Raw genomic sequence first — 72089 nt, 5'->3', positions numbered from 1 at the left:
GTTATCTCTAAATGATGCTGTCGCACTTCTTATCCTTTATTAATTGGATTAATTAATCATCAAACAAGCCTTGTTCCAACAAAAAGAGCATGCAGGTCATTTGGTAATACATGCTTTGGATGGGAGGTTTGGGGTGAATGTGGAATAATGTACTGGGGGCACTGTTTTCTCTGTTGCATTCATGCATAGCACAGAAGAAGAGAAAAAAAAAAACAGGAAAATATTCAGTGTTCAACAGACCTGCACTCACATTCATAACTACACACACACACACACACACACACACACACACAGACACACACACACACACACACATACACACACACACACACACACACACACACATACACACACACACACAAAGCACAGTACAGCACAGCACAGCACAATCAAAGTTCTATAGTTTCAGACAGCAAAAATCAAGTGAATAGAATGTTCTTGATTCTTCAGCGAAACAAAGACTGGACTCAACACTAAAGCAGACAGAGTAAGATTACACCTGAAGAGAAACTAATGGGGGGAAAATCATTGTTACTGTTTGTGTGTTACCAGGTGAGATTTGGCCTCAATTATCAACATGCATGTACAAAATGAAATGTTCCCACAGGGATGCAGTTGAAGTTCGCACGGGGACGTGTGTGTATTATAAAGCGTTCACTTTGCAAAATGCTAACATGCACCTTAGGCACAAAAACATATTAGAAAGCAGAAAGTAAAAGGAAAATGTATTCAGGCAAACACAAGTCTGTTTTGTATTACATACAATCTAGGCATTTATCAAAATGTCTATAAAGGCAAATGAAGGAAAACAGGGCTGTTTGGTCTCGCCAAGAGGTGAGGAAATGTGACTTGAAAATCATGAGTCTCCTGAGGGGGCATGACAGCTTATCCTAATATCCACAAACAGCTTCCTGTTCTCTCATTGTCGATGTTCCTCCATCCCTACCAGTGAGTGAAACAAGGACGCAAAGTGAGTATGTACTTGCATGCACACAGACAGATATGCACACACACACACATTCACACAGACACAGACACACACAGTCGAGCCAGAGGACCTCGTCTGGACGACTTCACCTTTTGCATATATATTGTCACTATTTGCATATATATTGAGAGCATACGTTTTGGGTTTATTATAACAGTAGCTGCTCACTCGGCTGCTGGGATTGGGGTGGGGCACAGCTTCAGGCATTTGGGTTGGGGGGTGAAGCTGATGAAAGGGGGAAGACCCTCCATCCCCTTGTGGCTGTGGGTGTTACCGTGTCTGTGTGTCGGCTAATTTCAGTGTGAGATAATTACAGAAGCAAGACTTCCATACTAATGAACCAGAGAGGCTTTTTTGTTCTTGTTTTGGGTGTTTTTCTTGGCCAGATAGATTCTGGGCTCATGGAGCAGGGGGGAAGGATTAATACTACATGTATATACATTTTCAGTTTAACCTAATCAGTAAACAGCATAAAAATCTCAGCAGACCAAAAAATTGGCTATATCACTAGCCCACACGATCTTCACTCACATAGTTTTCCACACAGTCCTACGCATAGTCTCACACACAGTCTCACACACAATCCAACACACAGTCTCACACACACAGTGCCACACAGTCTCACACACGATCCCACACACAGTCCCGCACACACAGTGCCACACAGTCTCACACACGATCCCACACACAGTCCCGCACACAATGCCACTCACAGCGTCAAACACAGTCTAACACAATGTACCACCACCTCTACCATACAGTCCCCTAACCAAGTCTTCCTGCTTTGCTGGGCTCTTTCTGTACAGCATGAAACAGAAACAGGTGCGTATGGATAAGGAATGAGGAAACAGGCCCCCAGACGGATGAATGCCTGTTCCGTCCGTCACGGATGAGCAAGTGGAAGGCAGGAGTTACGTGTTACTGTGTGTTTTGTGTGCGTGCGTGCGTGCACGCGCGTGTGTGTGTGTGTGTGTGTGTGTGTGTGTTTTGTGTGCGTGCGTGCGTGCGTGCGCGCGTGTGTGTGTGTGTGTGTGTGTGTGTGTGTGTGTGTGTGTGTGTTTTGTGTGCGTGCGTGCGTGCGCGTGTGTGTGTGTGTGTGTGTGTGTGTGTGTGTAAGATAAATAAAGGAGTGACCATGGCCGTGTCAAACAAAGGGAACAGTGGAGTGGAACATCACATGACTGCAAATGCCTGAGAGAGAAATAGAGTGAGAGAGGAGAGAGAACAGGAGTGCTAAACGAGAGTGCACTGGCCTGAATAAACGCAGGGCCGCTCTGCGGAGAAGAAAGCCTGCGGCTCCCTGCAGTCAGCCCCAGCAGTCTGTGCACTCTGCTGTTTATTTACTGGAATAGATTGGTTTCATTCTGGAACTTCTGCAGCATCAGCACTTCGCCTCACGTGCTTCAGAAATGGGAACATTTCTAATGCCGTTTGCATGTCTGGAATGTGCCGTTTCAAACACATTGCTTTCCTTAGCCAGAGTGCATCAGCTTCTCACAAACATATCTGCACATCAGTGGCAGCTGGGGGTCTTTTGGCAGCTGGCAGCTGGGGGTCTTCTAAATCATAAAATTAGTCAATTATTGCATTTGTTGTTATTTATTCTATTATTGATTCTGTCCTCTTTTCTTTCCCTAGGAAATGGTCTATTATCCTGTCATAACAACAGGGATTCTTTTCCAGAGGCTAGAGCAGTTTCGTCTCAGTGGCCAACAGAGTGAGGTTACTGAGACGGTTTTGGCCCGTTGTGTTGCGGCTGTATGACTTGACTCATTTTTAGCAGAAGAAGCTCCTCGCTACACCTGCTGATGTAGCTCCAATATTTGCAGCTGAAGACATCAGCTTGTGTAGCTGATGCATTGCTTTATCCAACTCCATGTCTTTAAATACAACTAAGAAATCATTCAGTTTGTCTCTGTTGCCCTGAAAGTCATCGTCTGAGTTTAGGTTTTTGAGCTCAGATGGCCATAACTTTTTGGAATGCCTCCTCAGGAAACACCTGACTCATTCCATCAAATTTGCTTGGATTGATTAGTCCAAGGAAGCCCATACTTTCCCAAATGGAAAAGCTCTGAGAAACTGCTTCCTAAGATTATCTAAGATGGCCATGTACAGGTTTCTGTAGCATGCCTGGAGGTCCTGCAACTGTGGCGGACCCTAACTTGTTTTGCTGAGGTTCACTTTCAGGATCTGATGTCAGGTTTGCTGCTTTGGCATACACGGTTTGAAAGCTTCCTCTGACCTCTTGTCCTTTGCAAAAGCAAGAAGTCTCATGATTCTGTGCTGGCAATAGCAAACATCCATAACCAAAAGTGACATTTTAAAAGCATGTTATCCAGTAAATATCTAGATTTACTGCACTGAAAACAGAATATTCTGAGATGCCATTGAACCCCAGAGTCACATGGTATCAACAGGCTTAAGTGGTTCATGCTTCCACAGGCTTATATGAGAAAAACAAATCTGTTACATTATGATGCTCTGCTGGACAACTAGTTATGAAGTGGAATACTTCCCAGCACAAGTAAATACAATGTTCCACATTTTAGTGGAGGCTTCATCCTGCAGCAGCCAACTCAGCTGCACGTGCACAAAATGGAAGTGTATGAATAGCCTACTGTATGCTCATATGTACGTGTTACATGCATAACTAAACATGTATAAAATAAATATGTAATTTGAAAATTATTTTAGATTTTTTTTTTCAGTTTTGTGTGTGTGGGGGGGGGGTCTGCACACGTGCAGACGATGCAATTGGCATGAATGCTTAACATGTGACAAATGTTGGCACAATGTTAGGGAGACTGTTGGCACACCATCAGACTCTAAATCTCCCATCATAACAGACATAAAAGCCTTATCTCACTCTCTACCTCTTTCTCACCCTCTCTCTCTCTCTCTCTCTCTCTCTCTCTCTCTCTCTCTTTCTCTCTCGCTTACATAAACACACACAAACACATCAGACCAGGATAACTGCCTTGCTTTGCTCTACTTATATATGAATCAAATCTGAAGTTCATGCACATCTGTTCTTGTGAAATTAACAGAGTCCAACCTCAATAATGTCCACAAACATACTACAATGGTTTGCTGGCAGTGGTGAGGAGGGGGAATAGTGATTTACTCATTATGAGCTTACATTGCCAGAATCAGTGATTCAGTCTTATTCAGTCATTAATGGAGCAGAAATGACACGTGTCAAAACACTTTTTGGTCTCCACTACTCACTACAAAGCCTTACCTCACTCTCTACCTCTTTCTCACCCTCTCTCTCTCTCTCTCTCTCTCTCTCTCACTATGACACCCTAGCTGACCTGTTTTTCAGGGTCTCAGCATGTTAGGGCAAAAATTTTACTGTTAACGTGCATGTAATGAATGATGGTAGCACACACACTCAAGCACACACACACACACACACACACACACACACACACACACACACACACAGAAACACCTGCCAGCGCTCAGCTGCCATATCCATGCTCCATAGCACACACCCTGCATATGACCTGTGCTCCATTTATGCATAAACATGAATTATGTGGTATAAACCAAACTAGCTTAGTGCATACATATATGTATGTGTGAATGGCTGGCTGGCTCTGTACATATGCATGTTAGTTTTGACGAGACAGCAATGGATACACGGAGCAGTGAGAGCAGAAGACAGAGAGAGACAAGAGAGAGAGACAATAACTGTATGTGAAAGAATGTGAGTTAGATAGAGAGAAGAAATGAGAGAAAGAATGAATGTCACTCCTCCTCTATCCTTCGTTCTCTAAAGTAGGCTCCTGAGATGCCATTTTGGGCCAGATGACTAATGGCTCCTGTCTACCTCACTGAAGGAGAAAGGCATGCTGGGAGATTGCTCATTTCCACATGATTACCCTCCTCCCATTCTCTCCACTCCTTTCCACTCCTGTTCTCGCTTCTCCTCTCCCATCTCTTCTATTCCATCCCCTCTTCTTAATTCATCCCTCTTATCTGTCCCTTTTTCATTCCATGAATTACCCCTCATTAGACACATGCCTGTTCTCATTACAGCGTGCCATACAGTGTGTGTGTCCACAACGTCTGCTGAGGGTTCAAGTGGAAATTGCACCACACTGGTCATCGGATGGTTGTGGGATCAAGGTCATCAGAGAACATGCAGGACTTGAAGAGCTCTTCTCTGGGCTTTAAACTGCAATGTGAAGGTAAAAAGGCTGAATTTGCGGAATTGTTTACATAGCTGATTCAGAGAGAATTAGCTAATGCCTGAGATCACGAAATGTAAACCTATTAACCCATCAAAACTTAACTCACTTAAAATTCTTTGTAAGAACTACTTAAATTAATGCACAAATATAAATTCTTTATTGAAGGATTCTTCAAACACATTTTGCACAGTGTTTTAAGTGCCTTTCCAATTAACGCATTTTTTCCCATTTTTCATTTATTTCGCAGATGCTCTTATGCAGAGCAACATACAATTTTCAGTCCCGTTACAGAGGTAGGTGAGCACAGTGTTAGGAGTCTTACACAAGAAGTCTTATTGGTATAGCATAGAGCACTTACCCAGACCAGGACTGAACCCCAGTCCCCCACAGGGGGGCATTGTTAGTAGCATCACTGTTACACCATTGTTACCTACTATACAGCATAGTACAGCATACTATAGCAAACATTTTTATTAGCTGAGAAATTATCTGAAAGAATTGTGTGTAGCCCTTTTAAACAACACTTTTCAGAGGTCATGTCAAAGCATCAGTTGTCTCCTCATTCAACAGCTTGGTGCATTTGTTCATCTGTGTGTGTGTGTGTGTGTGTGTGTGTGTGTGTGTGTGTGTGTGTGTGCGTGCATATACATATTTGAGCATGTGTTTGCCTGTGTATGCATGTCTGTCTGTGTTTGCATTTGCATGCGTGTGTGTGTGTGCACGTGCATGCATGTGTTTGCGTGCGTGTGCATGTTTGTGTGTGTGTGTGTGTGTGTGTGTGTGTGTGTGTTGTGGTGACACCTGGGGCTTCTGGTTGCTGCTGATAGTGCTTCTGCATCCTGCATTATCCACAGGGGCCATACAACTACATTTTAATCCACTCATTTTCCACCCTGATAAAGGGATTCACTCCATCTCATTCACCCACTCATCAATCAGAGGTGCCCTCTTGCTCTCTCCATTTTTGTGTGTGTGTGTGTGTGTGTGTGTGTGTGTGTATGTGTGCATGTGTGTGCGTGCGCACATGTGCCTGTGTGTGTTTTGCGTTGTATCTCTGGGGGACAGGAGGCCCCATGTCACAGATGTCGCGAGGCATTTCATCGTAAGGGGAACAGGGAAACAAGGAGTATCACAGTTCATCAGCTACAGTCAAAACCAAATGTAAAGCAGCATCCTGACTCTCTCACAACAAAGGCATACATTTCTGTCTTACACACACATTCACACACAAGCACTCCTCACAATACAAAGGGAAGCATGCTTTCTGTGGTTTACTGAGATTTTGGCACAGGGAGAAATTGGGCCAAATAAAATCAACTATATGTATATTACCATGGGCTGTGAAATGGCATGAGCACTGACATGTAAGCACCCAATAAAATAAAACGTGTTTACATGAGGAAAAAACTGCACCCAAAATGCAAATGAACCATAGTATGTTTGCAGAAACACAACTGCAAGACAGCATGATGCCAAGAATACAGCCAAGGATCATGGGTCAAAAAATAGCACTTAAGAGTACATGTGCATTCTTTCACTCTGTCACACACATACACACACATGTGCACGCACACACACACACACACACACCTGCTATAACGAGACCACCTCACTGTGAGAACATAATGGCCTGGTGCTTGTTGCTCTGAGAGCTGTCTGAGTTCTGCTGTTGTTTGGAGACATGATGGATACAAATGCCATAATGGCAGGGAACTCCGCACAGTCTCACCTTCGCACCAAATAAAGCTCTTGCTCCCATTCTGCATGTGTGCATATGTCATGCCATTCTTTTAACTCACTTTTGGTATACAGCAATTTGCACCCTTAGAAAATGTTATTTCAACATTACTTCAGCGCCCTTTTCTGTTCCACTCTTGTTCCCGTAGTAATGTGTGTCTGTCACGTTCTAAATAGTTAACATTAGTTAACTTCTTGTTGGAAGGTCCATCTGTTGCCATGCGCAGACCTCCAGCTCTTCATCACCAGCTCACTACTAACCCTTCGACCACTGAGGGACGGACATTTTGGGGTGGCGGATGGCACTACCACGTCGGTCAGCTGGTCAGCGGCAGCGATGAAGAGTAGAGAGGGTTGCTGATAGCATGGCTATGGATGGGCCACAGACACACTCTCTGTACTATCAAATGCACCTGGAAGATTGCACCTGATAAAGTGGCCAGTGAGGTAAGTGCAAGGTTAGAGCAGGGTTACATTTCCTAACTGGGACATATTGGCTGGCATACAACCCTTTTATTGACTGGCACAAGCACATGTAACTGGTATTTTTAAACAAAGCACACTTGACTTTTGCCATGGTTGTAGGACTCATACTATTATTAGTGCTAAAACAGCACAAACATTTAGCTGCCTCTTTCAGCCTTTCAAGTAAGCAACATTTCTTTTCTCTCTCTGTCTTCAGTTTATGTAGGTGTGATTGCTGATTTAGTATATTCATCTAAGAAAATGGCATAACTGTTTGATTATTGTGTGAATAATTGACATCACCAGTTTTCATCTCATCCAGTTCAGTGGCTTCCTGATTGAGTCTCTTCAAGTCATCTTTAGAGTATGGAGAACCCTTCAGGATGACCCACTCTTGGCCAAATAGTACTTAAGTACCTGCTCAATATTTGAACAGGGTAGTGAAGAGGGGGCTCAGAGCGCAGGTGTTTCCGTGTTTGACTAGATCAGAGGATTGATGCTCTCAACAGCTGACAAGACACTCTGTTAAGCACTTCTCTGAACATTAAATACCCATTTAAACAGCAATCCATGAGTCCATATATCATATCATGGGATTCTTCATGATCATCAAGGTGAAGGTAGTGTGAAGCTTGTATATTTCATGCAATTTATGTTTTCTATTAATGCTGTACATGTCACTGCAGAACACATGCAGGACATATGGTGTTTATTAACACTGATACTTTTTTTTGTGTGACAAACAATTGCATGTGTGTAAAGAGGCACCATAGTACACCATCCAAGAACAAGTGTATAGGTGTTTGGTTATTTTTACACATCATGTGTTGACAAACTTTGTTCCTCTTCGATGCTTAACCTTTCTTATACAACTTTAGAATCAATGGACAAAATTCTCATAGGGGCCCATTTTTAATCAATAACTCACCCCAGCACATGAAGGCTACATTCTTCTCTCCTCTATGCTGTTAGAGAATTAATGAATCATTCTAGAACACTTTAACCATTCTGGAACCTTCTTCGTTAAAGCCCCAGTGGCTGTTTCAATAGGTCTGTATCTCTGGTAAAGGTCATAGATCATCACTCAGAATATAGGCGTGTCCCTAAACTCATGGTTATCCACTGAACCTCTTGGAAGAAAGGGGTCATCGAGGAAGAGTGTGTGACAACTAAATTTGTGTCCCTGCAATAACTTTCACACTGTATAACTCTCCAGCATGCTGCAGCAGCACTTAGGGATGTGCAGTGTTCTGTTCAGCTCCCTGAGTAACCTTAAAAAAATCAGGAGCACAGGCAAATATGAAAAAAATGTTGAAAGAAAACAAGGATGCCAAAAGAGGTCTAATTGGAAAAGGGGGCCTCCTTTATCATAAAAAAACTGACAAAGAATAATTCATCAGTGTCATATTGCAAGCACACTACAGACTCAAAGACATATCACAAACGCATTGTAAACTTAAACTATGATAACATCGAAGCTATACTTATTCAAATTACAATGACATGATCTGCATATTATTTTACAACAGAAATGAAAGAAAAATGTTAAAAGAGGTATATAGTCTAGAAAGAGCTATGTTATGTTGTGCTATGTTATTGTTATGGCTAATGGAAATGGTTGTAATGGTTGTAATGGTTGTAATGGTTGTTGGGCAATCCCTCCTGTGGGCTGTATTTGGGCGGATGGGGTTCTAGGGAGTCCTGAGTTGGAGGGTGGTGATCTACAGCTTGTCGATGAGCAAATTAACTTCTGTCCTCTTCATTATATTACTGCTGACCTGCTAACCCAGAGAACTACACACCAGCTGCCCAACAGGCAGTGTGCACACACACGCAAAGAGATACACAAACATGACACACACACACACACACACACACACACACACACATGCAGACAAACCAGAACGCTCTGTACACAACAGCTGTCAAACAGACAACAGTCCTATTACTGCTTTCACACCTCAACAAGAGAACAAATACTTGTGTAAAAAAGAAACAATTATGGTGTGCAGAGAAAATGGGTGAGAGATGGAGAGAGAGAGAAAGAGAAAGTGTCAGGAAGAGAGTGAGTGAAAGAGAGAGAGAAAAAGAGACAGAAAGACAGAAAATGATCGTGTGGGAGTGGGAAAAGAGGGTGATGATTTTATCTGGGTGGACTGGCTAGCACTCACTGAGCCTGCAAAGAGTGTGATAAGGGAGAGGGGGAGTGAGATAGACAGACAAGGAGACAGACAGATAGACAGACACAGCAATAGAGAGAGAGTGAATGAAAGAGATAAGAGAATAGCTTTTACTGGCAGCAATACCGATGAGGTGAGCTGCCTGTGTGTGTGTGTGTGTGTGTGTGTGTGTACGGTGGGGGTTGGGCCGAAAAGGGGGGTCCCACTCACCCCCTTTTGTTCCCAAATCCATCTGCTGAGACATGACAAAGACGAGAGAGGAGGATGTGCGTGTCTGAGGGAGGCGACACCGGCCAAGCAGTGGGTGACAGAAATGAGAGGAAAAAAGAGAACAGGGGCTGCACGTTCTGACTGACAGTCATTCACTAGCTGTACGTGTGCTTGTGTGGACTTACATGTGTGTATGTGCAGCACACAAAAGGGCATAACTAGCGCAACAGCTGGGAAGAGGTCTGGTAGATGACACCGGGATTTCTGAGTTGGGTTTGCATGAAGTGTGTTTTTGGTTTTTTGGGGGGGTTTTTTTTGCTGGTAATTGTCTGAGTGTATGTGTGTGTTTGTGAGCAACCCCCCCCACACACACACACACAAACACACACACACACACACACACACAGAGAGAGCATAATCAGTGTGTGTGTCACCACACTCAATGACAAAGAAACCACTTCATGCACACACTTTCTCTCCTCTAACTCACACACAGTAATAAATACAGCACTCCAAACTAACCTGTCACTCAGTGGTTCTCGCTGCACTGACCACCATATTCATCTTCTTGAGAAATGTGTGTGTATGTGTGTTTGTGTGTGTGTGTGTGTGTGTGTGTGTGTGTGTGAGAGAGAGAGAGAGAGAGAGAGAGAGAGAGAGAGAGAGAGAGAGAGAGAGAGCAAGAGGGAGAGAGCAAGAGAGAGAGAGAGAGAGAGAGAGGGAAAGTGAGAAAGAGAGAGAGGACCACTTGTGGCATAGCAGCCTGTAGGTTTAACTGTTGAATGGTGATTTTATTGCCAGATGCATCATGAAGAACATTTGGCTATGACAAATCAGATGAAATTATCTATCCATGTATAACTTAGTGTCTGTTACATAGACACTTCAAGTTTTATTCATACAAATTTTCGAGCAAATGCATGTGTTCTGGAAACAACGGGATATTTAGGGATAAGGGGAAATGAGAAGTTCTATAAATAAACACAACATTTTTATAGCATCAGTGTTCACTTTTAATGTTCTATATAAGGTAGTCTTTGTTTAAATAAGTCTTTGTTTAAAAATGCTGGCAGGGTGAAATATGTGTACACTCATATATTCTACAACTTGCATTTCAATCAGCTCTTTCAGCACTTTGGTACAGTATTGTTTTGGGAGCAACTTACAGGATTTCAGGCTTCCTGCCAGCATAATACATTCAAGCAATGAAACATAATATCAAGACTGAAATGACTGCAAGGCTATAAGGTATCAGAGGACTTGGAAACCTGTGTTTTCACTTGAGGGAGTCACTTTGCAAGCCATCCGGAACAGATATAACTAAAAGGTCAGTGATTATGAGCAACTCCCTCAGTTCTGGTCAATCTCTCTCTCTCTCTCTCTCTCTCTCTCTCTCTCTCTCTCTCTCTCTCTCTCTCTCTCTCTCTCTCTCTCTCTCTCTCTCACGACATTAAGGTCAGTCTCTGCCTCTGTTGTCTTGTAACTAGCTCAATTGTGTGCCTGTGCGTGCATGTCTGTGTATAGCCTCAGGCCATTATATTGCTGCAATATGAATAGGAGACCAATTATTTAGGCCCAGATGGGCTGACTTGTCCCTTAGAGAATGGGGATATCCTGGTTTAACCCTGTTCCCATACACACACACAAACACAAACAGAAATACACACTGCATGCACAAAAATGCATCTTATGTTTTAAGGTGAAAATGCAAGAGAAATTAGATATATTGCAAATGGCTTTATAGAGTATCATGATGGCATGAACAAAGTACACTTAATTAAATGTTTATTAATATTAAGAATAATATAATAGTTATTATTAATTTATTCATATTATAATAACTCATGCAACTATTTCTCCAATGCTCAGAAGTTCATACACATTCAACACACAAACAGACCTTTACATGAACTTAACTCACCCAGTTGACTCTTTGTGATATCAGAGTTGTAGTTGCAATCTAATTTCCTCCAGAATAACTAATGGATATGAAGTAAAACATCAACCATACATACACACGTATCTCCATACCTTTCTCTTTATCTGTCTATATGGATATATTGAGCCCCAAATTGTTAGCAATTCTCTACAAACCACAATGCTACCACAAATCAAGTGATATTTTGTCATACTTGCCTGTCCAAAGGGGCTCTACACAATTTCAGTTTTTTTTGTAGGTATCTGTTTTCCAGTTTTGGCCAAGGTTGAACTATTTTAAAACTATGTTCTGGGAACCTGTCAATGTTAATAATAACTGATGAAGAGAGGTGAGGTGGGAGGTCTTCACCACCCAATGCCTCAAGCAATGGTTTTCATGCATGGACATATGCATTTAGTATCAAGGCATTAACAGAATCATTGGGTAATGAAGAAACAGTTATTACAAAGAACATAATGTAAGATGCGTTCTTCAAACATTGCAGCCAATACATCTGCAGCTGGAACTGATTCACAAAAAAGAGAGTGGGCATAAGCTAACTTTCTTTAGACAGCCTCAAATGGAACTTCTTATAGACTCCCAGAGTGCCTAGGACAGCAAGAACAAATAGTAACCGCATATGCACATACATACCTAGACACATACTTGCATGCACACACACACAAATACACATACACATACACATACACACACACACATGAATGCACTGGACATATGGAGTGGTTCTAATCATGTGTCCAGTCATTTGCGTGCATCCATTTGGTCTGTCCAAGGCTATCCCTCTCTCTCCGCCCATCCACATTCCTTAACTACAAGAACACCTGTTTGATTTCTCAGTGGCAGATTAGCACATTCCCTGTCTGACATGGAGGCTCTTACTGGCACTCAGGCCCAATTAAGACCATCTCTGCAATCGAGAAGCATTACTGTGCAGGCAGAGCTAGTGCAGGTCCAGGCTGATATCAGGCCAATTTAGCGTGTAACATGCATGCAATACAACAACAGAATGAACTGGAGTACAAGCAACAGCAAGCTGATCATCTTCAAGTGGGTTTTGGGCTGTTTCTCCAAAACATCAAAACACGTGAATGAAAAGCTGCGACCACTATGCGCACCCGTCTCAAACGTTAACTATTCATAACTCTTCGCAGGAGTTGGTACCTCAGGGTTTCCACTCCAATACATGCACCTGGTTCTCCTTTGATTTCTCTCAACACACTGCAGTGGGTAAACTGGCTGGAAAGAAGAGCATGTCCTTCAGGCCTAGGAGCAATGCCGAAGCACACCAGCCAGTTGTTTTCGACCATTTCTGCTTGGTGATGCAGATTAACTGGGAAGGACATCATGACACACTTTTGTGCTGTATTTGGTCTGAGTTTGCAACAGACCCCAGCAAATTTACACTACTTAAGGACATTTTCATTCTCCTTCATCAGTTAAAGTGACCTGATTTTTTGCATTTTTTTCTAGAGTTGAATTTTTAATGAATTTGCATAACAGATCTGAAAGTACAATTGTTTAGCATATTTAGTCCTCTTTATTCAAAGGTTAATTTTCCATTTGACTTATTCTTTAAACCAATTTTTTAGAACAAAATAAAATATTATAAGCACATAAACAACTACTAGTTACCACATTTGGTGGTAGTATTTTAGGTAGCAACCTAAATAAGAGATTAAATGGAAAACAGAGGGACCCAAAAGCTACCAAAGAAAAACACAGCCAATACATGCACACAGATACAGATATACAAATGAATGTGGGTGACAACACACAGATCAAATACAAATCACACAGAGCATCTTTCTAAAACAGATCTTGATAATCATTAAGGCTTAAATGCACAATTACAATAAACATAAATGCCTACATTACAAGAACATTAAGTATACAGTATGCTGTTGTTGTTGTTGTTGTTGCTACGTATTCTGCTATAGTTTGCGTCTCCTGGACATATATGTGTTTACAGCGCTTCACAGACAGGCTGCGTAACAGGTGTTTATTAATCTAGACCTCACAGGAAATCTTGTTGCTGCCAGCTTCATTGGGCCACTTGAGCAGAAAGCCAGCATGGTGGAAAATCACTGTCTAGCACTTCACTTCCCACAAAGACCGATCAGGATGTTCTCTGTCACCAACAGCAACCAAGAGATGCTTTTCTCATGGGTCTCCTGCCCCGTTTTGTAAATGCTGTACAACTAAAATACCATAAAAATACAATATCAAAAATATTGATATATAAAAGTCAGTTTGTTGGAATTGTGGAATTGAATTGTTTTGGCTAAATACTGTACATTCACTGGTCTGTTTATTAGAAATACCATACTGTTAGCAATACCTTGAGGGTGAGTCCATAACCTGTCTCTGGAGGTATGAATTTATCAGGCACAGCAGTCTTCCTGGGGTTTTTACACATGTCACTAGCTCTGCTGGATTCTGAGTGATCTACCTCCCAAATAATATCTGGTCAGCAGCAAGCCTGTAATCAGGAACTGACAAGTGATGAAAAAGATAGAGGGTGACTGACAAACCGTGCATGCCAACAGATGAGCTGCAGCCTGTAATTGTACTTAGAAAATGCATCTGTACGACAAGTTAACCAAATAAATGTGTCAGTGAGTATAGGTACAAAATTGGTATTTCTAATAAAGTGACTGGTGTGTGTGTGTCACAGACATTTCTGGATAAGAATTTTATTGACGCCATAAATTATGGATAATTGCCTGAACACAGCGAGCATATTATTGTATACCAGTATTTGTTCCAGTGGTGAACAGTACAACCCTAGAAAGATCTAGGTGAGTACTAGAGTCATGAATTAAGATCTCTGCACAACAACCCAGACCAGAGTATTCTGTGTGTATGTGCATATGTCTTTCCCTGTCTCTCTCTCTCTCTCTCTCTCTCTCTCTCTCTCTCTCTCTCTCTCTCTCTCTCTCTCTCTGTGTCTGTCTCACTCTCAACTTTTAACTTCAAAAGCTTTACTTTTTTAGCTATGTAAACATTGTCAGTTGCATCAGTTGGTTTGAAAGAGCTGCAAGTTATAATGTTGACACAACAGCAGCATAGAGGCTTCCAGGCATCATAGACTTATTTTCTCTCTCTCTCTCTCTCTCTCTCTCTCTCTCTCTCTCTCTCTCTCTCTCTCTCTCTCTCTCTCTCTCTCTCTCTCTCTATCTAATCTATCTATCTAATTCATATCAGCAGACTGAACTGAGATAGAACACAGCATTACTTAATAACCTATATCGTCCGCAAAACACCCAGATAAAATAGAAATTTGTTCACAAAAAACGGACATTGTAACAAACCCATTGTTAAAATGATGTCAAGTGAATGTGACCCTGAAACAGGAAACAGGAAGCAGGAAATGAGGAAGGGGGGAGGGGGGGGGGGTTTGGAGCAGACATGGACTACACCTGTTAATAAACGCATCATATCGCTTGCTGACAGTAGAGGTGACTCCACCCATGATATAAAACCTGAAAGGTGAGGCTACCTCTGAAAGTCACCATGGTAATGATGATGATGCATGCATTTCGCTGGACCTGGTCCAAACGGTGTGTCTCCATCCCACTATTATTAACAAGCATCCAGTGTCCTTTCCACATGCCCGACTCAGGGAATAAATCGGAAAAACACAGGGGAAGAGACAAAGGAACAGAAGGATGGACAGAGTCATGGAGGCTGGCCTTGACTCACTGTCACCCTTTTGGGGCTGAGTGGATTGATTTCCGGAACGTCTGGTCAGAAAGTATTTATGGTAGCACGCTCGACGCTCAACAACATGCAAAAAAATGTTGGTCCTCAAATGACTTCACATTTCAGCAGATAAACAGCATGCTCAACTGCGTTTACACAAGCAATGGATTAAAAACCACTATGATTTTAAGTCACATTGGGATAGGAAAATAAAGTACATTGATCTGTCTTGGTTTTTGTTCTTTGATCTTCTGAGAAACTGCAGTATGGTGAAGGAGGACCTCACCTCAATAAATAAGGTGGTATGATAATGGACAGTGAAAACCGCTGTTGCAACCCTAAATTATTCTGTGGCAACTCCCTTCTGAAAACGTCCCAACACACAGTGAATAAGAGGAGCGAAAAAGAGAAAGACAGAGACAAAGGGAGAGAGGGAGATGTGGGGGGTCTGGTAAATGTGCACGATGAATTCAGTGAGAAAAGCATAGTGGTCAGCAGAAAGAGTGGGGTTATGCTACGCTAATGCGCTTCGCTAACGTTAATGTAGCATTCGCCAGATGTGCTTATACTCAAGGTCGTCTCTACCTGCTAATAAAGCGTGATTAGGATTCAGGCTGTCCCTGGTTAATGGCTAAGGAGGATCTCGCACACGCTACCTGCTCCTGAGAAACATGTGTGCACTAATTAGGGTGCACATTAAACACAGCGACGTGATTACAGCCTGTTGAGTTGGACAAGACATACATAGCGCAACATAGGGGCTAAGGCTAGCCATTATCTACACAGCACACCATGGGGGACTGAGTGAGTGTCGGGCAGCCTTACTGCTCCTCGCCACATACACGCAAAACTATATTCAGCCTTAAACTGCATATTTATTCAGACACTCTTCACCGGTGCAGTGTCACTACTATATCGCACGCGTCCAGAACGAGGGGGCCTGTGAAATGCAGACAGGCATCGGCTCACTTGTACGCCGCGATCCCAACCCATCCATCGCGTCTCTAATCCCTCTCAGCAGGAACGTCGTTAAACACCCCCATGGACCTCGAAGCGTCCACTATTTATCTCATGCACACATGTGCACGGGCAACCCGCAGAAAGACGCACGCACACAGCGTGCTTAAGGGACTCATTATGGACCGGACTGCACCAGTGCGCCAGTAGCATGTTTAATTTAAGATGGCCAAACTGTAGCTCAACGCAGATGGAAACGAGCTGTTTCTGGAGCGGGCCGGCCCAGCTCTCTCCGGCGATGACCTCCGATGACTTCACACATTCCTAATCCCAGGTTTATTAACCTCGCACAGGGGCCAGCGGTTCACTGGGACCCTGCCGAGTCCCCGCGCAGCATGATAACAAGTTCCATGCTGAATACAACGGCCAGACTCGTTCAGACAGAACAGCTGCCTTTCTCATCACCCATCACTCATTCTGGTTCTTCTTCTCTCTAAAATGAATGGAGAGACATTCTCAGCACTTGGAGGAGAAAAAAAGGCAAGACTCATCTGTATCTAAGGAAGCATGTCTGAGCCTTGACCCACCTAAATGGGTGGTGGTGTATGACAAAGAAAATATTCGGCACATGGGGTGCTGTCTACGACCATACAGGGGAAGATAAAAACGGATCTATACTTCAAAAAAAGGAAAAATTATTTAAAATAACATATTTTCTGCAAGGTTTACTTTGGTTTGTCAGGCTATTTGTTTGAAGTTTTACTGAGGTATTGATGTTTTAGTCCCTGAACGTGGGTATCTTTCTAGGCTACACACAATTATGATAATTATTAAACCAATGAATCCCCTTAACGACATGCTTCTCTAAAGACAATTACCCAGCGAAATGTCATTTCTCAAAGGTTCTCACTGAAAGGCCATCATGAAGCCCAACTGGAACAGCCTGGTCCCTGCACAACATGATGGAGTAATAATGAGCTCAATACAAACCTTTTACACATTCTCTCTCCCTCCCCTTCTGTGTCACACCATAAGTGGCCCCCATATGTGGTACTGTAAACCTTCATGGTGTAAAAGGTTCCCAGGGGAACTGTACTGACCTTTGCTGAACCTCTCCAGCACAATAGAAGGGAGGAAACGTTTACACATAACAGTGAACTAACTACACTCCACAGACATCATCAATAACCAACATTGTAACAAGCTGTTAAATCAGTCAGAGTTGCAGTATGTGATATGTGATAAACTTATAATTTTGAGGTGTTAGAATGCTTACATACTGAATACTTATTCCTTTTTATTTACTTGCATATATGATGTTATTGCTATGCATTTGCAGAAGTGGAAAGAATGTGGTGAAGTTTTTCCAAGTAATAGAATCAGTTGAGCAAACTTTCAAATGTATAGGGTTGACTGGGTACTCAGTGCAGTCGTAGTGATTCCCAGCCTCACCAAAACTATCTTACCCCATGCACACACACTTCTGCTGCCATATAGCAAATATCTATTATAGGCTGAGTTAACTAAATGTCATAATTCTGAACCATTTTGTTTGCAAAATCACACTGGTCACACCCTATTTTTACTTCTATATGAAGATCGGTGCATCGTTAATAGAATTCCTACTCCTCTGGACACTTTACCCCCTTTCAGTGAGTCACTTTTAATTACTAGAAAAAGGAAAATGGTGTTTCTATTGACATTGATCTCGACTGGGTTACTGGACCGGCCGTCAAGGGTTGGAGGGGGAGCGGCCGGGTTGCATTAACGTTCTGGGGGAGCAGGTCGGAGCAGATGGGGTTTGCGGCAGTGTTTTTCAGGGGACCCCTCGCCCCTCAACAGGGCCGATAGAGTCTCGCCCAGGCAGGGCAAAGGGAGCCAGGTGGCCACGGCCCCTCGGACCAGCTGGGAGAGTGATGGGCCATCTGACATTCAGGGAGAAAATGATACACTTTCCACACCACACACTTTGCATGTCAATACCTCCACTGCACAATAAAATACAGAGAGAAAGAGAGAGAGAGATAGAGAGAGAGAGGCTAATCAAGGAATAGAGCTAATTATGGTGGCAGTCTGCTCTTTTTTTCCAATGTTTTTTTTATCTGCACACAATCAAGCTCTCGAGACAGAGCACAGTGCCAAGAGGATAATGAGATAACAGACCCCAAATGTATATGAACAAGGTCTGCACTAAACCTCTATGGAGAGAATGAGGTATGCAGCCACAAAAAGGCAACTGAGCTTTGTTCTGGGGGGGGGGGGGGAAATTACAATTTTTATAATTTAATATAATGAAAAGTATTTCTATCACATAGAAAAGTCTATGAATATTGACTGAACTACAGACTATTATTATTATTATTATTATTACTGGATAGCTCTTCTGGTATCCATTAGTAAAATGTTAACATCAAGCATGGGTGCAGACAGACTTGTCATTCCTTTAACTTGTTAGTCACTCTGTAGTAGTGAGTTTGGGAAAAGCTTCATGACTCCTGGGACCCAGGCTATACTGAGAAGGGGGCATCTGCATGACCTTTTCACCTTTCAGATTAGTGTGGGTTTATGGGTAATTGAGCCCCACCCCCTTTTTTAAAGTCCATGTTAGGGTCAGACACTCTTGCTCTGGGGTGACCAGGAACCAGGGTCAGCAGCTGACATCAGTCCTGTCTGTCTCCCCCTCCCTAAACCCAACTCATGTTATTGACATTACAATGTATGTTGATAACAATGCATGCAGAATATTTTTACTTATCTGAAAATAAGTTAAAAAAAAAAAAAAACTTCTGTCCTGGACTGATGGAATCCATCCTGTCAAAAAACAAAAACAAACACAAACACATCTCTCTAAAACCAATTGGAACAACTTGTTTTCCAGTATGACTACAGCCTTTGATTTCACTGGTTTCCAGCATTCTATTTTATTCTTTTCATTCCGTTTTTATTCGGTTCCATAGCTGCCATTATGACATAATCTGCTTGCTTAGTGTCGCCCCACTCAACTCCCACCTCTAGAGACTAGATGCTGACTGGACATCCAAGAGCAGACAAGACCATTCCTATTGAGGCTCTGTGTGCATAAACAGCAGTGAGGTCTGCAGCATCCTTAAGGGGGACAGCAAGAGATACGGACCTGGTTCTGGACCAAGGAATGGAAACCTGACCACACACAACCGTATTACCAGGCAGGGAATACTGGGCAGGCCAGACGATACTCACATTCTTAGCATTACATGGTAAGATCTTAACAATATAAGGTCCGCTGCGATGATGTCACAGCCACCTGCAGCTGCAGGCTTTGTAGACTTCTATAGACTTTGGTTCTTTAGCTGAAGACTTTAATTCTTTAACTAAAAATGTCAGCATCTTGTGTGTTGTTAGAAGCTATACTGTTAATTCTATATTTTTTGTAAATGGGGTACAAGTATTACTGAAAGATTATATCAGTGCTAGTCTAACCTTGCTACAAGATTACATTAGCTTCTGAGGGCAGTCTATGGAAAGGAGTAAAATGATTCTCTGTCGCCACCTAGCGGTAGATTGTTTGGTTGGTTAGTTTACCATAGTCGCCACGAATACAGTGGTTTTCCGATGTAGAAACGTCTTTTTTAATCCCCACTGTCACATACATAATAACATAAACATGTCAGGTTTAGCTTTACAGTTGATTCAGATAAAGATTGCTTTGAAAGTATTAAGGGTTGCTGTCCTAAACTGATATCTAACATCAGTAACAGAACAGGGCTGACTGATTATAGAAATGTATGTGAAATGTCATTACATATTATAAACACAACACACCAAAAATCAGTGTAAAATTAAAAAATGAATGAATGAATGAATGAATGAATGAATGAATGAATGAATGAATGAATGAACAGATGGATAGGTGGATAACTATGTCCATTTAGTGTTTCCAGCTGTCATAAAAAGACAATGCACACATTCATAGCTCATAATCACTACACTTTGCTGCATACACACATACACATACACATATGCAAACATGCAGGCATACTTACACATACATGCACACACACCTACTCACACCTTTTAATCTGTGTATATTTCAGTCATTGCTCTAAATATGGCCTCATACGAGTGCATCATGATGCTGTATGATGTAAACTGTGTTATTTTTTAAAATAAAACTTAAAACAAAAGTTGGGCTGCACTTCAATTATGTTTATTTCATTTCTGCAGCCACTCAGATCAGGTTAGTGGAAATTGTTCACCTGTATATTGATAATGTTATTTGACATCAGACTGATTTGGTGAGTAAGACCTGTGAGTGACATTAGAGCTTTATCACCTACAATGAGTAAAATAAACAAGAAGAAACAATCAAATTACTAAAATAATCCAATAATTACAGAGCCATTCAAATTTGCTTTGATTCAAGTGGGGCAGTGGTAGCCTGGTTGATGGGTCTTTGGCTATTGTCTGGAAGGTTGTGGGTTTGAATCCTAGCCATCAAACAATTACTTTTGGGTCCTTGAGCAAGGGCTCTTGGCTCTAGGGGTGCTGAATGATTACTTACTCCAGCTTGCAAAGAAGCTGGAATATGTGAAAAGAAACATTTCATAATACTGTATATATGACCAATTAAAGGCATTCCATCTGGCCTAGATCTTAAAGGTGGAATCTGTGAGTTATTTAAATGGTTATTTTACTTGTATTCTGTTTTATCTACATTTGCTAAGATATAAAACTTGCACTTTGACCATTGTTACTGTGTTAGTCCAAAACTGGAGTATATACTATGCAGAACATTTTTTTCTGTAATAATACACTGGAATTCAGTTATAAGCTTCATGTGTCCACACCACAAGGTGGCACTGTTCCCAAAATTACATAAAAAGCTCATAAGGGGCATTTCCTGCTGCAGATATCCCCTGACTTAAACAGATTATATACATTGACCAGAGGAAACATAATGATGGAGCCCACCATAGAGCCAGTTTGTGCTGCAGCTCCACACCACACGAGGGCAGTGTGGCTCTGGTCCCTTAGAATGACACCAACCATCACCTTCACATAGGACAGCAAGCCCATGAAGAAAACCCAGGACAGTACCTAAAAGTAAGCAGAGCATGTGTTTGGCTCCTTTTGTAATTAAAGATTTTGTCAAGGTTAAAAATGAGGACATGACGTGGGCTTTTTGGTTTGGTTTGTTTTGTGAGGTAATGCCTTAGAAGCGATGAAAGATGCAGGAAATTCTGCAAATAAAAAGTAATTACACACAACCGATCAATCACAATCAGATCGCACTGACATATTATCACAAGGACTGAATGGCACAAATAAAAACATGGGGTTTATTAAAGTATCCCGGAAGCTAAATTGAAAGTTTCAGGGATGGTTTCATGTTAGCTGGACTGCAATCCTGTTACATTCCTTTTCAAAAAGCAAACATAAAGAATCAAAACGAATTGGTTTTGCTGAGATAATCCTGCTTAATTAAGTTAAATGAAAAGCATTGTGAACTTACAATTGCAGCCTGTCCTGCTGGTGCATCTTGCAGTAACGGGCAGGGGCTCATGGCTGCCATGGCCATGTTGTACCCACCAAAGCCAGTCCCCAGCAAGCACAAGACACCCAGGAACACCAGTGAACTAAAAACAAAAACCCACACAAGTGAACATTAGTTAACAGCATTCATTCAGTGTGGCTCAAATGTTTAAATTGGTCACATTGTAATCAGGCTTGCTGAAGGAAATTGAATCAGAATAAAACTAATAGTGAAGTTGGCAAGTGGAGTTAGAGAAGGTATGGCCAAAAGCTCATATACAGTAGAAGCAAATATTTACTGGCAACCTAAAAGAACAGTTTACAAAGTAAAGTTATATTACATTCACTTCAAAATCATCACTAAGGAAGCTCTGTACTATATTTTCATGGTATCATACCGTTTGGGAGCAAGCATAGCAATAATGCAGGCCAATGGATTAGCAACTGAGGCCAGGGCAGCTGACAAATGATAGGCCAGATTGCCATAGGGCATGCAGGAGAATGTCTGCACTGATGGCAGCAGTCCATTGGTGGCGCCGTTTGCCCACACCACCATGAAATAGACAAAAGTCAGCTCACGGGTGGTATAGAATGGCTTCACTACCAGAGGTCTTAACCAGCTCCTCTCATCATCCTCTTGGCTCTTTGTTGTAAGATTGCTTGCTGCAGGATTTTCCACACCCCCACAGACCGATATGACAGCACCTGGTTCAGGTACCAGATGCTCGGTAGAGATCTCAAAGGTCCGAGGTACCCAGTCCAGCATGGCAAAAGCACCAAGGCTTACCACCATCATGGCTGACAAAAAGGAGAAGAAGACCTCCGTGGAGAAGTTGGGAGGGAGGTATTGAGTCTCCAGTGCAAAGCTTTCATTGTCAGAGTGTGAGAGGTTATCCACTGTTTGGGAAATGTTGACACACTTGGACATCCCAACGCCCTGCGCCAAAGCTATGAGCCCAGGCACAAAGCCACTCAGTCCTTCGCCAATGAAATATGTGGTGATGTATTTGGCTGGGAGCTGCATCATGAATGGTAGGAAAGTGACAGAGGAAGTGCAGTCCACCAAGGCGAGGAAGAACATGAGGATGAAGAATGCTGTGCTCCTCAATTCACCCAAAATGACTGTAGTCTTCCTCCAGAATACTGTCAGGAGGACGCATGCTACAGCACCGAGTATCAGCACCAAATAGATCACCAGATTCTCCCGCAATCGTCCTGGACACAGCTTGTGCACAAGGGTAACTAAAAGAGGGCCAAGATTGGCCAGCTGGATGATAACTGTGAGGTAGGAAGGTAAGACCCATCCCTCTGGCAGAATGTTAACGATCAGTGGTAGCTCCACCCACATCCCATTAATGGCCACCCAGGAACCCAGGCCAAAGGCGCAGGCCAACATGTGAATGTACAGTGTCATTATAGGATACAGAATCCTAGTCTGACAGCAGAGAGATTTGAGGGAAATTTCACAGTTTGGAAATCCAGATGCCTTTTTTTGTGTCGTTTTGCTTTTGTTTTCTTCTTCGGTGGGTATATGTCTCTGCGATCACGTTTTTTTCCTTCCTGGGGATAGCAGACCAGCATCCACAGAAAAAGAAAAAAAGCAAAGAAATAAATATTAACAGTTCTTTGTATTAAAAGAATAGAAACAACTGAAAAAGGGACGAAGGGTCCCTGCTGACCCAGAGAATGAGATGCATAAGCTGTTCACTGAAAGCACTCAAAGGTGTGTGCTTATAGTCAAAAGTCTATAATTGCTTTAGATTGCTTTAGACTATAAATACTTATAGTTAAATTAGTGTCATATTGCAGGACAAAGTATTTGTTTTCCAGTTTATGAAAAAGGAAATAGAAGCGTGTGAATATGGATATACTGTATATTTAGGATATTACATCAACTGTGGATCATTATATCAGTACACACAGAAAATTAAGAAACTGACAAAACACATAAACTATATAATAATCATGCACCATGACAAATTACAATAAAAATGTGCCATTTAATTCATAGTCTGATAAACAAATCTCCTTGTAATGTAATTGTTTTCTTTCAATTTAATTTAATTGTTGCCTTTAGGATTTATAGAGTTAATTTTGATTTAATTCAGAAAAATTGCAGTTTTCAATACAGCATGATAAAGTAAAAAAGTAGCATTGTTGGTGTTACCTGCTTTTGTCAAGACCATGTACTGTCTTGACAAGTTTCCTGCTGACTCCTGCTGTACACTCATGATTAATCTCATTTAAAACACTTTGCTTCAGCATGTTTCACAACACACTACTAAGTTAGATTGGTGTGAAAACCCATGTGTTACTGGTACAAAACTAGGTGAAAGGTCACAGGCAGGAGATACTGCAGTGTTTATCCATTGTATTGAAGTTAAATGTGTTACAAATGCCTTTCCTGCCTTACTGATTCATCCAGCTCACACTATACAATGGCAGCCTTACAGAGACTGCATAAAGTTGGTGTATTAAGGAAAAGTGAATAATTTATTACAGGTGTGCAAATTTTTTTAAAGGTGTGTACAAGTTGGATATTTTCTGAAGACTTCTATTTATAACCTCTATCATTTTGTATGTGATAGAAAGACACATTCTCTATGTGCTCTTGCTGTTCTGCAGTGTTCAGTCCAACCCTTTTTATTTATGAGATTATATTTTCTCTTTGTATAATAAAGTTTGCCAAATGATGAGACAGATAACTACAACTTTTTAATTATAGATTTAATCAGGTTTGACATCATATATAAGACTTTCCTATGGTATTTTTCATTTCGTAGTCTAATCTTATCTTTTTCTTTTTAACAACTTCTTTTGTAGCCCTCTGGATTCACTGATCATGCCGGCGTGATCAAATAATATGACTGGTCAAGACGGCACAGCATAAATTCATAATTAAGTTGAACATTGCTGTCAAATTGCATATAAAGTGCTGACTTGAAACACCATTCTAGTTTTTGTTCGTTGTTGATAGACCAAGTAGAAACTATATTCAACAAAATAGTTGTTTATAGTTTGATTTATTTATATATTCATGTTTTTAGCCTTTAAAATGCTTAATTGGGTATCTGTGTGTTTTTTGGGTCCAATATGTTGATAAAGTATGTCACCAAATATTTATCAACTAACCAGCAACATAGGGTCATCTTCATCATCACCAGCTGACCTCTAAGCTGACTGATTAGCTGCTTGTTACTAATCAAATTCAGAGCTAGACTAGCTAAGAGGAAACAGGTATACTATAGGCAAGCCATCCTGACTGTAACAGTTAAGCTTATAGGTCAGTCCTGATGATGATGTTGCGGCCAGTAACATTGCACTGAGTGTCAGTATCAAATATCACACTGAAGCTCAAATATAAAGTATACAAAAGTATACACTACAAAAAATATACTTTAAATATTTGTGAAAATATAGTGTGAAAATGGGATTTTAATATTTTAAGTACCAAGAGCATTTGGGTGTGGCTAAAGAAATAGCAAAGAGAATGAAATGCCAGACTGAATTCCATTCTCATGTGTAAGCAGTGCTTTGACTTAAATAAGAATCTGTTGTATATAGGAATATCTGACCTTTGTACATACTGGAATTTGAACCCCACACTTCTTGTTCAAACAGTCATGCATGGCATAACAATTTAGATATTTTACTATATAAGTCTAATGGAAGGTCAATAAAGCACAATGTTTTGCAATAAAGTGTCAACGTTTTCATGTCATCACGAACAGCATGCAATTCTACTACTCACGCTTTGAGACAGTCTAAGGAATCACCCACTTTCACCGTTCCTTTCATTGGGCACATGCCGCAGACAGCTGAAGAGAGGTCACAGTACAACACCAGATTAAGCAGCATCCAGACTGAGATCACACAAGCACGTGGCACTGTCGCATTTTAATCAGCGTAAGGGCGAAGAAAGGTTTGGTCCCCCAGGCTGCCGTCACAACTTAGGACATCATGAAACTGCAGGAGAGGAGAGGCTGCAACTCATTACTGCTCATTACTAGTGTAACATTTACTCTTTGATTATTTTATTACTTAGGGCTACACTTACTGCCACTCAAGCTAGGAAAGGTTTCTGTCCTACTTATGCCATAAGAACAGTGAAGTTATTGTATTTTCAGTACAGCTTGAGCACATTCCCTTATTTTGTGGAATAAGCAACATCTTAGGGTTAGTTGTCATTAGCACAGAAGCAATATGAACCTTTCAGTGGCCCCACTCTAAGAAAACCAACTCCAATGTCGCTACAGGCAAGAAGTGCATGCCAAAACCTCTTGCAAAGTATAATGTTATAACCAAAGTCAGCAAATTCCTGAAAATGTAAAAACATAACTGAGATGCTTACATTTAAATGGTATGGAGTTTAAAACTAACAGTACATCATTGTGGATGCAGGGTGTAACAGGAACATTAGAGTTAGCAAAAAAGAATATTAAAATAAGTCAACTTATGTCAGTGCTTATAGGCACCAGAGCTGCCTCCTGTTGGACATAGTTCTGATGTAAAGCCAGCTCTACATACACCAAACCTGACCTTTGACCTTGCTTTACAGTCAGAATTGTTTGGGTTTTTGTTTGTACATTTGACTGAACCCAATTGTCTATTAATAAACTCACTAGTTATAGTTTATAATTATAATTTAGTGAAGTCCTGGAAATGTACCTTTGATCTACTGTTCTAAGTGCTTTTATCATATACACACGTCTAAAACATTGTTTCTTTGGTAACCTTATGTACTGTATAAAGTATGTGTGTGTGTGTGTGTGTACAAGTAAATTGTTTTACACTATTGTCCTAGTAAGGCTTGTAACCTCCTAGTGCATCATACTGGGTTACACATCAAATTGACAATCAATTATTTTAGGTGTCAGTGTGGATAGGCCTGCAAAAATGGTGTTTACTGGTTTTCAGTCAGCATTACTATATATAGACTGAATAATTTTCTAAATCTGAGAAAATGGTTATTTGGGCTTACCTGAAGAACTGATTTTAAAAATTGTTTATTGAATTCCTTTTGTCTAAATCATGTAGACACTAGCAAATCACATGAACGCAAACTATAATAGCCGATGGTACCATCTTGGCCTTAATGTTTCTGCCAGAATATGTATTTGCCTATTTTAAACAGTCATTTTAAATGTAAATATGAAAACTTCACTATCAAACATTACAAAGACCTTACGCTTAAAGCAGAGCATGAAAAAAATTGACATGGGAATGACAAAATACTCAACCACAGGGCACACGCAATAATATTATTTATGTTATAGTACAATATGAATTTATAAACAAACAATAATACAAAAAAAAAAGATTAGTAAGATGAACAATATTAAAATGATCTGTTCTAAGATGAACCAAATAAACAACCAATCACTGATCTTCTGTGGTCCAACCAGAGCTCAAAAAAATGAGAATAGAGAAGGGCCACAGTGTGGCTTGAGGAGTTGAGGCATGAGTTCATTCCAGATGGCGTGTGTCTGTGTGTGCGTGTGTCTGTGTGTGCGTGTGTCTGTGTGTGCGTGTGTCTGTGTGTGCGTGTGTGCGCACGCGTCTGTGTGCGCGCGTGTGCGTCTGTGTGTGTACGTCTGTGTGCGCGCGTGTGCGTCTGTGTGTGTACGTGTGTGTGCGCGCGTGTGCGTCTGTGTGTGTACGTCTGTGTGCGTGCGTGTGCGTCTGTGTGTGTACGTCTGTGTGCGTGCGTGTGTGCGGGAGAGGGAACGAGAGAGACACAGCAAGAAAATTCAAGGACAAATGAGACAACTAACAGATGCAGAGAGAGAGGAATAAAAGGATGAATACAAACAAGAAGAGGGGGAAGAAAGAAAGATGAACAGGCAGAGGATCTATGTGCGTGTGTGTGTGTGTGTGTGTGTGTGTGTGTGTGTGTGTGTGTGTGTGTGTGTGTGTGCTGTAGTACAGTCTCAGTTGGTGTATATCTGTCCCTCAGGTGGCTGCGGTAACTTCATGTTCTCTTTGCACATCATGAGTCTTCTAAGCTCCTGCAGCACCACTCGAATGCTGTAGGAGTTCTGCCACTTAGCCAGAGCAGACACCGCCCTCGTGTCCACCTGAATACACACACACACACACACACACACACACAGGCAATTTCAGTCAAAACACACTTCACACATTTACACTCCTCTTTTATAGCACATCACAGCAGTGTTAGAACATATTATTCATATACATTTCCTCTTTGTCTCTCTAGAACCTAGATTAAAAGGAAGGCATTTCAAGTCTGAATCTGAAACCACTCATGAGTTTGCCAGTTTTATTAGTACTGCAAATCACCAAAGGCCTTTGGTAAGTAAGGATAAGCTTTAACAAAAAACTAAAAATGTAAACTCACCACACCACTGGAGTTGTGTACTCCATTCAAGTTTATCTTTGTCACAAATCGCACAAATGGAGGAGTCTCTGGATATCTGGGACCACATTCCACTCGCAGGCTGTACATCCTATTCTCATAGATGGTCTACCAATCAGAAAAGAAAGAAAGATTTGAAGGAGGGACACCAAACAGAGCAAATATACAAGTAAAAAAATTAGGGTGTAAACTCAGTCAGCCAATTATAGCTAAGGGTGAAATATATCAAAGCTTCATTTTTTAAAACTTTTTTTTTTTTTGACTGATCGGCTTTTTAAGTCAACAGACTGAACTTGTGAACATCAGTTTTGACTGACAGAAGCTAGAAGCTAAAAACCTGTTTTAAGACTTCAAAATGAGTTCCCTTTACACATGCTGCCTTCGTCAAAGCCAAATTGTCAGCCCTCACGTAACCAAAAAAACAAAACAACCTGTAATTGTAACCCTGCTGAACTTGTAGTATACATCTGACTGCCATAAAATAGAAGAGAGTAAGAGAATAAAGTGAATAAAGACCATAAAAAATAAAAAGGCTCCGCAGTAAACTACAAGTTACAGAAGTCCTAATTAAATTCAATGATTAAGTGCATTTTGTGAAATAATGCTAGGGCTCAGATTTACAATTCCCGAGCGTGTGCACCCAATAGATGCGTCCTGAAGCCTAGGACATAGCCGAGGTAGAATGGGGCCCTGCTAGTGGTGGAACACAAAAGGACCTGCTTGAAGGCTGGTTCATGCATATTTGAGATGGCCTTAATAGGCTGTAGCAACAATTCACAGCTTACTGATGTAAGCAATATGACATTTAAATCCCCTCAGGAAATTAAACTTGGAGAAAGAGATGAGGCAGAGTTTGGTGTTCTGGTTTGTTTTATTTTATTTTTGTTGGAGCTGGAAAAAAAGGTTCCGTATGGAACGTCTTTAAAGATAGGCTAATCAGTGGAGAGTGTCATTTTGGCTTTTTATATGCAACCTTGGCTATCTGATTAGATAACCTGCATTTTATGCTCGCAAATTAAATGTTCCAATAATGTCAATGTAAACACTGATATTGTATGACATTGTATTCTCAATTTTATTCAATGTATTCTCATGTTACTGTAGATGTAACTATATATGCCACACCATCTCTCGCTTCTTTATGCCATTTTTCCAGTGTGGATGATTAGGAGGTCTGGATGGGTAAAACAGGAGAGTCCTTCAAATTATCATAAACAAAGGATGCATTTCTCAGCTGCAATCTGACACAATAAAAGGATCCTACACAATGGGACAAGTTTGATAGAAATAACAGCCAAGAAATGTAGCCTATTACAGCTGCGTCCTAGGCTCCGAGACTCTACTAATTTAAGGCAGAGCCTTCAGACAGGTTACTGGAACAACTAGCATATGCCAGCTAAAAGCTGGCCAAGCAGAAGCATATGTAACATAGCATGGGCAGAAGGGGACAAACCAACTAATAAAATGATCTGAAAATCAACTCTGAAAAATAGGCTGGCCATGAGGTGCAATATGAGGTGCAATATAACCCCTCATTCTAGAATGAATGATGTTTCTAGGTTTCTACATCATAAACTAAACTGTCCTCAACTGTTGCAGATTATTAATGGACTTCTTGGGTAAGCACTGCAATAAGCTATCCTAGATGCATCAAAGGCATGTATGACTTTCTCAGCGTTGGTAATGGAGAAAATGACCTAGACCTTAAAGATATTACAGAGGTGATGGGTTATTACACCTTATTAGATGGTTTTTAAAACTGAGGTCATGGACAAAAACAATGTACTTTTGATCTTCACAGATAGAAATGTCTATATAAACAAACATTGCTCTCCCCTGAGTGTCTTTTACAATAAATAGAACCTGTCTTATTATTAAGTTGCACAAAGTTTGGCAACATCCATTGGTTGAGGTTGATGTCACCTATGCACTCCAGTGAGGAGCCTATACACATATAGTTATCTGGTGCTAAGGCCAGATATAGCCGATTGTTATTGGCATAAAGTTGGAAACAAATAATATCTACTGATTATATCAGTCAGGATAAGCAAAGAGCAAAACACTGACCCGTGTAAGACACCACAGGGTACTGTGTAGCACTTAGATGTGCTCAGTTCAAAACAACGATTCATGACTATTTAAGGTTTGAAACAGTCTTAACACTGTGTCAGAGAGGCCAACCCAGTTATCAAATAAATCCTCATGGTCAACTATATAAAATGCATCAAAGATGTCATTGTCAATATCAAACCATGTAAAGTCTAAAGAAGTGAGGTCTCTATTGCAATGCAAGGCTTGTAAACCAAATTGGAAAAATTCATAAGCTGAGCTGAGACAACCACTTTAAGAGCTAAACTGGAAACTACCTTCAATAATTCTGCCCAAAAAAATGAATGCTTGAGACTGGTTTATAGTAACTAAACATGTCGATATTCATTCAAAGCTATGTGGATAAATTCAATTACAGACTGAGAATATTCAGGACATCAGACAATAATGTGCAAAAAACTTAACTTAAAAATTACTGAGGTTATGGGTTAAGAGGTCATCTTGAGGACTTCAGGAGTGAAATGGCTTGAGAAAGTGTTTTTAGACTGACAGCTGAAAAACTGGATGTGGTATTTTTTTTAATATCTGCATAGTAACTTATAAAACCATGAAGGTGGTAACTTGAAATGTTTCCTCTTAAAGTACTGATTTTGTCACTAAAGAATGCAAGTGAACTCATTGCTTTTACCGACAGAGAAGAATTCAGTAAAAATCCCAAGAGTGGGATTAGTCAACCTATCCTTAAAGACAAAAAAGAATCTTTCTGACTGTCAATGTCAGACAGGTAAAACACACCCTGCAAAACTTCATCACTGTATGGAGTTCTTTCAGTTATTTCTTACAGATGCCAAAGCAAATGGCTAGTTTTGTCAGTTGCCAGTGCAGCTGCTTTTATGCGGTCGTCGCTTTTAAATTTCAATATGTGGGGACATATCTCCAGGGGGCTTTGATGTTGCCTGAAACAGTCTTGGTTTTCTGTGGGCTGAAACTATCGATACACGTTCGGTAAGTCTAGGGCTAAAGTTCTCAACTAAATGAAAACAGGGATGATGTGAGAAGAGGAAGGGAACATAAGAGCATTGAAAGTCTCTACAGAGTGAGCAGTAAGAGTGTGACTCAAAACTTTCATTATTGCTCGTTTTGCTACAAATGGATATTTCAGTAGTGGTCCGATCTTGCAACATCTATAATCTGTGAGACTATTATGTCTCGTTTATGTTAGATGTTGCATATAGCCCTGATTGTGCCCAGGGGCACAAGAGTTTAGTATAGTCTAAAGAGCACTGTGGGCAAGTCAATGTAAATTTTAAAATGTCCAGTAATTAAGACACTCAAAAATATGACCCTATAGACCCTATAGAGCAGCTTCCTAAATCCATCAAGAAATCTTTTACTATGTCTGAGTGGGTGACAACCAGCATTAGAACAAATGTAATATCTTGAAACACAATGCAACATGTTCACATGATGAAAATTCTGAGAAATCTCTTTGCAGTATTGCTGTGATAAAGACATACAACCCCACTGACCCTCTTATTAATTCCAGAAACATTGAAAAAAATTAGGAGGAGCAGTTTCCTTGAGTGCAAGAATACTGTTTCACATCTCCATTAGAAAAAAACATTCAGCAATTTCACTGAGCTGGCCAAATTGATGATTTCTGATCAGAGCTCACTGTGTGCATGAGCAGAGTGTGACCCTGAGATCACAGAGTGCACTGGGTGCTAACCCTGGCCAAAAGCACGTTCGTTTTATCCATCTTATTTTTCAGTGGGTGGATGATTACTGAGTGGTAACCAAGGAGTTCTCCTCTTGTCGATTTCATTGCTGGCTGAAATTATCTATAAAAAAAGTTACAAGCTTGATGTGAAGTCCCACTAGCCTGCTAAAGCAGTTATCCCATGACTGACTATAGGTACTTGGCCTGATATGTGCACTTGTGTAGGGCAAGGGTTAAGAAATTAAGCAACTGAAGAAAGTCCTCATGCCACTGATTAAGTTCTCTATAAGCACAGTAGTTGGTTTGGGTGACGAAGCGTCTAAAATCACCCGAAGTGGAATACAGATTACACTTAACAGGCTCTGCTCTTAGCATGTCAGGGCTAGTTTTCCAGAACTAAGGGTAGCTCAGTGTTAGCAGAAGTAGGCTAAGGGTCACTGTGCTCAAAAGGTCAATTGCTAGTTTTCTGAACAGATCAGTATGAAGCTGACATGCAAGTGGCTATATTGACAAATAATGTCAAAGTTTTGCGTGTGTGTGTGTGTGTACACAGCATTAACAACATTGGGCCACTGAGCAAGATGATCATGTTTCTACAGCGTGGGTGTGTGTCAGCCTACTTCAGATTATACAATCATGGCTCTCTTCGGTGTCTGCGTGTTTACTGCAGGGATTGCGTATGCATGTGTATATGCATGTCGTAGCTTCTCCAGTGTGTGTGTGTGTGTCTGTGCTTGTTTATGTGAATTTTCAGAACATGGAACATTGAAAAGCCAAAAATATTTATTTTTATTACTGAAGTTACTTATATTTATGTTTCTTACTACATACAGGGGTGTGTGTGTGTGTGTGTGTGTGTGTGTGTGTGTGTGTGTGTGTGTGTGTGTGTGGTGTATGTACTCCCGTTAGGCTGACAATGATACTTTTCCAGCACCTGAGGGTTACGTGTATACATGTGTTAACTAAAACAAACTTTTGTCCATGTGTTGTGTTTGTTTTTTTTGTTTGTTTTTTTTACCCGTGGTGGACCGATGATCATGCCTCGCCAGCGCGTGAGCGTCATGTCATCATCATCCTCGAGGCCCCAGCTGACTGTCCCATCCCCCACTCCCTTCTGGCCCTCCTCCAGCTCCTCCAGCAGACGGAAGTTCCGCGGCACCTTCACGCCTGAGCATGAGCACACACACACACACACACACAATACTCTGAAACACTGGATCACACAACAAACTAAAAAAATCTTAAAGTATTCACATACAGCACTGATCAGGAATTAGTGAAAACACCGTATGATCGGCTCAGAACACAGAAACAAAGAGCATGGATAATGTGTGAATTTCAGCTACCTCACTAAGGCCCTAACGAGCCAGACTGTACATTAAAAACTAGACGTTTTAGCTGATGCAGGCTGGCTGGGTTTTTTTTCACCTTAGTCCTCAGTTGCTGTATCTGTAATCATTCCCCGTGGGGCTTTCACCATTTCTTTAAAAGGAAACTGTGAAGGTTTAAAAATTGGCCCTAGGAAGGATTAAAAATTGGCTCATTCATCTCTTTGTCCCCACAGTAAGCATGCACAAGTGGCACTGGAATGTTCATATTCCATTTGCATTAACTCATTTGTCTCTCTCTCACACACACACACACACATTTGCAGTTCTGGCACAACCAGCTACTTATGTTTCCATTCTAATTCTTCCCCACCACATTCAGGCCCAAACAATGCATGAGGTGCATTTAGTTGTCATTCTTTGGTCCAAGGTCATTTAGCCCAAGCTTATGCAGGCATTAACAGTTACAACATAGATTTCTATAGGACAAACAGTTAGAGCTTGCCTATGCCCATTTTTTTAGATTTTAAATCCAATGCCAATATAAGTAATAAGTAGGATGAGTCAGTGACATTAAAAATTTTGTCCCTCCATGAAAGTAAAATGTTGAGTAACATAAATCAGTGGCTTGTAAAAAAGAAAAAAGCCACTTTGAAAATAATTAGAAACTATAATGACAAATGTTTTGGAGTAGGTACTGGAGGCCTTTATTCTCTCCTACTCAAAAGGTATAATCAAACATTAACATCGCAGAAGCTATGGGCTTCAGCTTTGATTTTTAGATATCAAGTGCATTCGCACTGTGTAAATATAACTAAAAACTTCCTTCAATCAGTGATACATCGGACACGCTATTGGTTTTTTAAATAGGATGGGCTACAATGCATTTTTGTAGGTTATACCAATTCTGAAAATTATATCGCTAGGCTAGAATTCTGCAGCTCCGTAACACTTATACGAGATGGTGTCTTGTTATATTTACATGCAATGAACGATGCTTACCGTCTATCACTAATTAACATTAATTAAAACACACATGGTAGTTATTTCTACAAGCCCTGATTATCACACTAGAGCAAATTGCAATCACGAAAACATCAAATGCAACTCCAAACATCATTCTCCGAGAACAGCAGGGTAAGACTTGCTTTAGTCTATCGACAATGCAGAGGGTGACAAAGCAGCTGGCAGCCAAACACATCCACCACAGCAGCTTGTCTTAATTAAGCTTAAAATTACATATCCATGAAGCTAACTCAAGTAGCTATTCATCAAACAGTTAGCTAGCCGGCTAGCTACCGAGCTAAAGTCAGTACGCAATCAGTAAAAATCAGTCTGTATGGGATGTCATCTTAAAAACGAGAAACAGTACCGCTTATTGTTAGCTAATTCATATGCTGTTAGCCGGTAGGCTTGCTTGCTAATACTAGCAAAGTGATCTGCTGGTTAACTGCCTGTAACTTACACCAGGACTAATATAAACAAAACATGGCTTAACTTGATTCGTTGTTATACTCTCCAAGTTCGGATCAGTTATTCTTTAACAAACTTGTGAAATGCTTAAAAACAGAACTGTAAAATTAGGGAAATGATTTACCTGATCCGGCGGCGACCGCCATCTTATAAGTAAATAGTGAATGGGTGCGCGCACGTACCATGCCTGGGCTCAAATCACGCAAAACCCGTCAAACAGCGCAAAATGCGCGGGCACGACCCAAGACCGTTTCAAGCCGTATTGCTGACAAATGTACGACTATTTCAAATAGTTTGTGTTACTCTTACTGGACTCAGAACTATTGTAAACCATCATGCATACTATATTCTTGTACTGCAGGAGGTTATAATTACAGCAGGAATCATGAGATTCAGTCCTGACAACATGACCTGCACAAACTCAAGCAATGCCCATTTTAAAATCACCTAATCTATTTTATGAAGGGAATGATAATCAGTTTTTGAAGTACAGTGGCAGTAAGGAAAACCTATAACTATTCACCCATTAAAACCTATTAAAACACATTATAACCATGAGATATCTTTAAGTTTATTAATTTCAATATAAATATAATGTTTACATGATAACATTAGTCTTCCTAAAGGGAGACAACAGAAAGGCATCAAGGCATTATTTTTCAACATTTTAGTTGACCACCCACATCAGAATTGGAAACCTAGAACAAAAAAACAAGGTCCAATAACTTAATATAAGAGTTTGAGGTGTGAGGCAATATGACAGTAGACTGTGCCAGACACAAAGGTACTTGCAATAAACTTTCTTCTCAAAAAAAAAAAAAATAAATAAATAAAAAAAAAAAAAAAAAAGAGATGGGTCACAGAGAGAGAGAAAAAAAGTATTAAATGGGTCACAGAAAATCCAATGGGCAGTATATGCAACCAGCCTTTTTAACCATTGTAGAATAATTTCACCCAAATGTTTTACCACTTGGCTTATGAGTGAAAACAGAAAAAATCATTTTCCCATTGTGCTGTAGTTAAAGACATGCATTTGAGCACATCCAGAAGTTCAAGCACCATCACTTTAAGTGATTACCAAATGCACTAAAAGTCACAATCAGAAATATCAGCCCCTTTAGTACAATATAATAGCAACTTAATTTTTTTTTAAATATGTAGGCAAACTGACACTTCATAGGCAAGTTGCTGATGTTTCTTCAGGTTCAAAGCCCCAAGTAAGAGGTGTACAGGCTCATAGTGAAACACCGTATGAGGTCACAAGTCATTTACACACCATCATCACTAAAGGGCTGTTATGTCTGCTACAGGTAAGCATTTTCTTCGTCCCCAGTATTTTAAAACTTTAACATATATGGAATCTAGGATGGAACATCACTGTTAATAGCCTAAAGTCCAAATACACATCATCACAGGTGGAACAGTTAACAATAATATCATTATTATATTTTTCTCCAAAAGGACCAGTGATGTCAGAGATATGTTAGGTAACTTCTATTGTTGCCAAAAAAAACAAAAACGCACACAAATCACAAAACAGATCCCCTGCTCCCAGTATAGTAGTTTCTACCAAATCAGAAAACCCATCTGTATAGTTAAGGGATCTTCTCTGTGAAACATAAGTGCTTCTGTGACAATCATGGGACACTAATTCCTTCATCTTAAACATACTACAGTATGACAAACAAGTATGTTAAATCATCTCAAATCATCTTCTAATTATAAAAAAAATGACCACTTTCTCAAACTTAAATTTACAAACTCACAAACTCACAATCAACTCAAAGCCATTAGAAAAAAATCCACACCAAAACAAAAATGTAATAAATATACATATATGAGGATTCGGTGTACATAGGATTTCATAAATCTATTAACTTCTTTAATCAGTATGATTTGTGCCATTGGTATCCTAGCAAAAGATTAAGGAATTTCAAAATATGTACATATTTATTTTAGAAACCATTGGCAATTGTTCTGATGCTCCATGTAATCCGACACATTTAGAGCTGAGTGACCTTTACAAGTACTGACCTATGAACTATTGTAACAGAGCTAATTAATACTATGTTGTTGTTTCATATTTGATCACTTTGGACAAGTTTTGGCTGTCAAAGAGTTAAGATCAAAACATGTCTAATTGGGAACAAATGGGGAGTGGTAAGGTTACTCAACACAGAACATCCCATACAGACACAGTACAGGAGGGAAAATGTAAAGCTGGAGAAAACAAAATAGCACAGCTAAAACATTTCTGACCACATTTTTAAATATGCAATTAATTGCAGTGTTTCAAATATAAAACCTTATTTATGCAATACAGATGGATAACCACCAGTTATTGTTACTCAACATCTAAAGCACAGTGCTAACCCCACAGAGAAGCATGTCTCTCCACCAATTAGGATAATTTATTAATTAAAGAGGTGGGGTTATGATGAAAGAAGTAAAGCTCTGCAGAGTTAGAAAAAATGACAGTAAATCTTTGAGAACTGCATAAAGCATTTTAAACCTAATCTCAATCACCTGCATCTGTATGGTCAAACTCAGACAGATAATCATTCTAAACAAACCCTCTTTTTAATATAACATCCCAGTCATTAAATATTTACAAGGGGAAACTATGGGCATTTGCTGCTTAGTCCAGTGTAATCAACCATATGCTCCAGATGCAGTAGATGGAGATTAAGTTAAAAAAGTATTCTTTAACGAGAAGGCCATCAGCCTGACAAAGATAAACTAATATGTACATAATTGCCATAACAAAAATTGCATTAATCTGAAATTTTAAACTTTTCTAATTCAAGCACATCTCTGGTGCCTTTTTTATGGAAAACACTAAAACTATTGGACATATTTCACTTTGTGCATTAGTCATATATATAAGTGATCTTAATTGGCAGATGTATTGAAGCTCTTAAAGAAAGAAGTACAATCTAATTAATATAAACTAACTAAGGGATTGACAGGTTGTTTTGTTTAAAATCAGCATCATGTTTTGGATGTTGATGTTATTCGAAATTACATAACTACAATTGTGTGAAAGAATTCACTGTTCATAGTTAGACATTATAGATGGTATTATAAAATAGCTGTAGAACTAGCTGTATGGCCACATATGACCATTAAGTGGTCTATGTAGCCATAACTGCTGTAATAATGTGCTTTTGAGTGACTAAACATGCTCAAATTGACCTAAACATCTGTATTACTGACAAGGAGCAAGTAATAGTGTTTCATATGTCTGGGCACCTAACAAACTAGTAAAGCAAATGAAAATTCTGAAAAGCCTTAGTCTGCCATGCTTAGCTACATTTAGCACATTTTAAAAACAGACAAATATTTATATGTAACTGAAACTATATAAGTCTTTCCTAAGATCAGAATTGGCTTTAACCATGTTTTCATCTTACGGTACAGCTAAGATTATTAGTCCTGCTCTTACCCTGATGTGTCAATGGCTAAATCAAAATATGGCCTAGTGCACAAGTAAGCAACTTCACTTGGTCGTTTTAAGTGTGCGTGCGCAGGTGCACGTGTGTGTATGTTTGGTTGTTTTTACAGTAGCTTGAACAACAAGTGAGAAAGTGGTTATGGCACAAAAATAATTAAATCTCTCATCTATGCATCGTTTGTATGACTGTGTATGATGTATAACCATGAGCCAATATTACATACTGTAATAAAGAGTGCATGATTAGAAGGCATAAGCCAAAGGCTTGGCATGGAGCATATGTGGAGTGTGAAAGGGTGGAGTGCATCAGTCTCTTCTGTGAGTACTGCACAAGTAAGGTGGAAAGACTGCATACGCGAGTGCCATTTCTGTTCAGACACCAGTAACAAGTAAAGACATCAAATTTCATCCTTTTGTAACCATGCGCCTGCATGTCTCTTCACAAGTGCTGTGGAGGGGCAGTTTCCTGCCATTAGCTTGACAACAGTGAAGAGCACAAGGCTCATAATTTACCAATCAAGCTTTTAGCAATGAGACCAGCCAGGCTGTAGAGATCTGTAAACAAAAAAAAAGCCAGAGCATCTTTTAAAAAAAGGCATCTGTTTAAACTGAAAGCCACTTTTGTTGAAGTGGATGTGGATCTTCCATTTTTTGCACTTTGAGAGAGTTATATACATTTATGCTGAGTTTTTTTTGACAGGGCTTTTTTTGGATGATTTGTACCCCAAGGGATTAAATGGCTTCTCTGAATTCAAACAAATTTTTAGAGCAAAATGCTGTTGCATTAGATAAGAAGTGCTGAGCAGTATTGCTTTCGAGTTCTTTCCTTCTTTCTTCTATGTGGGCTGGGAGTTTTTGTACTGTTTTTGTTGTCCATTCTCAGGTAAGGTTGGCAAGCTCTCATTACCCCCACAGCTTGAGGAGACAGAAGAGAACTGAATGGTGGAGAGAGAGAGGGGGGGGAAAAAAAAAAAAAAAAGAGAGATGAAGGCCTGTCCCCTGTGCAGATGGCTGAGGTAGGAAAGGGAGGTGTGGCACCAAAGCCAGGTTATTGGGTCTTCTGGGCCCACTTTAGGTCATCAGATCTGGGCTTCTCTCCCGTAAGGCCCTGAATTATGTCCTCCAGACTCCTCCAGAAGCCAAATTTCTCCAGTGGGTAGTTCAACCAGCCTGGATACATGTGCAAGCACACAAATTCACAAGCCCACATGCACACATGCATGAACACACAAGTATACCGTTAAAATGAACACTAATGTTATGGTGCTTCAGTGACATAAACTAACTGTCCATATGTCAACGCATGTACATGTGTATTCATGTGATGTGAAAGTCAATGTGTGTGTATGTATTTGCTTACCAGTGGTAATGCAGAAGTAAGTCTCATGAGGTGCTACATGGTGCACTCTGTGGTGTTTGCGTGGGAGGATGATGTGGAAGTCCTGGAGGAACATGACCCAGCGTGGCAGCCCAAAATACGTGTGTGACCACTTATGGATTTGATTAGTCAGAGTCACAAAGATGGCCAGAGCAAACAGATAACAGTACCAGGGGTACACATGATAGATATCCACTGGAAAGACAGAGAAGCATACAGAGAGATGCAGAGTGGCACATTACAAAACGCACATTCAAAAGTTAAAAAACATGTTAAAACAGATGTTCTTTTAAGCAAAGTTTTATTTTAAAAACATCTTAAGCTCTGAAATCAGGTGGCTCATGGCTGGCCTGCTGTCTTACCTGGGCTTGAAGTGTGAAAGCTGTAGGCCATGTTAGCCAAGGGAACAATCGTTATCATGCAATTATCACCATTTGTTTCAATGAAATCATGCCGGGTAATAGCAGTGGGATCAATGTGATGCTCGCGAAATGGCCGGATGAAGGCCTAAGAAAGGAGCAGAGAGAAATACAGAAGTCCTAAAGGAGTCTTAAATATTTATGGTGTCCTAAAATCCTGATTGATTTAAATCAACAAGACAATTTGATACTCTTGTCCACCTGATAAGTCTGTAGATCAATGTAGTGAGAGCAGGTTAACTTTGAAACTGCCCTTTTAAATTCCACTACTGTTGGCCCACTGTCCTACTGTGACTTTTACAGTGCAGTTGTGAGTGCATGGGTAGGTCAGAAAATTTAAATTATTTTCGGTTCTCCCCCATACCTTTCCAAAGATAGGCAGATCCACTGACCCCCATGTGTCAGCACCCCAGTGAACCAATCCAGATGCAAAGTCTGCTGTTAAGATTCCTGCCACTGTGTGTTGACATATGCAGCCACACATGCACACCCAAACAAAAACAATTGTTATTTTTATTATTAACTATTATTATTATTATTATTATTATTATTATTATTATTATTAATCATCATTATTATCATTAGTGTTGTTGTTATTATTGTTATTATTATTAATAATAATAATAATAATAACAACACACATTTGGTCTTTAGTACAGGTCAGGCTTGTTGTTAGTCCATGATTCCATGTATCCAAGGTACTCACCAATCCCAAGGAGAATGTACCAGATATGGCCCAAGTGAAAGTGGGTGAGGAGATGAAAGAAGTTAAAGGCCATGAGAGCAAAGCAAAGAACAACACTGATCCACTCCTGGCACCTCTTACCTACCCAAAGAAGAGGAAATTGAAGAGAATTATAGAAAGAGAGCGACTCACAGAATTGCACAGACACACAAACCACCTTAAAATGTTCTCCCTCTATGACATTTGAATTATACTATTTCAGCAGCAGGTTTACATACAAAAATACACTTTCTGTACACAAAGCTGTTCATGGAGTGGCAGAGGGCATGCACATACGAGTGCCTGTGCACGGTTCTGATAGGGCAATGCCTTGGCTCTGAAGCTGTAATTTGATTTCTGTGCATTCCTTTTCCCTCCTCCTAACTCAGATCACCAAGTAAGAGTATTGTTTAGCTACTGTAGATACATAAAGAGCAATTCATAGCCAACCAAGGAAAACACGATCAGGTCACTAGGAGTGCCACCCACTGGAGTTATCTGGAGATACTCTTCTATACACTGCTGTTCATTTCATTGCTAGGACAAACATAGGTGAGCACTGGACACCACACTGTGCAGCTGCCAAAATTCTGGTTTGAACCACTTCCTTCATCACAGGCACTGAGAAATGTGTTTAAAAGAACTGCACCACACAAGACCACACCGGTCATTAAAGCTTATTCATACACAGGGGTGAGGACTGCGTACACGATGCAACACTGGCCGGCCTCCTGCCTGCTGCTCTGCTAAGTTCTACATGAACGTTAACCTAAGAATCTAACAGAGACGCAGGGTGTATACTTCAGAACCAACACAGCGATAAATCCCTATACTACTTCAGAGTTACAGATTTTATTGACAACGACGTTGAATACTGTTTTCGGTTAAAGTTGTCCGCTTCAGCATTCTACTAGTTGACATAGCAACTAGCTTACTACGGTGATGTTAATGTTCCTTAGACTGCAGTTAATTTCTGATACATTCCCCCATCCTTTGTACTCATTAAAAACAATCTAGTTCTACAAAATACTACACAAAATGCCATAACTCATTCCAAATATGCTGCATGAGGGTTAACATCTCAACATAAAAGATATTTTCCAGCAAATAATACCTTCACGGCAAACTAAACTAAACAGCGCTCCCTGTGGGGAAGCACACTCCTCCCAGAATGGTCATACGAAGTGACACTTGGCTAAAAGCTGAACTAGCTATTAGTCTAGTTATAGGACAGATATGCAACGATGACTTAATTCAGGCTTAAACGTGAAGGCTGCATCAAAATAATTCCGAAAGCTGGGCTAGCTAGGATTACTTATATCACGCAGCTATCTTTAGCAAACGTGTTCGCGTTGGTACTGACACTACGGAGAAGTTAATCAGCTGGGTAAGATAACTAGCTAGCTACAAAGAAATTAACATTGGCACCAACATCGAATTATGACAGGTTACATTCGTGCTTTAACTGTCAGCCACCATATTCTGGGAAATAAGTAGCTGACTTCTATTAGGCAGCTACGCTGGCACTGGTGGCATAGCTAGCCACCCTGCTAGCTAGCTAATGAGCTAAGAGGCAAAAACACAGACCTGTCTTCTCACCTGGTGAATATAAATTCGCCAGCTCCTGAGCACCTGCATGTTGGGGGCCCCATCTTGCGGAGACCCGAACTGGTGAACTTCGTTCGGTTTCCTGAAAGTTGTCCCTATCGCCGTTTTCGTCCAGGATGCTCGCCATATTCGTCCCAGGCTCAGCCCCGTTTAGGAAGCTACAAACAGCAGTTCCTCAATCCACGCCTTTGTCGGCACGGTAACACTTTATATTCAGCCAATCATCAATCAATCCAAACTTTTCATCATCGGACCATTTACCAATAAGTTGACACAGAAAATACACGTATTTTCTGACTCCACCAGTCTGCAACCAATCAGAAAACATTGGTTAAAATGCTTTATTGTGCAGTTCCAAGGATATCATACCCTAGCGCCCTTTCCAAAATCAGACCCGTTTTATTTTAAATCGTGCAAACAGGCCCAATCAAGATCTTTCTAAATCCAACAATGTGATTCAAAATTAAATTCCTTAATAAGAGACATAAACGATTTAGTCATTTATCACTTTAAATAAAAACGCCGAAAGGTTAAAAGAATGTGCAGTTTTTGTCACTTAATAGATAGCGTAGCATTACAACTTCAGATGCAACGACGTCAAAATGTCCACTAGATGTCAGTATAGTAATTAGCTTGAGGGAAACATTTCAAGTTCATTAGCGCTGGCGACGGGATAAGATCATATGATGAACTATCAAGTCCATACTTCGTGCATACGTATATATGCAGTTTATATACGTTTACTGTTCATTGTTATGGTCTGTCCAATAAAACAAAAAATTAGTTTCATAACATGTTATGTAGACCATATGCTATGGCCTATCCTGTAAGGTCTTATGCAATGAAAATGTCTAATTTAGACTTGATTTATATAGCATATTTTTGTAATTAACATCTAGACTGTTTAATTTGGCAAGTGCTGTGAAGATTCCTATGTTTCTTCACAGAATGATTGTTTATGCATGACAGTCTAAACCAGGTGTATCAGGCTCCAATTTTAGTGGGCCACAAGATGATATTTAACTGATAATCTAATTACCAGGGCCTTGATTAGTTGGTTTGAATGTATTAAGGCAGAGAAAATACAAAATGTTGCAGTGCTGTGTAGCTGAACCCACATGCAAAAGGTCTATGGAACACCTTTAAGAATCACATACAAAATATATATACGCTTATTTACCACATAAAAGTAAACAGGACCTTGTAGTGTAATTATACACAGGATAAGATGTCAGATATCTTTTGTCAAACCATTAGTTTCACGCAGGGCCCAGTCCACCCACTTCAGAATAGAAACCACAACCCCGTGAGCTCTTTATCTGGGCCATCACATAGGTACCTCCATTAGTCTGCGTTTTGCTTAATTAAGCCCACCACACCTCCAGAAGGCTCAACAGTGAGGTCTGGTGTCCCAGATGCATCACCCTCCAAGCTCACTTTTAAACCAACCACATACAAACCTCTTTAGTCATAAACCCATATTGGCATCCCTGCCCCACTGACAACAGGGGCTTTTACATATGTCTTCCATGTATCTGAGACACCAAACATCTCCATCTTTATTAAATTTCTCCAACTAACCTGTGATCTTTTCATCCACTAAATAGCCCTTTCAGCTACTTCAGATAATTCCCAAGCCTCTAAAACCAAATTCCACAAGCAAGGATGTGCCAGCTACAAACCCCACACATACACACCTCACTCACCCTCCCCGGGAGGTCTTTTTATTTCAAGCTTCGGTCCTCTACCAGAGGCCTGGGAGCTTGAGGGTCCTGCGTAGTACCTTAGCTGTTTCCAGCAGGACTGCACTCTTCTGGAGACTGAGATTGGGCTTGCAGCATCTATCACTACTGCCCTCTTCTGATGTTTATCCATCACTTCTATGTCCAGTTGTTTAGCCGTTACCCCAGTCACACCACTGACTTCAGTACAGGAGGTCCGTTGTTTGAATCTCAACCAGGGTGTCTCCAGTGTGGTCCCATAGGCAAGATCCATTAAGCTACCTGACAACAATGAGAGTTAAAAATGAGTCACACTGGCTAGGATGTCACCTGGGTCAAGAAGATCCACCTCAGATGCTGGGGGACCATCAGTGTGATGTAAAGTGGGCTACTGGGACAGATACAAGACACACATGGACAAGAGTGGAGAATAGAGGAATGTTGTAATGTTACTACACAAGCAATCCCAATGTGACAGGGTATATGCAGAGGATGTTTGAACATATATATTCATGTTTGAATATATTTATCTGCCATATCATCATATACTGCATATATATCCACACAAGGATATGATTTCGTTTGCATAGGGAAACATATTATATCCTATTTATTTGGTGCCACGTTATTTGTTAAATAGCCTACATGTTTCAAAATGTCTAAAGCTTTGATCTACTTGTGTCCATATTTAAATAGTAAACTAATTTTTGTGCTATTCTTTCCTGTACGACAACTTTATTATTTTTTGTTTGTTTCCTATATTGACGAGAACGGGAAAATTACGTGCCTCTTCCGTAAGAGTTCAGGGATCAGGTTTAGGCCGGTTTATACTACGAGCAACTCTTTTTCTTTTTTTTCTTTTTTTTTTGAAGCCACCGACTCAACACGTCAGACAGGTCACCGCCCACCTCTAGTATATAAACACAAACTTCGAAACATGGGAAATCGACAGCGCGTTTCTGTTCAAGCACGCCAAGGGACTACCAACCAGACTAGATTGATCTCATCACTATATTTATCACTACCATATAAATATATTTAGTCGCTCAGGGTCTGCTTGCTGTTTAGGCTATAGTTTTCTTGTGCGTTTGTGGCTGTAAATTCGCCAGGGCAACCAGACCCTGATTCTTCTCCTGCCGCAATCCGGCGGGTGTTAAGATCCATGGAAGTGGTCGGTATTTACGAAAGGGACTGCCTTGCTTTCCACACTGGCAACAGTATCAGTCCCGTCAACGACGGCGTGTACAAGCAATCCACTGACGGCTCGATGACGAAACTTGGTATCTCCGAGAACGAGAAGGCGATAGATTTCAGCATCTACTTGGACTCCGCTCTTCAGTACCAGCAGCTGGTGAGCCAGGGCGAGGTGCAGCCCGAGCACCGCGACGGGGAACTCTTCTCTGACTTTCTTTCTGAGGACGTCAAGACCAAGAGGGCTGCGGCTCTACAAAATTACAAGAACTACATATCACTGGCTGACCACGAACCCAACCAGCTCGGTTACCCTGAACTGCAGGAGACGCGGGTCGACACGGTTTTCAGCCCGGACTTTCTCGGCAGTTTTGGGAAGAATCCCTGGCGAGGCGACTTGAACGAAGACCCACGAATGGATAATTCGGGAGGCTTTGACATGCGCTCGTATCTGCAGTACCAGGCGGCTCCTAGCGGGAGCCTCGGAAACATTTCCACAGCTTCTTCCTCTTGCTCCAGCCCCCCAGGTACACCAGCCCCGCCAGGTAAGGGTAGTTCACCTCAGCCTGGCGGCAAAATGCCCTCGGTTGGCAAAGGGAAGAAGAGACTGGACAAGGACAGTGAGGAGTATAGGCAACGCCGGGAGAGGAACAATCTTGCCGTGCGCAAAAGCAGGGACAAAGCCAAAATGCGCAATCTCGAGACGCAGCATAAAGTGCTGGAGCTCGCCGCCGAAAATGACCGTTTACAGAAGCGCGTGGAGCAGCTGTCACGAGAGTTGGCCACGCTGCGAAATTTGCTCTCCGCTACCGGTCAGTGCTAACAGTAGGCTACGCCATCTACGCTTGGAGAAAGCGGCTGGTACTTCATGAGCCTTTATACAGATGACTGTAAAACTGGTTCTAACAAGTGTACATTTTACAAATGAGTTAATTCTAAGTGGCAACAGTTCTTCATAAAAATGTTTTGTTTACAAGCGCGAGAGCATATAAAGTGGACTTGGCGCCTGGATTGCGCAACAGTATCCCCATGCTTGGTGACTTGTCACTATCGTGTTCTGGAAGCCCTATCATGTATTTGGTCTGTACAGTATTTTTGTACGGGTGAAATATCTACTGTTTAATACTCTTGTTATTTAAATACCTTTTCCCCATATCTGGGGCAGTGGCCGTCAAGGGAAGAGTTGTACTGCAGAGGTATGATGCAACTCATTGTAACAGTATTGGCAATGCAATGAAGTAGTGTGCAAAAACGAATAAGGGTACATATGTTCTAATGCTATAAAATATTTTATTGAATTAAATGATTTTTACTTCTCTTTGAACCTGTTCGTCTAATTGCTTCTTTTTACCTTGGCTCTAATGTCACACCCCTCTTGCTCTCTGTAGGATGAGCTTTCATGTCATACACACCTCCTTTAGACAAATTAACCTTTCATGTAAAAATATGATTATTTCAGAGGTTCAGTTTTTGGTATGTGGTTTAAATTCATTCTTATTTTGATCACTAATGTTAAGATGAACTTGAAAGATTTATAGGACGAGAAAAGGGAATACTACATACCTTCATAATGTTGTCAATGTATGTTGATACTGCAGAGACATCTAAATACCTCCACTCGAATTTTCAACATATTTTCACTTCATTTCTGCTTTTACCACACACCATAGATTTATGTATGCTGCAAAGAATTAATAAATTCTTTATATATTCAGTAAATATATTTATGTCAATTGTAACAAAGATAGGGCTTTTGTTTTTGTTTTTTGTTTTTTCCTAAGATACTGGAGACTTTCTAGGGCCGTTTACAGGTTTGTCCTTTGTCCACCTCTACCAGCAGAATTATCTAAAGCACACAGGTACTGTCAATAGTCTACTGAGTTCAGTGCTCTCAGAAGTCTGGGTCAAGGCTGGATCAACATTTATTTGGTAGCAGCCCCCCAAACAACCTCAGTGCTGTAATTGGTTCTTCTATAAACATACACATATACATGCAAATGGAAAAAGACTACTAAGAAAATAAGAATAATTTGGTACAGTTGTATTTGGAATAATAACATTTTAATTGTATAATATTAACACCCCAAACATCTTCATAAGTGTAAAAATAGGCAAATGCACATGCAGTGCAGGATGCAGGTTAGATTACACATGAAAAATAGGGGAAAGTGAGTTTTTTTTGTCAGAGTGTAGACATTTAAATGTTTACTTGGTGTAATAAACTGTTCAACAATAACCTGCCATGATAAATGAACATACTCTTTTATATTATTTCAAGTAATAAACCTTCACCTTTAAAATGACCTTCAAGCCAGCTCTAATAAATGTTGATATTTAACTGTTAAATTGATCCTTTCATCATAGTTTTGACATGTAATTTTTCTGACTGAAAGTAGTGCTATGTTATTTATTAGATAAATTATAATTTAAAAGTCTAAGCCACACCTGGGCCCTATGTTCCAAAAAGGCCTTCGAATTCATGCCACCACACTGATTCTCATGAGGCACCTCATGAGTCCTCAAAGTGTAATCATGACCACGCGTTTTCATCTACATAGTTAAATAAACAAACACGGACCGGGTTTCCCCAAGCCCTGATGGTATAACAGCATGTTAAAATAAGAGTCATTGCATCACGGTGCAATATAGGCCACTGCATTCATAGACCCTTGGCTGTGAAATACTGTATTTTATGATTTATGGTGTTTATTTTTTTATGGAGTTGCACTAGCCCTGCAGACATGTGACGATTCAGAGCTATATAGGTCTTAAGCACTGAAGAGTGAGAGGAGGAAGGAACCTGAAGGACAGGTGATGAGCAATCAGTGAGGGGAAGAAGGCCCCCCTCATAAGTGTTCATCTCCATGACAATGGTGGGTGGAAGAGCGAGAGAGAAAGTGGGAGTGGGGTTGAGAGGGGGAGGGGCATGAATCTGAAGCATGTGTGTGTAAAAGAGACACCAAAATGCCAGTTTAATAAGTACACCACCTCCAAAGTTATACCTATATTCTACAGATGTTTTTTCATTCATATCTATGTGGTCAGACAATTACAAAGCAAGTTTACCTAATTAAGTTATTTAGTACATATACCAGTGATATCAATATAATAATACAACAGTCTGATCTTATTTTATTTTCAATTAATATATATTACATTCTGCTAATGCCTGAAGCAAAAGTAGGAATTATTTTTATGTTACAAGTTACAACCATAACTTGTTGCAAAACATTCCATGTCTGATCTGCATAAAAGATCTGTATACAATTCACATTCCTTTTCAGTTAATAAATTCCTTGTAATTGACATTCGATGAATTTGAAGGTTATATACCTGTGTGCATTTATCTCTGATGATGTCATACTTAACTAAGAAACTGTAAGACATAGGTTTTATGTTTTACAGTCTAGTAACAAAACACCCATCATAGACCTGGTGAAATGCTTTGAGTAAAACATTTCACAACACTTCTCATTTTGGACAAGGACAGCATGGTTGCTGTGTGTTGCTCAATACTTCCAGCTTCCTTCTCCTTCAAAGTGGGTTGAGCTTTCACAAGTACTACTTGAGTACAGTTACTATGTTAAGTCTATGTTAAGTTAGAGTAAATATTAAAATTTCACCTTTATGAATTTTATAAATGCATATTTTAACAATTCTTCAATCCATTGAGAGAACTGCTTCATATTTGTCTTACAATATATTTTCAAGTGTTAAGAATAAAATAGAAATTCATTAAACCCATTTCACATAAATGTTATACACAATGCATTTAAGTAGGCTACAATAATGTAACTTTTGCTATAATGTTTAGCACTGTCATGCTATTCTTAAATACTTCATTGTTATTCACAATTACACGGACCATATAGATGCCAAACAATAGCAGTTTTATGCCACAGAATCAAGAAATGCACATAATAGTTACTTTTTATTTCTATTTTCTCATGTAAATTATGTACATATATGTGATTCTTCTTCAGCAAATGTTATCAGATAGCTCACAAGCTGTCTGAGGTCAACCTAATTTTCACTTTTGTGAAAAATGGGAAGCTGGGAAACTATAGTCTGAGTAAGCTAGTCAGAACATCTGTAGTTTATACCTTCACTAGTGTAACGAATATTTTCCTCCTTTAAGTAACCTACCATTGACAGATCTGGTTCATGATGTACAGTAATTGTTTTTGTTTGCATTCAGCAATGAAAATGTCATTCAGCAGAATTAGTCCAGAATATTTGAAATGCTACTGTTTTTACAATTTTGAATATGTATGTAACATTTTCAGGTGATTATTTAGTATTTATCATTGCTATTACTATTTATTATATATTATTGTGATTTATTGTGATTTAAGTTTCTTTTGTGTCTGTGTGTGTGTGTGTGTGTGTGTAGAAGGACTGGTATGTCCTTTCCTCGCATTCCGGCACATAAAGGGTCAGTCACTGAGTCTTGAGGATTAGGTCCCGCCTCCTGGAATCACTGCATCCTGTCTCCTAAGACGCAGTGTTCTCGCGAACGGGGTTTTCCCACATGATCATTCCAGGACGAGTTTCTTTGTCTCCTCCCAGAGAACAAAGACCCGCCCACTTTTGTTCCCAACAAGAGTTTACCGGCAGCGGTGGGGCGTCTGTCAGTAAACGGAATGTTGCGTAATATCTACAGCTAAACAAACTATCCAAAAACTGCTTCAACTGACTGTCTAAGCACTTATATCCCAAGCGTTGAATCGATTCACACATCCGTTACATAGCAGACCTCCAAAGATATCTGGTCAGAGAACCTCATTACACATATGTGTCCTATTTCTGAGCATAAAATTCCTGGAAATGTCATTTCTATGAAGCGTGTTAGTGCCCTAAGTCGTAATGACTGCATAACCGTTTAATCACAGATTTCAAACGAAAATTGAAAAACGTGACCAACTCATGTCTCTTGTGTGCTGTGTGTGTGTGTGTGTGTGTGTGTGTGTGTGTGTGTGTGTGTGTGTGTGTGGTGTCATTAACTATCTTTCAAAGTAACTTATCTTAGATTTTAATTGCATCGGTCGTTTCAGAATGTTGCATAGGCTACACAGTGAAGTTAAATTTTCACGACAGCTCTGCATTCATTTGACTACAAGAACAGCTAAGACAGTTTTATTTCGAAATCAACGTTCCAGCCTAAATTGGCCTATACGCAATTCGTGGAGCGCATGCGCAGTGACCATTGAGGGGACCGTTCAGTAGGTATAAATGGACACCTGAAACGTAATAACAATAATACAGTAATTACCGCGCAGGACTAAAACATTCTTCATATTAGTCTAGCAGAAGTTACTGTTTTTGTTCATAGCATAGCCTGGGGAACTAGTCTGTGCTGTGAATAAGAAATGGGGTCACAACGTTCACGTATTCGCTTAAAACTTTTCCTTGACCTTTTGTCGCGTGTAAGCTTTGTCAGTATCACATGGAGAAATCAGTCACTACTCAAGCTGATGTGATGTGATTTTGCTACATAACGTTCTTACCCTGGTTTTTCTTTTGGTCGCTATTATATAATTTCCACTGTTGTTCTTCACAATGAAGAACCCTTTTGAAGATCTTTTCACAAAACTTTAATTCTCAACTTTAAAGTAATCTACACGAACTCCTGATGCAACTATTCATTCTCTCCAGAAGCCCTTTAAGTGGTGGGATCCGTTATTTGAAATACAAGAAAGTGAACGCACCTAAAGACAGATAGAAAGTTGGTGACCACTGAGGTAAACTAATGTTATTGTCATCATTGGCTGAAGTCACGTCGGCAACAGGGACAGCAACTGCTTCAACTAAGGTTGCATGCACAGGCTCTGTTCCAGTGGCGCTGCTATCTAGTCTGCTAAGGATCCCTTTGACCTACATGTAGTGAATTAGGTTTGTATCGAAGGACATAGCTCACTGATTTTGCAGCGGTATTATCTCGCTATTCTCTTGCCTTTTTGCGGCCAGACTCTCACCACCAAACCTACTTCCTGTTGCATATGTTTGAAAAGGTAATAGTGCAATCTGGGTAATGAAGTTTACGAGTGTCTATATTAGTCGCTACGTATACTACAGCGGTATTTGCTAAAGAGAGTGGATCAGCCAGCAAGTCTGGTTGGGCGGGAGCCACAGTACCGATGACACTGCTGGATGTACCGGCACGCAAGACGAAGTAAAAACTAGAAATTCCGGTAGTTACGCAATGGTATGTACAGGCCATCTTCAAGCGCTCAAGTAGTCACGTTATATTTCAGTTCTTAACAACGTGAACGTTTGTGTTGTGGAGGTGGAGTGGACTCTGGGATTTGTGTAATACGGACACTCTTGACACATGGAAAAACATTTCATGGCTCACAACAGTCACTGCCCATCTCCAGGTTACATGGCACAGAAAAGTAGTGCTTTTCTTGATTTAGATGTTATATGGCACTACTTACCAAACCTTATACGACCTGAACGCAGACGTACTAAAGATGCGTATGAAAAGGCATCTGTGGATTGTACACTATAATCAATATAGGGTTTCTTTATATGTGAGAAGTATCATACTGATATCTGTGTCGCTAATTCTGGCACAAAATACATGTAAACTGTGTGACAACAGGCAAAAGCACTGTGTAGATGTATGCACTGTGAAACTTAAGAATAGGAGAGCATTTTTTCAAATACATATACATTTTATTCACATGCATTTTACTAAAATTTAAAATAATCTCTGAGATGTAACAGAATTATTGCTTTCTTAAATCAGGCATGTTTTAGGCAGACCCAAAGTAAAATGTGTCGAGTCAATATGTCATTATGGACTGCCGAACTCAGTGAAACTGTAACGCGGAGGCTTTATGGAGGATGCGTGGATGAGTAGCGTGACAGACCAACACACGTTTATTTGACATTTAAACACACACTAACAAAGGCAAAAATCGACAACATAAACACACGTAAACGACAGACATTTATACATACGATAACGACACAATAAGGAGCAGGTGTGTGACACAAGGAGGGCGTGGCCACAATGACGAACACACACACACACACACACACACACACACACACACACACACACGGAGACGTTTGGGGGGGGGGGGGGGGGGGGCGTATCGTGATAGCAACAAGTCAGCTTGTGAGACACCATAACTCGTGAGGCCTGTAGCTATGATTCAGACTTAGCGAATAATCGTTTATTCACACTTCCCTTTGATACAAACAATAACAAATGGCAACAACAATGAAAAATGATTAGCAAAATAGCACAAACTGACATCGACAGGAAAGTTTTCAATGAATGGAAATGCATTGAGAACTTAATCATGTACTTCAATATATGAAAGTAAAAAAAGAAAAGTAATCAGAAAGCATTACTTTAGACAACATAAGTTATATTGTTTGACAGGTAATCAGCAAGCTTATCAGTACATTGAAAAGGAAAAATCTTAACCCTATCTTTTTCCTTTTCTTGTTGTGTCTTTTAAATTAAATATAGGTTTATAGAATACCATCTTCAATAGGTTCATATCCATACTACTGAAATCCCAGAGGCCACCCTTCCCAGTCTTCAGATAGGGTCTCTTGGCAGATATTTGATTATTTCAGAGAATTTAACATTGAAACTACTTCAATCAACACATGAAGCCCCCCAGTGAAAACAGTTTTGCTTGCTTTAACATTCTGAATGTATCTACCTTACCTTTGTAGTGGAATAACATAGCTTGGTTTATATGTCAAAAGTGCTTAAACAGCCTTAGTCATAAACTAGAGAGATAACAGCAGTGTTGCCAAACACTTTGCAGTCATGCCATGAGAACTGAAGATTATTGTTCTGATATTTTCTGCACTGACCAGTGTCAGAACCTACAAAGGAAAAGACAGGGTCAGTGCGCACTGTATGTCTGGTTAAAAATGGCAGTTACTATTGTGTTTTAACAGTCAAAGTATTCCATGTGATATCTCTGCACACAATCAATTGATTTAAGTTGATTCAAGGATGACTTATTATTATTATTATTATTATTATTATTATTATTATTATTATTAAGTTACATTTATATAGCACCTTTCACAAAAACCCAAGGTCACTTTACAGACATGGTGAATGGAAATACTGAGAAAAAGATTTGAGGTTTGAGCTTGGTTTTAAAAGTAGAGAGAGGAACAGAAGTGAATAGGTATAGAAAGAGAGTTCCGGAGAGAAGGTGCTACAACGCTAAATGATCAGCTACCCATCGTGGACAGCCTACATCAGGGGACAGTATGGAGAACTGAATAAGAGGACCTTAACGAGCGAGATGGAATGCTTGGATGGAGTAAGTTAGTGATATAAGAGGGCACAAGCCCATGGAGTGCTGTAATGGTTAGTAGAAAAAAGTTTGTATTGAATGTGTTTAACTATGGGTGACCAATGTAACTGTTGAAGAACAGGTGTGCCAATTTCTTAGTGGGGACCAGGGCTAGCTGCAGCATTTTGTATACGCTGAAGGGGGCTGAGAGATTTAGAGGTGTTAACCATAGTGAAGTGAACTGCAACAATTTAATAATCTAGAGGTAATGCATATGCCTGAACCAGGATCTCAAAGTCTTTAAGCATCATCATCCAGCACAGGTGGGCAAACACAGGTCAAAAAGAACGTCAAGGTTCCGTGCAGTGGTGGAGGGGCTAACGAGAGTGTCGCCGACAATCAGTACACAGTTATAAATAACAGATTTAGTGCCTATAAACAGAAATTCTGTCTTGCAGCCATTAAGCTGTTAAAAACTTGCACCTCGCCAAGAATTTAGTTCTTGAATACAAGGTCAGGGCAGGAGTAGGGAATGGGTCAGAAGGATTCATATTCACCTAAATTTGAGTGTTGTCAGCATAGCAGTGAAATTTAAGATTGTGACGACGAATGATATCATCAAGGGGCAGGATGTAAATGATTAAATGCAAAAGGGGCCAAGAACAGACCTTTGAGGAACACTCTGACTAACAATAGCGGTGTCGTATTTATGCCTCCCTATATAAACAATCAGTTAGATACGATTTAAACCAGGACAGACAGTGCTAGTAAAACCGATTTTTGAAGATTGTGTCATTAAAATATAGTTCTGTGTCAAAGGCTGCAGTGAGATCGGGCAAAAATAGTATGGCAGGGGAACCAGAGTCAGAGTACAGAAGGAGATCACCGAGAATACAAAGAAGAGCTGTTTCAGTGCTATGATTGTTGACTTGACAGAACACTGTAATGTCAGCATTTTAAAAGTGGAGGCACAAACAAAACTGCTTCCTGTTGAGAATGCCTTCAGTGCTAGAACACGAGGAACTAGAAGGCAGCTTAACGTCTTTGCCTTGTGCATCGTTTGACCTGCAAACAGGCCACAGTAAAGCCTTGCATGATGTGTTACATTTATATAGCACCTTTCTCAAACTTAAGCATGCTTTACAGACAGATTTCAGCTTTTACAAACATTCACACCCCAATGAGAATTGGCAGGCAGTTTGCACACAGCATACTCTCTATCAGAAATGACAGACCCCTTGGGGACTGCACTGGGTGGGGGAGGAGGTTAAGACCAGGAAAGAGCACCAACCATCTCATATATATATATATATATACACACACTTTCACAAAGGTCACATTCATAATGGACAATTTAGAGAGTATCCAATCAACCTGACCTCCAAGTTTTTGGACTGTGGGAGTAAACCAGAGACCCCAGAGGAAATCCACATAGACACAGGTGAAACATGGAAACTCCATCCAGATAGGGACTCAAACCCAAGACCCTAGTTCTGAGAGGCAAACATGCTAACCAACAAGCCATCTTGCTGCCCACCGTGATTATATCCCACAACTCGTCTGCCTCAAAAAGACGAAAGATATAATATGATATGTAAATACATGGTTATTACTACATTATAATTTTACCAAGAGTGCCCCAGAAAGTGTGTAAAGTACAAAAATCTATATTGTATCCTGAAGTGGGTTCATTTCAGATTCAAATACTGTAGAGGGGAAGCTTGTACTAGAAAGTGAACTCAGTAATCTAGCAACATCCTTCTTGCTTTCTTGCTTTGTACGTCTGTATAGTACTAGTGAGCGGACATGTGTGGCCCATGGCCCTCCAGTGAGTTCACGGGGATGATTTTAGGAAAAACCACAGTGTGTCCATGTTGCCGGACATCCGGTTCCTTGTGGCACTGCTGTCGGTAAGTCAGGCGTCAACGTTGTCCGTAAGGGGCGGAGTTCTGGCCCACCCTCACGCTGGCCCAGATTTCGACACCATCGTACTTCTCCTATTCTGCCTGAAGTGGCCATTCAGCAGCAGTGGCAGAGGGCGCTTGACGCGGTGAAAGGCTTCACAATTCACATCATAAGGCCCAGGGTTGAGCAACGGCATGCTTTCCTGTTTTTGCAACACACATGGAACAGGGCTACACCCACCCAGGAACACTGCACCAACACTGAGTCATATGAATGTGCTCAATAGCCGCTCTATTAGAAATGCCACTTTATTAGAAACACCATGAAGGTGTGCAATTTGAGTCCATAGGTGGTCTGCTGACATGCACAGTTTGTGTAGGGGCAGTGGTAGCTCAGTGGTTAAGGTACTTGACTTGTAATTGGGAGGTCATTCAACCCCACCAATGCCAAGTTGCCACTGTTGGGTCCCTGAGCAAGACCCTTAACCCTCAATTGCTCAAGTTGTATTCAGTCATAATTGTAAGTCGCTTTGGATAAAAGCATCAGCTAAATGCCATAAATGTAGATGTTTTAGTCATCCTCCGTCTCTTCATTGATGGCCAAATAATACATGGACCAGTGATGAACGGGGTAGTGATTCAATGACAATATATGCATGCAAACAAGTGGCCTACCATTTATAGATGTACACTTAACTTAAAATGTGATAAGTAGGTGCATTTGCAAGTTCTAAGAAATAGGCTATTTAGTGTATAATAAACAGTCAGTTTGCATTTACATTTAAATTTACATTTAAACTGGATTGTTTTAATTAGGTGCATTGTTGTGATGTATGTCAGATGTTACAGCAGCAACTGGTGTCATGAGTCATAAACCATAGCCATCAGTCATGAACTGTAAATATTATGTCAGGAGTCTCTTAAAGCCTTCCAGCAGTGACCACAGAAAGCACAGACAACCTCAAACAATTAATGGGTACACCTATGCTTCATCACTGTGACAGGAACATTTTCATGATGCATGACCAAAATACAGAAAACAATAAGTGACCAGGAAACATTTTATTAACTTTAGTGTTCTACAGGGTTATTGAAATTAGCAAAAGCTTGGAGATATGAGCATCATATGTCCTGCCCTACTGTTCCACTGGGTAGAGGTTCGCATGCGTTTGCACTGTTGATGTGTGTTTCTGGCTCAGAGTGATGCTACCCTCCCCATGGCGCTAACGTAAACGTTGCATCTGATGTCATCGCCCCCTCGCACCATAAGATAAGCAAACAGTGCAGGTCGCTCGAAATAGGACACTTTCACAATCAGATCAGATTGATACTGGCTTTGTGAAACAGTGTGTGTGGGCATGAAAACCACGTCTCAAAAAACTCACGTGGTGGAATCTCAACCGTCTGCCCTCAGACTGATATTGGATCTCTTCCTTCCTGTGAAGCTAATGTGTGGAAGAAGAAAAAAAAAGAAAGAAAGAGCTTAGTAGTTCAGCACAAAGCAGAGTCGAATGAGTCATAACCCTCTCAACAGCTTGAGCTTTGGGCATGTGCCTTTGTTTGCTTTTCATGCATGTGATTTTTGGAGTCATAGGCACTTCCTTTTCATACGTACATTTACATACATGGAAAAGGAAAGGAATTGTTTTATGCATTGCATTCAAGACACACACACACACAGTCCCCCAAGCTGTTGATATGCAAAAGTTCACATATACATTATAACATTTACACATAAAGCAACACATTAAAACTGTTATACCTGTCTACTGAAAGGCTTTAAAACATGTGGAGTGACAGCAGCATATAGTCCTCAAGACATATAGCCCTCGGGACTCACCAGATGGTTCACATTTTTGTCCTATCCTTAGTATCAGCAGGCTTGTTCCAGGTATTCATTGTTTTTACTGACTTAGTTTGGGTATGTTGAGAGTTGGGGTACAGCAAGAATGTGGAATGTCTGGTGCATTCCAAGGACTGGTTTAAGAGACACTTGTCTAAAGCAACAAGAGGAAGATGAATGGAAAACTGAGGTCAGTTGTTTATATATATATATACACATACACAAACACACACACATTTATATTATTTAGCTGACACTTTTATTCAAAGCGACTTACAATTGTGACTGAGTACAACTTGAGCAATTGAAGGTTAAGGGTCTTGCTCAGGGGCCCAACAGTGGTAACCTGGCAGTGGTGGGGCTTGAACCCCTTGAACTCCTACTCACTCTTTCTCTCTCTTGCCCTAAGTTGCACTATCATTTTCTCTTTCTCACGGTGTCATTGGGTTTAGTGTTAATTATGTGAAAGGTCATAAGGGTCAGATGCAGATAGGGGTCTAACTGAACAGCTGAAACAGCTATCACAATCATGTAAAGCAAGTAAGCAACACATCTTGACTGACAGGGCTTCCTTAAGTCTACCATCCAACAGAATGAATTTGAACATGTTTTTACAATGTAGCTAATGCTAATTTTTAATTTTATAATTATTATTATTATTGTTTTGGATTTAATAACACCCACAATCAGGTTAAAGCCCTAATCGGGAATTTCAGAAAACCAAAACTGTAGGTGCAGAATGTTCTGTAACACTGGCAGGAGGGTCAAAGAACATGTGTCCTTCAGGAAATTAATTATCTTGCTTCTGTATGCAAGAACCAGCTGCCAATAAATAACTGAACAACATCTGAAGGCTCAGTGGGGTGTTAAATGTCTCAGGAGGGGATGGCACTCATATACACACACTAATCACACATTTACCAACTATTTTTAAAGCCCAATGTGCTATATTGTTACAGCCCTTTCGGAGCACTCAAGGTCTTGATACCAGATTACTGAAAAACTTGCATCTCTCCAATGCTCATGAATACTGAAATGCAAGCAGGAACCTTCAGCCCTGGGGATTTTCTGTTTCCTGGTGTAGAACCCAAACCAATTAGCCACCCATGCTTCTGTTTAGCTCAGCCACCAAGTCTCAACATCTTTTTTTTTTTTTTTTTTTTTTTTTTTTAGCTAAACTGATTATGTTTAGAGTGGGCAAAACAGTGCTGGTACTCAGCCTGCTTGCAGTGGCTTCTTTGTTTGTATTGTTCTCAGACAGTAAACTTAAAAGCCCTTTTATTAAAATTTGTTCTCAAGCTATTATTAGCATTAAAAATCTGCAGTTTTTACACTTACGCAGGAAAACATTTATCAAGGCATTTAAGTCCAAACAGGATAGCGACAAATAATGATTAATTAAAACTAAAAGTGGCTGCCTGATGCAGTTTCAGTATTAATTGCCATGTACCATCTGTACCACATGCTGAACATACTATATAAAAAAAAAAACTCCATGATTACCAGAGTTAAGTGTCGTTTCAGTTTCCCTTTGACTCCTGAGTTGGGTAGGGAAGTGAACTATTGCACAGACTTCATCAATTGGAGCTTTAAACTGTGGCACAGTGCTACTGTAGCATATAGTAGTCACATAGCCCTGTGATATTAGCACACATTCAAAACTCCCTTTACATCACACAGGCCAGACCCAAAAAGCACTGTTGCACTGATGTGCATATTGTCTACTATTAAATACTCAAAATCAAATAAAAACACATTATTGGCCATTCACATTAAAAGAATGGCCTCACCTAAGGAAGAGTATCAGTTGAGTCGTGCTCTCTGATGGAAAATGTGTAGTCATGTTTAGAGAAAAAATAGAAAAATTGAGGCATAGGTCAACATACTTGGCATAGTCAAAAGTGGATAAAGGTCAAGTTTGAGAAAGAGGAAGGAAGTAAAGAAAAGAAGAAGAATTCCAACTGGTCACCAAGTGGTTAAAGTGTTCTTGGTGTTTCCAGTCTGGCAGTCTTGTCACAGGCTACAGTGGATAAGTGCACAGTAGAGTCTCTGGTTTTTAATGCATTCCTGTAGCTATGATGCATACACACCCTCACACAAAACATGAATTTACACACCTACACAAGTACATGCACATACGCACGCACAAACTCCCATTCAAATAGAGACACACTGTCTGAAGCAAAACTAACAGGACGTTGAGTGCATGTGGGCGTGAGACTTTGAAGGAACTCATGTCATGACAAAATGGTGACAAACCCCTTATCCCTACTACACACCCGCATCCTCCTACAAGCTTCACCTGTCCACATACACTATTCCACTTTACACACCTTAGTTCAGCTTTACTGAACTCACTCCCACACACAATTTCTCAAAAGGTGCCTTTTTAACAGCCCCTACAGTAGTCAGCCTTTACAGCCAATGCTGGAATGTCCACTTCTAGGACAGCAGAAAAACTGAAACACCTCAAGTGATTGAAAAAAAGATGCCTAAACCATAGGTTTGCATGTATTGCTTGGTAACAGCAGTCACTTTGTCGCCGTTTCTCCACTATAGCTAGAGAAGAAGCAGTATGAGCCTGATCAATCCAGGCAAACTGCTTCTATTCATTCTTATGACACAAGTACCAGCTCTGTTATAAACTATTGTTCTAATTTCTTACTCTCTTTTGTTAGCTTGTTTGCTATAATCCTGTGGCAGCCTAGTATGTTCACATATTTGCTGGCTATATTCATGAGGCACGTTGAATGTATAGCATATTTGATTTTTTGCATTTGTTTTTGTTGTTTGTTTTTTTTATTTTACCAAATGTCAACACCCAGGCTGACACATTTGATGAGGGACTAAAGTTGAATATTATAAATCAAGTATATGAAGTGTAAATGGACCCGATATGACTGCACAATATGCAACAAATACAACATAAAAGATAAGTGTATGCACTTGTGTGTCTGTAGTTGTTGAATTTGTAATTTCAAATCACACATTTCTGTAGTTAACTATCCACTCCTAGTGTGCAACATGTAGTGTACAATTTATACCTGGATGATACCCTACAGCTTCTGAAAAGTGTAATGTGGAAGGTTGGATACACTGGCACTGAGTGGTAACAGCCCGTTCAACATAGTGTTGGGGAAGAGCTATCATTGGCTGCTGCAATATTCAACTTGACTGACACAACAAGCAACATCGGCACTACACTACAGAGACTTACGCTGGATGTCGTTGTCTTTTGTACACGACACAATTGCAAATGAGGAGCAAGGAGTTTCGGATGAACATTTTCAGTTTTAGTGTAGGGGGTGCGGTAATCTGTTATTTCTGTTTATTGCAAAATGATATTATTTATTTTGAGATGTTACTACACTACACAATCCAGGTAGGCCTACTAGAGATATAAAAAAAAAAGTGTATAGTGTAGGAATATAATGCACTGTGCAAAATTTGAGACACAGCTTGTGTGTGTGTATGTGTGCATGTTTATGTCAACCTATATGATCATATTTATGTTAACATTTTATGTTTGTTACTTTCATATTTATTCTAGAAGACAATTTTATAGTTAGGTCACCATGCCAAAAAAAGGAGAATTAAATTAATGCAGTTGAATTACCTTTTGTGAAACCCTATTAAAAGGCTCTTAAAAAGTTAGAAATGTGTTTGTGGGCTTCTCCATGCAGCTAAAACTGGAAAGAGAAAAAAGATTTTGTCTCCTGAATAGTTCTCTATAGATATCTTTTTAGTCTGCAAAACCATGTTGTCATAGCAATAGTAACAATGTTGTTTAAAGAATTCTGAAATGTTATAATATGGCAGTGGTGCATTATTGTGAAAGCACAGGCAGATGGTCACAGAGAGGAAAAATGGTTTTAAAATCTGACTGCCTGCTCTATCTGGTTTGAATCAGACCAGTTTAGAATGCAGCTTGTAAAAACCCCTTAATTAAGTATTGTGTATTAAGCAAGGAGTGCTGTTGTGGCAGTTTGGATTTCTAAGCAGGTCACTCTGTTTACATCGTGACCCTGCAAAAAGCCATATGCGCATGAACACACGTCAGTAAGATGAGGAAGGAAACTATACTGGCCACGACACACAGGGGAAACACTGGCATACAATGCGTGGCCAATCAGATGTATGACGACGGCCCTGAAGATCTGACGGAGGCAAACAGGAAGTAGACATGTTGCCTTGGAGACCAAGCTCAAAAATACTAAGATGCGGTTAAGGATACCCTCAAACAACTCACTCAAAACAACATGTACTTACTTTACTCATGGTGCATTTGTTTATGTTTTTGTATTTGGGTCAGTGTTAGCTTGAACCTTATATAGACTGTTATACCATTAGAAGTAAAATTCACTAGTTTCTCACTGATTAAATAAATGCTTAATTTTCTTCATATAGCTAATTTTCATTTTCTTTATATAAATTGAGTTCTAATCTGATATGGTATTTGCTATGATTGGTTCATGTGTTAATAGCTATATATGACCTTTGACTTTATTTAGGACAGACAGCTATGGGACCTATACTTGCTGTTGTGCGAGGTGTTTGCAGGCCACCAGACAGTAGCGTGGCCCTTCCTGTTCTGCAAACTTTGCAAGAAGTTCACTGCAGATACTGTGGGTGGCTTTACTGTGATTTTGTTTGTTTGTTTTAAACTTCACCCTCATGTTTTGAATACACTTTTTGAAATGTTTCTGTGACACCAACATGAACTTTGACAAAGTTAGAATGATTTGTGTGGGTGTCAATTTACTTAAGTGTGTTTGAGCTAACTCAACATTCCTGAACTCAGCACTGCTGATTTCACTGTGACAAAGTTCCAACCCAAGGAAAGGCAGATAAACATCCTGAAGCTAGCCTACAAACTCAAGAAGAAGCCTCTAATTTAGAGGACTTTGATTGGTTAGGATGCACTTTAGAATTCTTTTGGGATGTTGTTTGGTTTCAGTGTGAGGAATTTTGTTAAAGGTGTTATTTTAGTGTTAGGCTTACAGAGGGAATCAGCTTGACTGCAAATGTTTCTTTTCTCATGAACATGAGTCATGTGTATGTGTGCACACTGAGACAGCACAGCACTGCCTTATGGCATATTAAAAGTCCATGAGAAAGAGGAGGAGAATTAAGGGTGACAGACATAGAGGGAGAGAAGCATTTAAAAAATGTATCCAGGTGAATCACAATCACCCCATGCCTCAAACCACAGTCCAAAGATTTCTACACACCCTCTTCCTGACAGATTCCGGGATCCTCATGAATGTTTGGAAATTCCAGATTAAAGAGTAACCTGAGACATTGTGAGAGGGGACTGGTTCCCATAATGTGCAGTGATACCTAATGAGCACACATTAGTCTATATCTGACCGTTAAAACTAGCACTTTGCCAGGCAGCAAATCTAAACAAGGCCATTTTTGTGCTTTTCCCCCCACAATTTTCAAAATAGATGAGGGAAAGTTTTACATTATCCATCATGGTAGACTATTTCTGTGTGTTAACAAATTTAAATGCAGTGTTGAAAAATGTCTGGATTACTAGCAGCTAATGGGAGTGATATAAATGTAATATAAAAACGTATGCCTGTTGATAATTAAAATATGTTTGATTAGTAAGATTTCTATAGTTAGGACTAATCAGATGACTAATAAAACTGTTATAAACTTGTGCATAATTTGGCATCATTTGATGAATCTCACTGGATAAAGTGTATAAGTAAACCTTTACCAATAGAGCAGGTGACATTCATGTTATTGATGCTATTTGAGTGTTGTTGTGTATGTCTTTGTGTGTGTGTGTGTGTGTGTGTGTGTGTGTGTGTGTGTGTGTGTGTGTGTGTGTGTGTGTGTCTGTCTGTCTGTCTGTCTGTCTGTCTGTCTGTCTGTCTGTCTGTCTGTGGAGGAGATACAGAAAGTGGCAGACAAAGAGGGTTAAGTACACAGATAGCACATGCACACAGGGTCCAGGGTTTAACAGAGGTGAGTAACACTGCAGGAAAGGAAGTGACCAGCTCTTAAATACAAACTATTTGTCTTGCCTCTCGTTTAAGCATTGTAAAGTACATACTATAATGCAGCCAACACAAGCACATTACATTTTTCAGAACTCTCCGTATATGATTTGAACTTGAAAGTAAACCAATGCCAGTGCTACTTTTGTCTAATAACCTGATCAAGAAAATCGAGAAAATAATATAGCCTGCTGAAATAACGATAAAATTAAAAAATATATGTGTTTCCGTTCTATTCGTTCAAACTCGAACTCTGGTTTGAACTGTGTACGCGGTCATTTCCGGTGCTGGGTCCCTGTCCTTGCGCTGTTCAGACCTGTTCGCCTACGTCATCGCACGCGTGCTTCAGGGAGTGTCCTGACTCATGCGTACTCAAGCTCGCAAGCGAAACCGACATTCCTGAGCAGCGCGGACCTGGGAGTAACCCCGCTGCCCACAGATAATCGCAGCCTCCGCGTGTGTTTCACACCGGTTTTGCTGACGTTCACGCGGACGTGTAGTCGGCGTTAGCGCTGGAGGAGCAGCCGCTTCTGAACGTGTGCACTTGGCAGCCACCATAGCTTCACGTAGCTTGTTTCCTGCGCTTCTCATTCCTGACATATCGGGTATAAACTCAAACTACAACTCCAAGATGCACTGAGCGCACGTGTATAATAATTATTTAATACTTATTACATCCGTTAATAAACATCAACTCAGTAGCAATGAATGGAATATCCCTCTTTCTGATCACTTCAAAAAAAAAAAAAAAGTTGATAACAGTAACTTAGCTAAATAACTTCATGAAAGTGACTCCAATTCCCACGCCTCACTACAATAGCTATGAAATGCAGGTTTAAGACTTACAGGATAAGCTGGTTATAGACAGCAAGACAGTTTTAGTTAGGGGAGGGGGGTAGATAGATGGACAGGATAAGGTAAGTGGCATATTGTTCTCTTGAACAATTCTTGGTAGGCCTATAGGTATAGTTAAGTAAAAACATAGAACTGTTCGAAAAGTAGGGCTCATACTGAGAGCAGCGGGCATTACTGTTTATAGCCACTGAACGGGCAGTGCCATTATCCTGACTGGTCAAAACGCAATAAACATAGATCCATTTCAAACCATATGTTTTATCTTTTTTTAATTTATTTTTTTAATCAGGAAAAGGAGAGAAACTTCCAGACAAAAGGGCTGAGTAATACTACAGGAAATAGAGTGGCAGATTGCCAACACTGCCTTCCCTGACGTTCAAACACACACACATCTGAATGAATAATACTAATGTCGTCTTCAAGTTGTGGGAGTTAGGAGAAAACATACCATAAACTTTAGATGATGGATCTCTAACACCTTTGAGCTAAACTACATTATATTTCAAGATTATTTGGAGCGATGTTTTTTTTTAACTGACTGCACTAGAACAAAAACGTAATCACTCAAAGCAAGAATAAATACATTACATATTGTACCGGGGCTAGTAGATCCTTCATTGAAGTTAATTTTTAAATGCAGAGGAAATGTATTTGTGTACAGCATTTATTTCCAACCCTAAATTAGTCTGATGTAGCATTATGGTGGGATAGACTTCCCATGGGGATTCATAGTAACGTATAAATGAAAGATACAGAAAATGGTAGATACTTCTGCATACCAAACTATACCCTTTCTAAAAGACCGCAGATTTTTCTGTATAACCATCTATACACTGTAGCCTTCACAAATGTTTATCCAGAATGTTTTTCAGAAAACCAGATTAATCTTTATGCATTTACCTTTAATAACCACATTATGGAGGAAACTACCTAGAGCAAGTCTCCTTTTTAAAAAAGCTTGAAATGTCACTTGGGAGTGAATTTAACTCCACCCCTGGAAATATACAGTACTTCAAGATTACAGTAAACTCAAATAATTAATGGCCTTTTGGAACTTTTTCCCCATGAAACTAAGTGCTTTTTTTTTTTTTTTACAGATCACATTCTTGCCTGCTGATGTAAAAGGTTCTTATCTCAACTTCATTCCTTTACCCTCCAGCAGGGAAAAAAAAAAGCATGACTGGTTTTCTTATCCGAAAGTGCCCCCTTGTGGCTACCAAAAGTAGCATTTGTAGAAAATGGAAAACAAAACCGGTTCACAGTGCAGGGTTGTTGGGTTGAAACCCATTTGGGGCAGTGTTAACTCGGTACATTACACTTACCTCAGAACTTCTATATTACCAGTTCCACTTCTCCACAACTGCAAACATTAAAGTTGTCAAGAAAATCATTTCTTGTAAAATAAGCCTCTTGTTGAAAGTAAGATAAAAGTATACACACACACACTTTAGAATTCCGCTATCTTCTACTAGTCATGACACAAATATACAAGATATTTAGCACTGACCTACAAAAGGAATGTTAGTTAGATTGTGTGTGTGTGGGCCTTCTGGACAGTATAAATGCTTATTCAATCTGTAGTAGTTTAGGCCCTGTTTTAGCTGCAAAGGTGCATCCTGCTAATGTGTGTGCATGTCTGCACTGGTTTCAGTACTAGGTGCTCTCGTGTAACACTGGAATAACCAGTTTGCTCAAAACAAAACCAAAAGGAGACAGTTCTAAGACATGATTTTATTACCACAGCATTTGTTTGGCTTTCAGTCTGAACATAAAAATCTCCAATGAGTATCAGATCAACCAGAACAAAGCAGTAGTTATTTGTACAAAAGAGTAATATAATGTATACTGAACATAAAAAAATAAATGAACAAAAAAAGAAAAAAAAAAAAAAAAGAAAAAAAGTGAAGGGGGCAAAGGAGACCTTCCACATAAAGGCTGAGAGGTTTTCAGAATTGTAGCGTTCTGCCCGTGCAGAAAAAAGAAAACCCCACAAACACAAGCAATCTACCAAGAACAAAACAAGTAGTGAGTGGGGCTGTCCATAAGAAGGACGTTACATTCTAGGATTCCAGCCGCTGAGCTGGCCACAGGGATTGGGCACTTTTAAATCACTAGTGTAAACTAGATTCTCGCACTGTCAGTCCAACAGTAAGACCTTTAATCCAATCATAACCTGTGAGAAAAGCAAATTAAGAGAATATCATCAAACCCAACCCAGCATGTCGAAGTACAATCACAAGTTGTCATTTTGAAGTTGTTCAGGCAAAGATAGTTCCTTTAATGCAGGCCAAACAAGTTCAGGTACTGCTCTAAAATAATAAACTGACTGGAATCATTGCAAAAAGTAAAACAAATTTGATCATAAGAGCATTGTCAGCTATTTGTCAATTTGAAGATGTATACACATTCTGTCAACCTGTTGAGCTTTTTCTGTTTGACTTGGAGGAAATATTTGCAGTCAACCATCAGCAACCTCTAATAATAACAGTAATAATCATATGTAGATGACAAAGTCCAACCTATGGCAAGGCTGCTAAATCCTATGACCAGTCTCATTTTTCTCCATGTGCTGGTGCTTTGTTTATTTATTTGATTGACCCCCACTGCTCTCTGTCCAGGGAGGCTGAAAGATCTGAAGAATGCTGATAATATGTGGTCCTAAATCATGGATGTTAGTCAGCATTTTCTATCCACTAGTTTCTTTGTCAAATAGCCCATGGGAGGGGAAAAAAAAAAAAAAAGGGAGATCACTGATCAGGTTTATGGTTTACATGAGCTTAGAATTAAATGTACAAACTTAAGTCGATGAATTTGCACTTATTTTAAAAAATATATATATATTAAAAAAAAAATAATAATTAAAAAAAAAATCACCCTGATATACTTTAAATTAGCCAATAGTCTATAAGTGTTCTGTACTAGTGACACAACTAACCCTTGCACTTCAGGGAAGACAATAGGCAGGTGATTTGCCATAATACAGGAACACAAAGTCTAAACTGTCTCCATAATAATCAGACATGCTCACAGAACAAAATCACTTAAGCCTATCTGAACCAAAAACCATATCTTCAGAGACCTTAGCTAAAAAAAACTAACTAAAAACACGCCACCATTTTATTCATGCATCTTTCCTCCTACACTGGCTTTTGGCCAAGGAACATAAGTATACAAGTGTCAGCTGCCATTATAAACTTTAAGCTGAAAAAAAGGGATTGCCTGTTTCTTGTTCTTGCACCTCATGAACCCATTTATAAGGGACCACAAACATTCAAGTGTACTTGTATATTGCTAACAGAAGAAGTGGAGGAGGAAATGATGGCCAAATCCAACCACTACAACCCTTCCTTTAGCACCATAACAGCAGAAAATACTGCACTGAAGTAAGCAACCAGACTTAACTCTGCCACCTGGTGGCTGGATTCTGAGTCGACGTGAAAGCTGCGATTCCCTCCAGTATGCTATGACTGCAAAAAGCGGGAAAGGGTTTGGAATTGAGCCAGTGTGTCGTGGGCTGACCTGGCATTGTTGTGCGTTATTGCGGCCTGGGAAGGTTAAATATTCATAACCTTGTGGTAACGTTTAATGCAGCGCTAACTCCACCCCCTGCCTCCACTACAGATTCTGAGCCAGAAAAGCAAAGCTTTCAATTACTTTTATAAAACCATAAGAACAAGTATAATGTCCCTGAAAATGCTGATCAGATACTTCCAAGCTCGATGACAAACAAAATAGGTTGAAAAGAATACTATGACAGAAAATCTTTAATAAAAAAGAAAAGCACATTCCAAGAGTTCATAAGAGCCAAAGCAAAAACAAGCAACAGGCTGAGTGGACGTGACTCGTCCATTGGAGCCTCATCATTGCATCTTATATTGTCATTTTGCTGTTGAAAAACTAAGTGCAAATGTGACCTTTGGAAGTGGGCAGGAAGAGGCGGGCTAGAACATGCTCATGGCTTGCTATCCCACCTCTCCGTTCAGGCCCTATCGAGAGCGCACATGCACACACCCACACAATCACACACACAACCACACCTCAAAGCACAAAAGCTCACTCAAGTGAAATAATTGAACAGGCCTTACAATGAAAACGACATGAGAAAGAAATGGCCAAGGAAATGCTGGGCTACTATTACAAACACCAGAAAGCTGAAGCCTGGCTAACTGTGTCTTCTCTCACTAAAACAGAATGTGAGATCAGAGCATCAGGACATGTCACTGACCATCCTTAAGTATATATACACATTCTGTTTCATCTAAGGAAAAAAAAAAACAAAAAACAAACAAAAAAACAAACACACTTCCCTTTAGCCTAGCAGGGAGCAAGCTCCCACCTGGCTTATAGAACAGCTCATTCACAAACATGCCCTGGCATCAAAGCAGTCTAAAAGAGAACATGTACATGTATGACTGGCAAGTTTCTTTCCGAGTAGGAGAACTAGCCTCTCTCCATACAGAGAATGAGCAGGCACCTGCTGGATCCTGGCTTCAGTACCACTCTTTCTCTGTCTCACTCACACACACCCCCCACTGCTGTAGATTAAGAGGCACTGTTAACGCATAACAGGAAAAGACAAAAGAAATGAAAGCTCTAGGAAGGTTCAAGAAAGGTAAACAGACCACACATACAATATATCTCCCAACTACACACACATGCACACAGTGAACACACTAACATTCCCTTGCTTATTGCAGCAATAATAAGAGGGTTTATTTGGATAAGTAACACCTGGATGCCATATTTGGGTGACACCTGATATCTGACGCCCTGAGATATTGAGAACATAGACTATGTTTGTGTGTGTGTAAAATGGGGGATAACAGTAGTTTGGTTGCTTTTCTGCATCCTTTCCCAAACTAAGGAGAGAACTGGGATACTAAAAAACAAGTCAAAAGATAATATGAATAAAGAGACAGATCTCACTGGCAGATGGCTCTCCCTCTGCATCTCTCCCTTTCTCTAATGAGGTAGAGAGGGCTGGCTGGCCAGCAGAACCTATTCCCCCACCCCAATACTATCCCCTGATGGAGGGGAGAGAGAGAGAGAGAGAGAGAGAGAGAGAGAGAGAGAGAGAGAGAGAGAGAGAGAGAGACAGAGAGACAGAGAGACAGACAGACAGAGACAGAGACAACACATCAGCGAAAACAGAAACGGTAACAGGCATAAGCACCTAATACGAGTGCAGTGCACACACACACACTAGCCAGCAGGCGGCTTCTCTCGCCTGCCACACTGCCACCAGGCAGCACAGGCGGCATCTCTGGGGACGACCGTGAGGCTCTGGGCGGAGCCTCTGTTGCTGTGACTATGTCGCTTGGCTGGAGAGCATTGGCACCGTCAGGCTGATTGCTAGACAAGGACGACGTACCAGGCTCACCCGCTACCGGCCGCCTGCGAATCTCTGGAGGAGCACTATAAGAGGGAAACCCCCCCCCACAGAAACAGAACAACAGATGAGTGAGACTCACATCTTGTTTGTTATCTTTGCCAACATGTACACAATTAGCCATGTGCAGTGTTGCACACTACATAATGCGTTCCAAAAAAGTTAACATGCACTATGTAACTTACTATCAAGGCAGTGGCAGAGAATAAGAAACCCATTATTGGCACATTTTAGCTACAGAATTGCTCTCGCCTTGAGATTTCCTATATACAATTTATACAGCTGATGCACAGATACAGTTTTAGTAGCAGTAGTAGTAGTAGTAGTAGTAGTAGTAGTAGTCGTAGGGGTGTGTGTGTGTGTGTGTGTGTGTGTGTGTGTGTGTATATATATATATATGGTTCTGCATGTTACCTGTGTGTGCGAATATCATTGCTCTCCTGAATCAGCTCATGGAAAAAACGTATTGTGGGCTCTAACTTTACAGAGTCACCCATGCCGTTGTGGGGACCTTTTGGGGGTTGCGGCCTAGGTGGGGGAGTGAAGTCTGGTGGAGGGTGTTCCTCATTCGATAACTCCTTCCATGACTCCTTAACATCCCATGCAGATGAGCAAAACCATGACATGTCACTATGTTATTAAGCCATCTCAATTAATGCCAAAACTAAAAATATTTTTTTTACATTTTGGCACTCAAATACATTCACAAAAGAAATTACAGTTACAAATTAATTTTAACACGCATATTGTACATATGAACTTTGCTTACCATTTCAGGTGTGTCTCACCTGGACAGATGTGTCTCCCATGATGTACTTTGCTCCCTCAATAACGGCGAGGTAGGAGAATCGGAGCTGGTCTGCCGTTTGGATCAGACCCATCCGGTACCGCCTCATGTCCAGCAGAACATCCTTGATTCGGACAGATGATGGGTCTTTCCGTAGAGACATCTCCACATGCAGAGGAAGAATTAATCTTAAACCATCAATGGGTAGCTTCTTAGTAGGCATACGAGTGGATTTTGAATTACTGACAGGATCGGATTCAATCAAGGGATTAAACCTAAACTAACAGCCAAAATCCAATCTAGAGGGAATTGGTTTTTCTTCAAACCTTTAGGCCAGACTGAATTCTCAGCCCTCTGCATATATGAGACCTCACTCTAAACAAAGCATTAACACACTCTGGTAGTTTGAGAACAGATATGCAAACATGCTACAACAGTATGCCTAAGTGCATGCTATTTTTACTGCTGTTTTGCTGCCTCATTGGGTAAGACATCATGTTCTTTCTCACTATAAAAAAAGTGCAGATGCTCTGACAGAAAAGAGAAGAAAAAGATCAGAAAACACCATATCTCGGTGATCCAAGAAATTTCCTGAGAATGAATGACTTAAAGTATAAAATTGAAATAAAACAGAAGAAAGAACAAAAGTAGGGAAACAAACATTTTTAAAAGTCAGATAAAAAAATTATAGGTGCTCTCACCAGCAGGAGGCAGGTGTCTACAAGGCAGAAGGTTCCCGAGCGGCCGATGCCGGCGCTGCAGTGGACTATCACAGGGCCCTGGTCTGAACTGAGGCAGCCCGACTCACGCACCTTAAACAAGAAGTTCAAAAAGGATGCCGGAGACTCTGGCACGCCGAAGTCAGGCCAGGTTGTGTAGTGAAAATGAAGAATCTCCCTGGTTTCCTGAGTCTGGAAACACACAATCGCGCAGAGTTTACAACTCTCAAGTATATGCAGGACCAAGACCTGGATCCCTCTGGTCGTTACAATACAGCCATTAGCCAAAACACAAAGACAATGAGGAGAATGTGCTCCCTCACCGTTAGATTCTCCAGCTCCAGCTGCCTTACTGTGTAATATGACTTCACATCCTCTGAAACCAGCATCAGCTTGAAGTTTGTGTCCTCAAACATGGCTTCGCGCTCCTCTCTCTGAGGCCAGTACTGTGCACACTTCACCTGAGCCAGCAAAATACACAGCAGCATGAGGTCAGCAGGAGGTCAGCATGAGCTCCACAACCCAGGGGGCCACCTCACCTAGCCAGGTGTCAGCTTCTGCTAACAAATCTGTTCCAGGGCAGTGGTATCTCAGTAGTTAAGTTACTGGACTAGTAATCAGAAGGTTGCCAGTTTAAGCCGACCACCACCAAGCTGCCACTGCTGGGCCCCTGCGCAAGACCCTTAAACCTCAATTGCTCAAGATGTATTCAGTCATAATTGTAAGTCGCTTTGGACAAACGCGTCAGCTAAATTCCATAAATGTAAATGTTCCACAGCACTACAAACCTGTTGGAAAAAACAAACAAAAACACATAAAACATTCTTGTACTGCATCACCCTGACAAGGCCATCAATCAGTACACCCATTCAGGGCATTCAGAGGCTTCACAAGGATGGTATGTACACATTTAATAAAGCATTTATCACACAGCATGATCATCACCATCCCATAGGTAGACATTTACTTA

The 72089-nt window shown here is 40.3% G+C and overlaps 5 protein-coding genes across 5 annotated transcripts in view; 1 reads left to right on the top strand and 4 right to left on the bottom strand.

The window, feature by feature from the left end:
- Positions 1-20263: 20263 nt before the first annotated feature.
- slc52a3-1 (solute carrier family 52 member 3-1) lies at positions 20264-26994 on the bottom strand. Its single transcript, XM_027031360.3, has 4 exons — positions 25640-26994; positions 22287-23448; positions 21869-21992; positions 20264-21453 (listed from the first exon to the last, which is right to left on the bottom strand). The coding sequence occupies exons 2-4, from the start codon at positions 23300-23302 to the stop codon at positions 21241-21243; spliced, it is 1353 nt and encodes a 450-aa protein (XP_026887161.2). The 5' UTR covers positions 23303-23448; positions 25640-26994; the 3' UTR covers positions 20264-21240.
- A 141-nt stretch (positions 26995-27135) lies between these two features.
- Positions 27136-35087, bottom strand: LOC113591013 (ubiquitin-conjugating enzyme E2 variant 1-like). Its single transcript, XM_035522115.2, has 4 exons — positions 34962-35087; positions 33055-33203; positions 28250-28375; positions 27136-27965 (listed from the first exon to the last, which is right to left on the bottom strand). Exons 1-4 carry the CDS (start codon positions 35020-35022, stop codon positions 27819-27821), a joined length of 483 nt encoding a protein of 160 aa, XP_035378008.2. The 5' UTR covers positions 35023-35087; the 3' UTR covers positions 27136-27818.
- Positions 35088-35397: 310 nt separating this feature from the next.
- Positions 35398-42751, bottom strand: peds1b (plasmanylethanolamine desaturase 1b). Its single transcript, XM_027031365.3, has 6 exons — positions 42412-42751; positions 40795-40914; positions 40453-40544; positions 40032-40176; positions 39652-39864; positions 35398-39461 (listed from the first exon to the last, which is right to left on the bottom strand). The coding sequence occupies exons 1-6, from the start codon at positions 42545-42547 to the stop codon at positions 39340-39342; spliced, it is 828 nt and encodes a 275-aa protein (XP_026887166.2). The 5' UTR covers positions 42548-42751; the 3' UTR covers positions 35398-39339.
- Positions 42752-45083: 2332 nt separating this feature from the next.
- Positions 45084-46656, top strand: cebpb (CCAAT enhancer binding protein beta). Its single transcript, XM_027031359.3, has one exon. The coding sequence runs from the start codon at positions 45304-45306 to the stop codon at positions 46153-46155; it is 852 nt and encodes a 283-aa protein (XP_026887160.3). The 5' UTR covers positions 45084-45303; the 3' UTR covers positions 46156-46656.
- Positions 46657-65940: 19284 nt separating this feature from the next.
- Positions 65941-72089, bottom strand: part of ptpn1 (protein tyrosine phosphatase non-receptor type 1) — an 11221-nt gene continuing 5072 nt past the window's right edge. Inside the window, exons 6-10 of the mRNA XM_027001353.3 lie at positions 71443-71580; positions 71102-71311; positions 70402-70563; positions 70028-70203; positions 65941-69639 (exon numbers count right to left, since the gene is read on the bottom strand). Coding sequence (XP_026857154.2) covers positions 69363-69639; positions 70028-70203; positions 70402-70563; positions 71102-71311; positions 71443-71580 — 963 coding nt within the window. The 3' untranslated portion in view covers positions 65941-69362. The remainder of the gene's footprint in view (positions 69640-70027; positions 70204-70401; positions 70564-71101; positions 71312-71442; positions 71581-72089) is intronic.

Source organism: Electrophorus electricus, chromosome 25, assembly GCF_041902795.1.
Source record: "Electrophorus electricus isolate QZ-2024a chromosome 25, ASM4190279v1, whole genome shotgun sequence".
Classification (NCBI taxonomy): Eukaryota; Metazoa; Chordata; class Actinopteri; order Gymnotiformes; family Gymnotidae; genus Electrophorus; species Electrophorus electricus.
Note: the sequence above shows the minus strand (reverse complement) of the source record. Positions and strands in the feature narration are given on the sequence as shown.

What these genes read in the sequence shown, in the direction of transcription:
- slc52a3-1 (XM_027031360.3), bottom strand. Translation starts at nt 23,302, where the DNA reads ATGACACTGTACATTCACATGTTGGCCTGCGCCTTTGGCCTGGGTTCC. An exon ending in GCTATGCTTGCTCCCAAACG is followed by an intron (nt 21,993 to 22,286) that starts GTATGATACCAT and finishes TTTTGTTTTTAG; the next exon opens with TTCACTGGTGTTCCTGGGTG. An exon ending in CAGCAGGACAGGCTGCAATT is followed by an intron (nt 21,454 to 21,868) that starts GTAAGTTCACAA and finishes GCTTACTTTTAG; the next exon opens with GTACTGTCCTGGGTTTTCTT.
- LOC113591013 (XM_035522115.2), bottom strand. Translation starts at nt 35,022, where the DNA reads ATGGTACGTGCGCGCACCCATTCACTATTTACTTATAAGATGGCGGTC. An exon ending in GGCGGTCGCCGCCGGATCAG is followed by an intron (nt 33,204 to 34,961) that starts GTAAATCATTTC and finishes GCTCATGCTCAG; the next exon opens with GCGTGAAGGTGCCGCGGAAC. An exon ending in TACACAACTCCAGTGGTGTG is followed by an intron (nt 27,966 to 28,249) that starts GTGAGTTTACAT and finishes GTGTGTATTCAG; the next exon opens with GTGGACACGAGGGCGGTGTC.
- peds1b (XM_027031365.3), bottom strand. Translation starts at nt 42,547, where the DNA reads ATGGCGAGCATCCTGGACGAAAACGGCGATAGGGACAACTTTCAGGAA. An exon ending in ATCTGCCTATCTTTGGAAAG is followed by an intron (nt 40,177 to 40,452) that starts GTATGGGGGAGA and finishes CTCCTTTCTTAG; the next exon opens with GCCTTCATCCGGCCATTTCG. An exon ending in TTACTTCTGCATTACCACTG is followed by an intron (nt 39,462 to 39,651) that starts GTAAGCAAATAC and finishes ACATGTATCCAG; the next exon opens with GCTGGTTGAACTACCCACTG.
- cebpb (XM_027031359.3), top strand. Translation starts at nt 45,304, where the DNA reads ATGGAAGTGGTCGGTATTTACGAAAGGGACTGCCTTGCTTTCCACACT.